Below are 72,089 nucleotides of genomic sequence, written 5' to 3'. Positions count from 1 at the left end.
GATATGTCCTACACAATTATCTTGCAGCATACAGTTGATCTTAGAACAGGCAAGTGATTAATTGTGGATGTCCTGATTTTCTGGCATTTTGTTTTGAAACTATAAAAATCTAATGAGTTTCTGTTAGTTTCAACCATTGACACCAACATCAGCTAATGCATTTTACAACCTTGTTTGTCTGGGAGAGGAGATCTTAGCAACAGTGGATGAGTAATATCAAGTTAATACATGCTTAATTTACCAAGCTCTGCCCTAATTCACAACTAATAAGGCTGTGCAGTTCACACCCATATATCTCAGTGCATCATCACAGAAATACCAGCACAGTTAGTAAAAACATTATGGGTAGCAAACTGAATATGAGCTAATAATGTGATACCTCAAATATCTAAAATAAAAAATGTATCATTCTCAGCTGCAATATCAGGAAAACCCTTATCTAAATGAATTTGTGGTGCAAGGTCAGTCAGGATCAATATAGGAATAAGTTCTTCATGGGAGAAACTGTGAGAACCAAATGGCAATTTCTGTTCTACTGTTTTGTTGATGCCAGCGCTGATGGACTTGATCCCATCCTCTTCTAGTGCACTGGGCAGTATCATGTGTGGGCTACAACACTGCAGTCAGGTCCCATCTGTTTTGCTATACAACCCAAGCTGTCTCTGGGCAAAGCAGCAAAAGACTTGAGCTACCTAAAGGGTAATCACTGTTGTGAGTGACTTGGATGCTCTGAGGATCCCTGGACAGAGCATGAAAGGAAATCCAACAGAAAGCATACTAAGCATGAACTGCCTACAAACAGCTCATAGTCAAAGGCAAACTTGATCATGGCCAGCCCAGAGGAGGAAGAAAATTAGAGGACATGGAATCCAAATGTGCAGGCAGCAGGAAACAGACCTTACCTGGGGCCATGCCAAATGCCCCAGTTATGTCAAAAATACTTATTTGTTTTGAAATGTTGGGATTTGCCACACTTCTCCCCAAGCAGATTTTGTCAGGACTTCTCTTGAGTTCTCCACCTTCTTGAGTGACATGGGCTGTCCCTCGTCTCTGCCTTGTTACTGTCCTACTTAGCAGAGTGCTCTCAAATTTCCTGAAGCAAAACACCAGATAAATACCATTATGATTGTTACTATTATTATTATTATTAAGAATAATAGTGCTTGTATCACCGTGAAAAGAACCAGCAATTGAATTAGTGCTTATTGTACATTCAGGGTCCAAACTCCTAGGATTTGACACTCATGGGAATTACACAAATATCTCACCCTCCTTTATGTTGGTGAAAAATCCTCTCACCACCCTCTATGTTTCTCTTCTACCTAACAGCTTTATGGACCTCTACTTCCCCAAATTTTCTATATCTGGGAGCTATGAAATACGTAACATCCTCAGCAAGATGGGAATTGTGGATGTGTTCACAAACCAGGCAGATCTCTCTGGCATCACTGGCACCCCAGAGCTGAAGGTTTCCAAAGTAAGTCTGTGGCTGTTGGACCTTTCCTGTTTTTTCACAAACATACAGGGAAAATCCATCCGTGGTAGCATCCAGAAGCACCAGGTAAATACAGCTCCCAGCTTCCTGGCTAGCCTGCAGCTGGGTCACCCAGGCCTCAGCCTGCAAGCTTACAAAAGGAGTTTGGCCCTCAGTGACACTGGAGATCAGATTAGATTGCTGCATGTATGTTTTTCCAAGAATGGTATTGGCCAATACTTTTTGGGCAGTATCTGAAACATGAGAGAAGCATCAACCCCTGGCTCCTCAAGGAAATGCACTAATGCTCCCAGGTACGTGACAACCTGTCCTTCTCACCCTGGAGACTCAGTTTTGGAGGTGCAGACAAACAATTACAGGTGGAGCCTCTATCCTTCATCCAATATTTTGAACTTTTTAATGAGATTTCCATAGCTCCATCCAAGCCCTCATTTAAGCTGCCGTGACTACAATAATACAGCTCTTCTGCCTCTACTCACTTCTCAGTGGGTCCCTCAAAGCAGGGCTTCTTTAGAAGGAGTCTAATTCATTTCTCAAGTGTCTGTTGACTGCCCAGAGTGACTCTATTTTCTTTTTTTCCCAGGTTGTTCACAAGGCTTCTCTGGATGTTGATGAGAGAGGTACTGAAGCAGCAGCAGCAACTGCTGCTGAAATAATGGCAGTGGCTCTTCCTCCAACCATTGAATTCAGCCATCCCTTCCTCATGCTGATTTTTGATAGAGATACAAACAGCACACTCTTCATAGGAAAAATAGTTAACCCGACCATCCCTAGCTGAAGTGACATATGAATTTTGTTTGCTACTACTAATTAAAGATGTGAAAATGCATGACATGATTTATTTCCATTTGTAACAGCTCATATATGGTTCTTTTTCAATAACAGTTTTTATTTTATGTCATCATCAAAAACTATTGGTATTGACCACGACACTTGCTGAAAAGGAAGGAAGAAATTGTTTTAAATTCAGCTAGAAAAGAATGCCTTTTTTACTTGACTGTAAGACAAGGAAAGACCTAAACTTTGCCAGCATTTGGAGAGAAATGTTTATATTACAATGGAAGACTCCTGCTTAATACGAAGTAGTCAGCCAGAATAGCAGGTAAAATTATGAACATTCTTGCAAACAAAGCAGAAGTGGTTGTAATTCACCCTAAGTAAATATGAGATGGGAAGAGTTGGATCAAAATTGCAGGGTCACAGGAACCTGAAGCTTCTAATGGAGACAGCACTAGGAATGTGAAAATCTGCTTTCAACAAAAAAAAAAAAACCTGCTTTCTGCACCAGAAACCTTTTATCATTCTTAGTATCAATCTAGCAGCAAATCTTCCTGAGTTTCTTGCAGCTTAAAGGAGAGCAGGAGGATCAAATCTGCCTTGAATCTGAAGATTTTCACCACATGTTGCCAATTTGACAGATTTAGATGGAGTTACTGACTTCTCACACATGTATCCATCAGTAGTGAGAAGGAGGATGTAGCTGAATGGGAAGGTGAGGTATTTGGATGGCAATTACACAAGCATACTGTCAGCTGAAATTCGTGGAAAACCTATAAGGAGGCTCTGGAAAATTAAAGATCTTTCAAATGCTGTCCTTTTACAGCCCAAAACATAAGTAAGGAGCACACAATAACCAAATCAGCTGACCCAGGTAGGGGGTGACAGGCACCTAGGTAGAACATGGCGCAGCTTGATGGCTGGCTGGAAACAAGAATTCAGTGGACCTGCCTTGGCAACTGGTACCAGAAAGGGTACAATTGGCCCTGTTTTCCCTAAAGTTGCAGGGTTTGGAAGGAAATGAAATGGTGTTGTGTCATTGACAATGACACTGGAAGCAGTCAAATGGCTTGGGAAGCGAACACAGCCTCAGCAAGGTCTTGTGTGCCCTCTGCAAAATTAAGAGCAAATGTGATTTTATCAGTCTTCTGAAAAGCATTGTCTCCCCTATTGCAGTCTAAAGGAAAGCACCCTTTTTGCTCTGTGTTTCTAGTAAATACCCTCTGTTAACACAATGCTTAATGGTGGTTTTTGACTAAATACAGTCTCAGTATAGATGAATATATCAACAACCCATGGCATCAAAGGCAGGACTCAGAGTGACAAAAATGCATGTACTTTTCTGGCACCTTCCTGCACACTTCCCCATCAGTTTGGGTGGCTTTGTGGCCCAATGCCCACACAGGAGTAATTAACAAGGTCTCCTGCCTGACTGTAGGTTTCTCATCTCCCTGAAATACAGTTGCAGGGTGCAGCCTCAGTGGGGTCAGTCTCAGCTGTTATCACTCCTGCTGTTAACTGCTGTTAAGCAAGGGACATCCAGCAAAGCAGCAGTAAAACCTTTAGGGGGTAGAGAGCTCAAAGAGGCGAGATCCTTAGTTACGTACTGAATTCCCTAGAGCTGCAGTTGAAAAATGGACATAATTGATTTTAGTAGGGTGATTCTGAGTTTACATCAAGAAGTGTTGAAGAAACAGAGGCCACAGATGCACTAAATAGTGCTCACTCCCTGGTAAACCACTTTGTAGTGGATAAAGACATAAACGTAGAAATACAGCATAGTAGGAGGAAAGTGGTTTTGGGAGAGGTTTGAAGATGAAGAGAATTTTCTCAAAGCTAAATCAGCTTTTGCAGGCTGTTAATCCTTATTTTTTGAAGGAGATTCCTTCCTTTCCTACCCTTAGTATCTTGGTGCCCTCACAGATGTGCCCCCTTCATAAGCAGGATGCTGGAATTCTGGTTTCCTCACAAATTCCAGAGAAAAGAGCCCACAGGGGCAGTAGGAGGAAGGCACAGGAGCAGATACGCTGCTGCAAAGAACTAGCACCTCACAGTTTGTGCTTCTCCTCTCACTGCATCTTTTATACGATCTCTCTGTGTTTGTAAAACGTGTTGGGAGGTTACAGGGACAGTGAGTGGTGCCAGCCACGGGAGGACAGAGTGGTGGTGATGAGGGGCGTCTGCCGTTCCCACAGGGAACTGCCTGTCAATCAAGACCGGCGTCCAGGAGCCGTTTGCTAGACTTGCTTCATCAGGCAATAGCTCCTGCTGTATTGACATCATGCTGTGATTTTCCACTGCAGGATTTGCCAGAGATAGTGTTAAGAAGAGGCAGGCACCACACTCAGCACAAAAGAGCAGCAGACAGCTTGCTCCCTGCCTACATCCATGCTGCGCTGTGCTGCTATGTGGCCCGTTCTCATCTCTCCCCCCCATCCACCAAGTCCTACTCTCTTAATCCTGCTCTCGTTGCTGCAAGCAACAAAACAGGTTTTCCTGATTACACTCACTCTCCTCATTTCCTCTCCGGACCAGCTCTTTTTCACAGCCTCCCACTCTCCCTCCTGCAGATTAACATTTTATCCCTCCCACTCGCCGGCACCGTTTGTTCGTGCAGGAGGGGAACGCTGCCGGCTCAGCTGTGGCGCCAGCAGGTCCTCCTCTCTCCTTCCCAAAAAATGCAGGGCGGGAATAAACAGGGTTCTCTGCCTTCCACGAACCATTTTGAGGGCACTCACAGCACACAGTGAGGGAGGCTGGGCAGAAAGGCAGAGCTTCAGGTCACTGGGCTATTGCCATTTGGTGTGGCGGGCAGAGTGGGGATATAAATGAGCCAGAGACGCATCTCGGGGGTAATTAATGACCAGGTTCATTAGGCATTGCCACGGCTGACACAGCTATAAAGTGTGAGGACGGAACTCACGGCTGTGCTTGTGGTGATCCCAGGTTTGGGTAAGCTGCTTGTCTCTTGGCCAGATGCCAGTCCTGTTTCACTGACTGCACCACGGCAACGCCATCGGCTGTAGCCCAAGAGCCTCCAAGTGCTCCAAGTGCCACATCCCAAGACTTCAACAGCTTCCTGGGCTCACACCCTCTTTGTTGAAGCAGGCATTTAGGGTTTTGCTCATTTTGCACCATCACTAAGGCTGTACCTGGAGGTAGGGAAAAAAATTCTCCTCACTTCCCACCCCACACCCTTCAGCCTCCCTACAAACAGGAGTCACGGGAAAAACTCCCTATGTACTGTTCAGGCAGGCATGATCTGATAGCTCTTGCCCAGCAGGAGGAAAGACGCAGGTCAGTACAACCTCTAACTTCACAAATAGAGCAGTGTTGTTGTTGCTCGTAATGCAGCGACCTGCTTTGTGTTAAACTAACAGCACAGGCCTCGGGTCTCTGCACTTGTCAGGCTTTGCTAGGACCTGTCTGGGCCTGCCCGGGGTTTTGTTTCAGCTTCTTTGCTTGTAACAGTAACTAGCCAGCAATTGGATGCTATTACCTAATAGTAATAGGTTAATTTTTTCCTTTGCTTTGTATAATTGTATACAGATATTTCTGTAACCAGGAGGTATTAAGAACAAGGAGTTCTGCACAGAATGAAGGATGAAGGCATACAGATGTGGTGGGATGATAACAGGGGACTGGAGAGTACAAGCACAGGATGATACTGGGCACCTCAGAGCCATGAACATCTTACCAGTGCTCAGTCACTGGTCATCAAAGCTTTGCAGAACTGGGAGCTGTGTGAAACCAGTTCGGGGCATAACCAGCAATTAGGAAAACAGAGACTGAGTACACAGTGTATGTAAAACACAGCACAGGTACTTTGTCCAGGTGTACTGTGGACCTGTGAAACAATGAAGGAAAGCAAAGGGAAGAACATGTGAGCAAATGTGTAACAGGAATCCCAAGCAGACCCCAGAGCACAGAGGTTACATCTGCCTCTTGCTCTCCTCTTGGCAAGGAAGTGGCCACCCCTTCCCTTAGGGCTGAAGCCATCAACCTGAGGAATGAGTGGAACAGAGAAAGGGTGAGCTAAGACAAGAGAATAGGGAACGTACTAAAAAGTTTGCATGTATAAATTTTAACCATACATAATCTGAAGAGTAAGTTTTAGTACTGTAACCAGGCCATTAATTCTTGGATAAAACTGTTAAGATTTTAAAAATACTACCAATAAATTATCATCTTTGCATACAAGGCATGTTTTTCCATCACAACAAGATTTTCAGTGTAAGAAAATGGTAGGAATTAAAGTCACCTACTTTGTTACTTGGATGCAAAACAAATTGGTAATATCAGCAAGTCCCCTGCACACCTGGGTAGGGCTAAGGGACAAAACCTCCCTATGGTTTTCTTGCTTCCTAAATGAAATATGAAAAAACCCTATCCAGTGCAAGGTAACACAGCATGCCAGCCATGGGAGGATGTTCCTGGAGGTTACTGACAAGGGAAGAAGCTCATGAAATATGCAAGAGACTCATATACTGCATCCAGAAAGGAAATGGTAAATCTTCCCTGGATGCCAGCTTCTGTAGTATCTGAAGCAGGAATACATCATGGGTTTACTCAAAAAGTAGTGTTTAACCACAAGATCAGCTTCACAGAGTGATACCAGAGGTCCCTTCTCTCAGTGCCTGGTTGATGGTAGAAGAAGAACCAATGTTTTGGAAAGAAAACATCCCCCCAAAACACCCCTTTGTAGTCAGTCGGTGAGCTCTGCCAAGTGCTTCAAACCTTGTGGACCAATGGTGAACAAAAGGCAAAAGTTGGTGCAGCAGGGGGAGGAGGAATTAGAGGCAAGGAGACAGCTCTGGGTGGCAGTCCCGATTCTCCCCCAAAGACCCTCCCCTAGCCTGCCCTCCCATCAAGCCTGCTGCTGCATGTTGGGCCACAGGACATTCAGCTCTCCCCCACAGCTGAGCAGCAAGACCATGAAGAAGGCTGGTAAAGGGCCACATCACAGAGGGGCAAGGGGACACCCCCAGGCTGGAGGCTGACCCACAGCCCAGGGACCCTCTGGGTGACTGCTCTGGGGATAACAGGCCCAGAGCTCTGTTGAGGAGATCTGTCCCACAGACAGAATTTCAAACTGCTTTATTAGTCCAGAAACCAAAGAAAGCAGTACAACAGGCATCAGTGGAACTCCTTTTCCTGTGCCTCCTTATCTTATCTGATATACTGATACTCTGTTACTCAGTCACTAGAAGTTTAGCAACTTGACCAAAAGCACTTTTTTTTTTTTCCCCTGGATAGCTATAAGAAATAAGATTTCATCATTGTTTATTCTGTCTTATCTTCAGTAGCTGAGCCAGTCACCTACAGACTAGTGGAAGGCATCAGCATGCCTCTACTCACTGACAAAGGACAGCAGCTCACTGAGATGAGATGAAATCACAGCTAAAATCTCTAGTAGATTGCTTTCTTCATGGTTACATGAAAAACTATTTTAAAACAAATCTTCACAGCTGTAAATGACTGTCAGTCCTGTGACAGCAACACAGAAGTTGTTGTGGCAAAACCCCTGTGTGTTCATTCACATGTGTCAGAGTGCCCAGCCTCTGACCAGAACTGATGCTGAAACATCCAGTGCTGTTGGTGTTGGGGCACTGAAAACCACCAGCATTTTTAAGGACATCTTGTTTCAAGCCACACGTGGATGTGGTTGTGCAGGTTATTGGTTGTAGGAGACAAGCATGAGAATCTGGTTTTGTTTGTCATCGCTCCCTAGGCAATCTGGGTATAATTAGAAGCACTCATATTACAGCTTGATCTAGTTCTATCCATTATTTTATATCCCTGGGTTGGCTATGTTATTTACACAGAGAAGCTATTTGCCTGGTAAATGGTGCAGCTGAGAGATTATCAGACTACCTGTGGTGTTGAAATAGCTGGCTTCAAAGCACAGGAAATAACTGTTTAACTAATTTAACGTGTTTGGCCACAGGTAAAAGTCTAGCATGACTTAATAATTGTATAATATTTAAAACTTTAACAAAAGCTTGGGGAATTTATTTTATTTTATTTTATTTTATTTCTTGAGGGATTTATTTTTCAATATTCTCAAAATATATCCTGAGTTCCTCATACAGTCGTCGGGAAAAGACACGCTTCTGGAGTGGCTCTGCAGTGGAAATGATCTCAGCCTGTCATGCTGGGCAGTGAGGGTGATGCCATCCCATGGAGCCCAGCAGCATCAGCCAGAAAAACCTGTCTAAGTCAGCAGTCTTCCCAAACAGGCAGATTGTGTATGTATTTTTCTTTGTCGAGTTGGAGTCCTTTGGTCACAGAAGAAAAACTTTCAAACTATTCCAGACTTCAGTAAAATATAAATGCAAAGTTCAAGAAACAAGGGTGTGTTTAAGCTGGTGGCTGCAGAAAAGCTCAGCCTCTTTGGTTAGCACAGGAGATCATCTCACTCTGCTTCTGCCCATGGCCACCAGAAGTGGCAGTGCTGGGGCTGGACACATGAGGCCACTTGGGCAGAGAAAAGGTGGGTTTCCCTACAGGGAGGGCTGATGATAAACAGGAGTTCAGGTGGAAGGAGCCTTGGGGTTGCAGGTGTCAGCCTCACCGCCAGGCAGAGTCACTGACCACGATGCAAAAGTCCCAGTGTCATCCATTGGGTGTCCTTGAGTGTGTTGTCCTTTTTTTGGGTAGCACAGACAGGGACAGGAGGGGAAAGGAGAGATTTCCACGAAGCTGGAAGTCTGAGGTCAGGAGTGTAAGTGTTTTTGCTGCCGTATTTGTAGGCATGATCTCCCCTGCAGATAAAATACCAATTTCCAAATTCCCCCTTTAACATGACCCAAGCAAAACCCACAATTTTTAGGATGGCTGAGATCACCTTATCGCTGCATAATCAAGAATAGACACTTGAGGACAGCCAGTACATTTTGTTTCAGCTTAGCTCTGCCTGCCATGTGTATCATATTGTAACCAACGCAGGTCACATTTACCAACACAGGGCATATCTCCACAGCTCCAGAAGTGCATCAGGAAGAGATGAGTCTCACACCTGATGCAGTTGGGGAAATGAACAAAACCACACATCAAGATAGCACAAAATCTGGACATTTTTGAGATTACGGCGAGACTGTGATGACAGCACTTTATAATATACAGATTTCTCCCCAGCTCAAATGCATCACTGTCAAGATGCCAAAAGGAGCAGTGGGGTTTAGGACTCTGCTCCCTCCTGGCTGTATCCCCACACCACTGAGCAGTGCTGGTGCTGCTTGATATGCCAGCAGGGCTCCCTAGGTGGGCTGTGCTCCACCAAGGCATGCTGTCTTCTCAGATTCCTTCCTGCTCTTGGGGTGACTGCAATTTGCCACCATTCCTACACAAACCCTGGCTAATGGGCAAAGCTACACAGTCCAGGTCCTTCCAGCTGTGCATCTGTTTGCTTAAGTCCTGGCACACAGTCTCAGTGTCCTATTTCTTTCCTACAGATGCATCCACACACAGATACACTTATACACACTGATCTTTACTGTATGGTTTGGGGACATCAAAGTGTTAACCACTGTTAGTATAATTAAACCAAATTAAAAGAGACAGTGGCTAAGGCACTCTCAGTGCACAGAGGAGGTTCTATAAGAAAATGCTTTGCTAGCTTATACCTTTGTTTTCTTCTCTCTCAGGGCAAATTTAAGATAATGCTCATGTTTGCATTGCAGTGAGCATGCTGACTCTGCACTGTTCTTCCACCCCAACTCCCTATTGCTTGATTTTAAACTAGGAGATAAAACTCTGGGTAAAGACTCCCTTGCACAGCTCATTTTTCTTTTCAGCAGAACTGAAAAAAGATGAGGCGTTTGCATTTCATGCATACTTAGGACAAAATTTCTAGCCTGGCTTCAACTTTTGCTTTTGCAACCTCATCTGTTAGAGCTTATTTGCTTGCAGGCTTTCAGCATCATGCTATGGACTGGCCTCAACACCAGTATCTATCACATCTACTTGAAAAGACATGCCGTTACCAACATAAACTGCAGTATGTGCATAATTAATTACTAAAGTGGTCCTTGCCTGAGCAAGGGCAGTTAAATCCACAGCCAGCTCGGTGGAGTAATGGAGTTATGTCATTATACCACTGTCTCATACGGAGACTCTTTGTGCGACTTCTCCTGAGCAGCATGAGCTGTACTGCTACAGGCACAGCTGTATCAGTGTAATTGCTCCTACAGGGAGGCTCTCACTTGCTCAGCTCTCAGTGAGAACTCAAAACCCATCACACCATGGCAGGTCTGGGCATGCCAAGAGTAAGAGCCGCTCTGTAAGTCAAGTGTGGGAGTCACACAGCCACAGTAGCAGACCTACTCCTGTGGTGCTAGCTAGCAGTGGAAGCCATGAGTTTTGCAAGGCTTCACGTGTTGAATTTTGTTCAAAAGGGCAGAAAGAGTTAAATTGATTTCCAAAAATCATATTTGGTGATGTGCTGAATCATTCCATTTTCCATTACACTAGATGCACACAAAACCAAGGTTCTGCTATGATCTAAAGGATTGGTTTAAAATGAAGTAGGTCTAGATTGAAAATTTCCTGTACAGAAACTTTTGTCCTGACATAAGAAATCTTTTTTTATTTGTCATCTGTTGAAGAGTTTAAGAGTTTAAGCTCACCCGAGAAGTCACTCATGCTGGAATGAAAGTCCACACAAGGATTTAGGATAGTAACGCTTTCCCATCATAGTTCCACTGCAATATTTCCTCAGGTAAACAGCCTGATGTCAGTTACAATCTACTGATATAACAATAAAACATATCCATGCTAAAAGAACTGGTACTTTTCCTCCCCTTATTATTGCCGCTTATATGTTTCTTTTCTCATATGAAGAACATCAGTTCTCTATTTTCAATGCTCTGTTTAGTTCTCCTGATCTTCTGCAGCCCATCGTGTTACACATTACCTGGGAGGAGCAATTTGATCTGGTACACAATAGCAGGAGGTGGAGCCTTTGAGCACATTGTCACACATGATCCATGTCACTCGTACACAAGTCTAAGAAGGAGTTGAGACAGGATATCTGGAGCATGTTAAAAGCAAAGACCAACCTGTATGGAGTACAGGCAGGGTGGATCATCATTTGATCTGACCTCCCACAAGCATCAAAGTAGGTGCAATGATTATATCCTTCCTTTAGAATGGGAGCATCTTTGTGTCCAAGCTTAGATCTTCCAATGCCTACTATGGCTATGTTGTGCCTAAGCTGTAAGATAACTATGGTCAAGCTGAAGGTATGGGTTTGGGTGGCAAGTGTGTGAACCATGATGTTAAAAAGTAAAGTCTGTTCTCTTACAGTCTCTTGGTAGAGTCCTCAATTCTGTGTGATTACTGCACTGTGTGTTCACAAGAGCACTTGTTTGCTTGTTGGTCAGAGAGAGCAAAGTCTTGTTAAATACAGCCAGTTGCTCAATAAAATGTAACTGAAATATCTTATTCACCCTACGCTTATCTTCTACTGAACAGAAATGTTGGCTGACAAGAAGTCTGACCACAGGACTGACTGTCCTTTAGAAGGACAGTGACTGGAACTTGAAGACACCACTGCTCACTGAAGAAGAATGGATGGTGGCTTGTAATTTAAACCTCCTGTCAATGCAAATGCTTCCATGCTCATTACAATGCCAAAAAGAAAAATGAATACCTCCATCAAAAGCAAATTATATGATGCAGAAATCTTGCATTCATTCTATAATCACATGCTGACCAAGGTTACTATCATTTACTATAGAGTGACTTCAGTGGGATCCAAAAATTGTTTCATTATATAGGGAGCAAAATAGGTGCTTTCAATCAAAAATGACTAAGAAGGAACATGTGACGATGCTAGATGAGGCCTTCTGGGAGGTAAGAAGGATATCTTGGATGTGTTCAGTCACTTACTCTGATCTGGCCACAGCCCCAGGAAGTGTCTGATGTAAGACTGCTCCCACACTGGAGACACCACTCTCTTTAAAGGAATATATAATACAGTGTATTATAGGCTTTTAAATGCTTCAGTTTGGCACAAAATCCTGACTGTAGGAGGCTGGGAATCTTTCCAAGAAAAGGCATAGAGAACAGTGCCGATATTGTAGTTATGGCTGTAGCACAGAAAAGCAAGACTAACCTACAGTTGAATCTCCAATGGGGTCCTGACAGTGAAGGTGCTTTGAGCTGACCCATGGTCCACATCCTATGGGAACACAACTTTCTGCTCCAAGTGACCCAGAGAGTTACTGAGAGACTGCATTGTCCATGCCAACCATGTGGGAACATGCTGGTACCAGCCAAGGAGCAGACCTCCAATGGCCAGTTATGTTTCATGGGTTGATGGAATCTTGGGTCGGGTTTTGAGGTTACTTTTTCTGAGCTCTGTTCAGTAAAGTCTCAGCTTTCTACAACCTTGATTGTCCTTTTCTTCTCTCCTCCTTCCAGCTGTCCTATCACCTTATAGAAATGGATTCTTACATAAAAACTGCTCATCATGAACGTATCTCACTACTCTTTGTTATCTCAGAAATTAATATTAAGGTTTCATCTACCTCTGACACATTGATGGGATCAACTCACCAGCATAAAAACAAGTATCTGAAAGCAAATATATTTGCACTTTTTTGGTACATACAAAGAGTTGTCTGGCCTGCAGATTCAGTGAAACCTGGTTTCCATAACTTCTCTGGTGCAGATTATCTGATGTCTGGCAAAGATGAGCTCATCACTTCCTCCCACAGTACAGGCTGTAAAAGTGCCTGCCCTGGATTAGCTCATTCAGCTTCATGAATTTGGTATGTTTCAGACCTTTATCATTTTGTCACAGTGGATGCAAGAAAAGAATACTTTCAAAATATATAAAATGCAATTGAGAGAAGGCGAGAGAGAGAGAATGAGATAGAGAAAATATAACCTAAATCTCAAAAACTCCAAGCTGAAAATTTACTGATTCAAAGTTCAGAGTTGGATGGCATTTTAATCAGAAAATATCAGGAACTGGGAAGACCAGTTCTGTAGTGGCCTAAAAGAAACCTCTCAAAAGAACTTTAAACTTAGTTCCTGGTTTCCATCAGGACAGACAGAGGTTCATGCATTTGCTCCATTTCCCAAATTTTTTTCCAATATAAATTATATTCTCACTAGCAATGTATGTGGATCCTTAAGAAGTTCCATTTCAAAGATGAGTAAGGTTGCTAAGTGACATTAAGCCTAAACCAAGGAAGTGAAAAATTAACACCTCACATCTGGCACTGCCCACATAGTAACTGCAATATTCTTATGAAACATAAAGAAAGCCATATTTGAGTCCCTGTACAGCTCATAGACAGAGGTTGCTGTCCACTTAATTATTTTGCTGTCTAAATAATTTTCCTTATGGGAAAGAAACAATAGAAATATTAGTTACAAATGTTCAAATTATAGTAGATTTTTAGGTTAATACATCTTTTTCTGGAAAATGAATATTATATATACAGTTGAGCAATAGCCACAAATGTGCAATGTCTCTGGCCTTACACTTGAGACCGGTCATTATAGATGCCCCTTGTTTGTAGCAGCATGTAATTTATTATCCTTTTAACTCAAAATTCACAAGAACCATTTTGTTGCCATATAACAGCTTCATAATGTTATTTGAAGAAAACATTAATATTTTAAAGATTTGTTTATCTTCCTGTGCCAGTTTGGACAAATTTGGAGGAAAAATATTCTCTGATAGAAGGCAGGTTACAACACTGCCCTTGCCTCTCCACTTTAGTTTTACTTTTTCAGGTAGATACTGTCTTCAAAACATAGATACATAGATCACAACACTGATACTGTCTTCAAAAACCTCAGAAAGGGCCTGGCCACAGACCAGCACATAGAAATGAGTAGAACCAGAGAGGCACAGACACATCTCATGGAAGAACAGCTAGTGTAAAGTGCTGAAGCAGCTTAAACAAAGACACCAAGTCCTGTATGAAAACTATTTCCTGCTTAAATACTCCATGAGAGCACAGCCAGGTAGGTACACACTTTCCTGAGGAAGAAGAATATCCTGCTTTTGAATATCCACCCTATGCAGCCTCCAACAGGAGGAGCATGCTCAGTGCCAGGCCTGCAGCAGGTTACTGCACTGATATTTCTGTTCAAATGGAAAAACCCCAAAGAAACTCAAGTACCCAACCCCACAGTGCAGAACTCTTTGCCAGCCACTCTGGACAATGCAGTTAGCACTAACTTGCACTCATCTGGTACTTAGTAACCCTCAGCAAGTGCCAGAGGGCACCTTTTACATGTCTGCTGCAGAGGCCAAAGTGCAGAGATTTCTTCATTACAGCACGTAATTGCTTCAGGCCAGACAGTCAAACACTGCATGTCCCAGGAACTCAGATTGATTATCACAGCTGTAAGGAAATGCATGTGCAGTGCATGTAAACATGGAATTTGGGTAAGAAATAGTGGGAAAATAGCTCATATTTCAAGTTCAGGTCATCAGAAGCCATTGATTGTAAAATTTTCTGCGATTTTGAAGGTGTAATAACAAGGATTTTCCCCTTAGATATACCAGTCTCCTAGGCACTTTGTAATTCCTGCCTTTCAAGTTGAATTTTTTCCAGAAATTTAAAATAGAAACACACATATATTTCACATCTACTGGAGAAACTTTGAGATGCCCTTCCTGGAGAACAGAAATATCTACCAGTGCCATTTTTTTAAGTTTGTGTCTCACGCCTGCTTAAGTCCTGTGTCTCATGACACAAACTTAGTAAGGCACAGAGAAGGGCAGCTGTCCAAACACACAAAATTATCCTTCTTTCTATCTGAGAACTAAAGGTTCTGATGACACCTGCTGGCTCCATGGGGACTCAGCAAACACCAGCCAGCCTCTGCTAGAGCTCTTCAATACTTTCAGGCAAAAATGGAGGATAAATAAATTATTTTTAATTAAAATTTTTCATTGCTGCAAGTCAGAAAACCACAGGAAACAAGGCTAGGAAGTTTAAAAGGTCACATATTCCATCCCCTGGAAAAAAACAGGGTTTGTGCTACTTCCATCTACATCATGGATGGTTGTTTTACTGAAAATTGATAGTACTTCTCTGGACACACTGCTACAATGTTTCATCATTTTTGCATTTCCTATAAAAGATTCCACATTAAGATGTCTTATTAACAGAAAGTTATACTTTTATTTGTGTGTTCAAGGACAGTTAGCACTTGACTGTGAAGTTGAAAGCACAGTGGAGATACTTCAGCCCTGTTTATGAGATAGTACAGCTTTACTGCTTTGTCCACCTTGTACAGTAACACACCCATCTCACCCCAGGTGAGATGCAGGAATAGGTACCGTCCAAAGAGGCTTTCACTACAGGAATCCTGTCACATGGACAGTGCCATAGTTGTACAAAAGGGGTCAAGCTTAATAACAGTGGTCTGGAGCCACAGTTGCATCCTGATGATTTCAATTACATGGTGCATTCTTGGAGTGGGAGAAGCAGCAGTCACCTTGGTGAATCAGCTCGTTGACAAACTAAGTATGTTTAGGAGACTATAAAGAGCTGTTTTATAACGGTTGGAGCATGTTAGTTTATGTGTTATGAGTAATTTCACACTGAGACTTCAGAAGAACTACAGATCCCTGAAAATCACCCCCTGCACTATTCCTGGTATTTTGTTTAGTCTAAGAAACATGGAAGAGGTTAGATCACATTCAGCCTAAATATTTTCCTAAATTGACACTTTCTACCTTTATCCTTCTCATCAGACTCCAGCCTGGACAGTATTTCTGACTGATTTCAACTAGATCCCTCAAGACAGGTGTAAATACCCTGTGTCTGACCTTGAGAAATCAAATGTGTAGCCACTAGCTGGGGACAGAAATTTGCAGGGCCTTGAGTGAAACGTATCTGTTTAGTTATTACCTTGTTTGAGCAGGGCAAGAAACTCAGTTCCAAAAAATCTCTTACTGGGAAGCTGGTACAGATACAATTAATTAAACCACCCGTCTCCTTCCTGGAGCATGCTCTGAGCAGTGCAATCATGCCCATCGTATCTTATAGCCCACTTTGAATCTCAGCTGTGGTCAAGCTACAAACTGCGAAAATGGGTCACGGTACGTGGAACAGAGGCATTACTTAATGCAAGCACTATTGCTGTTCCAAGGAGATCATAATTAGTCAGCGCAGGGAACCTAATCTCCAAAACCCCTGAATATTAGGTTGACTGGTTGTTTCATGGTCACAGAAGGCTTCCTGAAACAGACTGAGGAAATTAAATAAGAGGAAAAGCAGCCACTGAAATAGAGTTGTTGCCAGCCCCACAAGAACGGCAAAAGGAAGAAAGGGTCTTATAACGGAAGCTCTCCATTTGGAACAAGCAGCTGAATGTGCCTCTGCAGTATCTACCCCCAGGTACTCAAGAGTCACAGGGCTTTTTCAAACAGATTGGAGAGAACCGCAACGACATAATCACTGCCAAGTTTTTCAGAGTTGCATATGCATCCAAAACCAGTTGTCTATTAGAGAACAGACAGTCTTTGGCCCAACAGCTGGCCTATCAGTTGCCTGTTGCCCAGCCTCAGCACTGTGCTGGCACAAGCTCCCAGCAGAGACGCAATTGGGTAGCAGTGCACTTGTATTTGCCTTGCTTGTTCTGGTCTCAGAGGTGGTTTTTGTCCTAAACTGTGGAAAAGTGTAATTCTGCCAGAGTCACACACTGGCAACCCTCTCCCAGTAAATCACTCTGTGAACCTGAATAGTTTGGCAGAGTGTTACCCACATGCTATGTGGAGTTTTATTGTTCAGAAAGCTCTGTTGAATCCAAAGAGCAACTGACAATATAAATAGGAGTTGGTGGGAGGAATACATTACCCCGGTAGTGTATGGTGGATACTCTCAGCAAGGTGTTACCTGGCAGAAAAATCTAGCAAGGGCTTTGTGAGTAACTAGAGAGGAAGACAATTCTCTCAGATCTCTGTACGCAGCCAATACATCTCATCACAGCCTCCTTTTTCCTCTGGGTAAAACAGGATTCATATGGGCTTTGTGGTCCAGCAAAGATTTAGCCTAGAGATTCAAAGACTTTAAGATTTCATCAAACCCTTATTTTCAGTACCATCTATAAAAAATCTTAATCTTTTAAATATTAAACATCATTATCGAGTGTCTTAACTCAGCTGCCAGCAGTGACCACATGTGTCAGCGTCCTGGTGTGAGGAGGAAGAGGCTTGGTTGCTACTGGCATTGCAAATAACTGCTGATTTTGCTGAGCACAAAAGCCAGGTTTGTGTGCATCAGGTTTTCCCTGTATTTTCCTTTGGGCCACAACCACAGTACCAGTCTCCAGAAGACACAGATTCAGAGGCACACTGCAGTAATGCAGCTTTGTTCAACCATATCAGATGCAAATTTCTTCCATGCGATGAGAAGACATTTGAATTTCAAATCCAACTGAATTAACCAGAAGTAGATATAGACTAGGAAGACTAGGAAGTAGGGGAAAAAAAAGTCCAATCACCTGGACAAAGAACAGAAGTTCCGAAGTCACTGGGGCATTCACAGAGGAGCTTTTCATGTTTAGGCAATAGACTGCCTGATGTTAGAGCAGGGCCTTCACTTCATAACCCCATCTTATTTTCCCATGTTCTTTAATACAGTGCCTACACTGGGGGCTTATTATGACTGGGATTGCTTCAAAAAGGAAGAATATTTTTAATTAATTTAAACCAACAAGAATTTAGAAGCTAGAGCCTGTGACCCCTCTGCTGAGCTTCTTAAGAGCATAAACCCCACAACTGCCCTCCAATAAGGTGTCCTTGCAACAAGGACATAAATCTGAACTTTCAGTTCTTAAGCCTAATCAATCAAATCAATCAAGGCTAATCCTAATCAAATCTTGCATTTTGTAAGCAAACACTCTTACTGAAGAAATACTCATCAGCAACAAACAAAAGCCTTTTTTAAATTGAGTCCTGGATGCCCTAATCCTTTATGGGCTTTCTAAAACATCCAATACATCCACTCAGACTGCATATAATATCTATTTTTTTCCATTCAGTGGAAAATTAGAGACTAGTACCCTTATCTCACATTTTAAAGCCAAATTATTTTTCTTTTACAATCCAAATCAAAATTAAGTGCTCTTATTTCATTTGGGAGTATTTTTGAAAATAATTTAGGAGTGTGAGGAGAAGATAGGGAATTCCATGTTTATGTTTTATCTGGAATTAGGCCAACAATCAAAATAGTGAAGAGTTTAGACCATCCCATGTTACAGAAATTGTTGAATAAACTATCTGTCTTAAATAATGTGCCTTGCCCAACTAATAAGGCCCAAGACCCAAAGCCAGCCTTCAAATCTGTTCAAGCAAGACCCACAGAGATTCAAAAAGTTTATTAATGCCTCCCATAGCTCTGTATAACTTTTTTGGGAATATCAGCTTGGCCCACTTTGTATTTAATGGGAGAAACATCCTTCAATGGTTATCAGGCAGTTGATTTTGGCAGACTGATACGTCACCAAATTTCTGGCACGCTCTTCGAAGCGGGAGTGGAGTCCTGGCCTCTCCTCTCAAAGCATGGCCAAATTGCAGGGCGAGGGAGCTGGTAACACCCCTACAAATGTTCTGTGCCTTCTCCCTCCCCCCTCCCTCCCTCCCTTGTGCTCCCCCTGCCTTGGTGAATATTATAAGGGGGTAATTTAAGCAGAATTGGATACTGCTTCCACCACTGAGTAGCTCAGAGACTGCCTGAAAAATAATCCTCATGGGCTACTGGATGTGTGGGGCCACATCCTGATAGGGTGCTGAAGGGCTAAATGCAAAGAATTTATTGTTTTCTTGTTTCTCATGAAAGATGGAACATATTTACTGGAATATAGCCCTACCTTATTATGTCATTTATATGAAACACATACGCCGTGTTTATAAAGCAGTTAATTTATAACAGACAAAACCAGATTATCAGTCTTTGGAAGAGCAAATATTTGATCAAAAACTTCTAAATGGGACAGACATCTTCACTTCAATTTTAAACATAGCTGATTGAGAAAAGTAACAGAAGAGCTACCTAATAGGCAAGGTAAGATTTATATGAAGCATTTAGACTGTAAAGGAAATATTATTATATTTATATATATATATATACAATTTTATATTTTTATCAATGATTCTCTAGATGTGATGTTTTAAATGGCTGCAGATCTTAATCAGCTTCTAATGTATTTTTCTCTTGCTCTAATGCCTTCAGAAGAAAAAGGCATTTGCACAAGAAATTTCTTTCTTTGATATTTATATTACTAGAAATAAATGTTTCTTAAAATGGAAATAATGTTCACTTTGCTCTAAAACACATTTATTAATTAACTGTCTGCTCTACACATAATGTGAGTTGTCTAAAATTAGCAACAAGCTTCAATCAGGTCTAAAAATATGAGTCTATAATGTACATAAATCCCACTTTATTGTTCCCAGTTCTATTGTTTTTACCAGTTCTATCTTTACTAGCTCTATTTCTATTAGTAAAGGTGAATGATACAGCTGCTGTAATGTTAAATTTAAACGTTTGCAATCTCAGATTTGCAGTGATTACTTAGTGCATCTGCAAGGTTCTTATTCCCATGATGTTCATTACACCAAAATCAGTAGCATTTGTGTATGTGTTTGCCTGAGGATGCAGGAATATTTTCTTGAGTGTTGAAAGGTTTGGGATGTACCTGTAAACAAGAGCTTCTGTGTTTGTCCTGCCCTTTCAGTCCAAACTCTATCTGTGCTGGGAAGGCAGAGCCTTCTGGAAGACAGCTCAGCACTTGGCCCAGTCAGTCCCTTCACATCTCCTGGGGAAGCTGCTGGCCACTTGAGCCAAGCACTGTCCCAGGCCTCCCAGAGAGAGACACAACAGTGACGTCTCCCAAACGCAGCACTGTCGGACGTTGCGCAGGAATTGCACTGTGCCTAGAAAAGGTGAGCAAGAGCTTGCACTTTGCAATGCCTAGTGAGCAATTAGGCCTGATGCTCTTTCAGAAGGAGGGACTGCTGCTGCAGAAAATCCCTTCCCTGTGATTGAATATGATCAAAAGCAAAATTCTGCAATCCCTGCCTCTTTGCCAGAGCTGACTCTGCAGTGTCCAGAGATGCTTCTTCAAAGTAGGGATGACTCCCAGAGGAAAGAACCTCCTTCTTTGCTGCCAGGGCAGGTGCAGCATTGCAGCAGGAACAGGACCTCTGTGCCTGTGTTACTTCCCACCAAAGTGGGTCACTGCATAAGCAGAAGGAATGCCCAGCAGTTACTGCCATAGCTTTGAACTGCACAGCTTCAGCCTGCCAGAGGACAGTGAGTATCCCAGCATTCCCGAAGTCGCATGCACCACTTGACCAGCAAGGCAGAAGCTGAAGTCAAGTCATCCCCTTCCCTACTCCAGTCCCGCACAATCCAGACACTGGGAATCTCATTAAAAATAAATCAAGGGTTAATGGGAAAGAAAAATAAAGAAAAAAAATATTCACAACATATTTGCCACATATTTTACTCTGTTCTCTGCCATGCTCTCTAGAGCAAGCACAACATTCAGCAATTTCACTCCTCCCGATTAAGTCATGACAGCCCATCTGTGTTGCACCAAGTACAGAACGTGACCTATTATCTCCAAAGAAAATAGCACAACACCTGACTGCCAAAAGCACCTCGTGACTTGGCACCCAAATGTCTCAATACTCACATCAACATACCTTTTCAGGACTAACTCCCACAGCCTGAATCAGCCAACTGTGAAATTCAGCTGAACTCTGAATAAATTGGATAAAACCAGCTTTCCCATATGCCAAATCACAAATTATACAATGACCATAATTTGCTGTTACAGATCCTCTTTTTACAACTTAAAAGGAGTAGTTAGCAGTTGCCATGTGATTCTAGACTGTTGAATCACTTACTACTTTAATGACGGGCCATATAATCCATCTTTTCATCTCATTTATCCCTTTGCCCACTGCTATACGAAAGGAATCTGTGCAGGTTTGGTGGTCTTGAACATCCTGTTTAATTTACAATGGGAAAAAGCATCCCCAAAGATTGTGGCCATTCAAAATTTTTCCATAAGGTGCAATTCAACACTGCTGTATGGGAGAGAATTAATATATTGCTTTAATGGAAAGATGGATGATAATTATATTTGCATTTTATGCTTGAAAAGTGCATTTCATTTGCAAATTTACACAATGTCCGATGCTAAGGTTTGCCTGACGTGTCCTGTAAGATGTGCCTAGTTTTCTCCAAACATTTTGTTGGCCAGGTGAAAGACTCTGTATTAACTTCACTCAGAAATCAAAACTTGTGTAAAATACTTTATTTTTAAGCATAGAACAACTGCTTCATCCTTGTGCTATTTGACATTGAAGCATCTATTGCTAGGCAGGAGACAGCACCAATAAACCTACTTCAGCATTTTCTGGAAAGCAAGGTGGAAAAGAGCAGGGAATGCTATGGCATGTGATCAGGAGAACAATCTGAATGTAGTAATAAACAGTCTATAGCAGAAGGATGAAAAGTGAGATGGAGTTATTATCATGTTGCTTCTACCACATGCTGCCTAGAATTCTTGTGCTTAGAGATGACATCAGTTTCACAGGAGCAGAAGCTGCAACACAGTGTCTAGCAAGTCCATTTTTCATCTTTGAGCTGCATATTGTGCTTGAAATCTGGGTTTCATTTTGTAAAGGGAATATAAGTGAGCAAGGGAAAATCAGTGAACTACTCCTGATGTGAACCACCAATAACAGAAGATTGCGATATCTTTTCTGGATTAATTTAATGATATTGGAAACTTCTCTTTCACTGATCTAAATCTGAATTTTCAGATAGGAACCAGATCTTAGGTTTAGAGTAGAAGATGCAGAAAGATCACTTCACCACCTATGACCTTTTGCATTGTGAATGGAAGAACAAACTAAAAAGTCATTTTGTTGACTTTTTTTCTAGGAAAAAAAAACAAACCAAAGAGCTCATTATTGGATGTCAACATGAAAACAGGTATCTACATACTTCTCTTAAGTGAAATATGTTTTGAATTCATCAAGGCTGATATCAAACCTAAATTTCCAAAGGAGGAAGAAGAGAGTAATTTCTTGGAAAGAAGTAACAATGTCAGTATTTCCAGAGAGTGGTATCATCATAAAAATATCTCTAAGCCTCTTGAAGACCAAGGTTTTGAAGACCAAAGTCTTGAAGACTTCACTCTTCAGAACTTTACTGAAAAGAATACAAATTTTGGATTTAACCTCTACAGAAGAATTGCAATGACACATGATAACAATGTAATCATCTCTCCCCTTTCTGTATCAGCTCTCATGGGTGTCTGTATGCTGGCAGCTAAAGGAGAAACATACAGACAAATTGTAAAAGGTCTAAACCTCCATGCTGTGAAGGACAGAGTGGATCAGCAACACTTACCAGCTTTGTTTAAACAACTGATAGGTAACATCACAATGAATGAAGAATTTCTCCTTGTGCAAGGTACTCTTTCTTTTATTCAAAAGGACTTCAAACTCAAGGAGTCTTTCCTGAATTTATCTAAGCAGTACTTTGACATGGAATTCCTGAAAGTGGACTTTTCAAACTTCACACAGGCAAAACTTTTCATAAATCAAAACATTAACAAAAGGACCAAAGGAAAAATCACAGGGCTTTTTGAAGAGCTGGACCGCCATAACAAACTGGTGCTTGTCAACTACATTGTCTTCAAAGGTAATTGCTGTTTTCATTTTGCAAAATAATTCTTTATTAGAAGAATTAAAACTCTAGCTTAAGCTACATTAGGAGGAGTTTAAATGAATTTAGATGTCCTGTTTTCCCTACGTCTCTAAGTTTACTTTCTTCTATTAAGCTTATTTAATAGGAAATTATTTTTCAGGATAGGGAACCACCATTCTTCTATGCTTTCTTCCATACAATAGCCTCAAAGAGAACAAAAAACCCTGTATCAAACTATCTCAGTCCATCTCCAAATTATCCCTCTTTATGACTAGAAACCATGTTTTATTTTCATTCACCCATTAAAATGAAAAAGTCTTAATCAGAGTAGTCTTGAATGCTGGATACTGGGAATAAAATCATGGACTGATTTAACATAGTACACAAAATCATTGAAACAAAAATAATTTCTCAATTTCCATCAAGAATTATCTGCCCCAGAGGAACCCAAGTACCTTACAGGGGGAGGGAAAGAAATACCAGTGATAGGCGGCAACTGTTCTGTGGAGAGGTCAATGCATTGCTAAATCCCCATCTGAAATATTGCATCATTAAATGAAATACAGGATATTGAACAGCTGGTTGAGATTTTAAGAGAAGGTTACATGTTAGGGAAGGTCAGATGCTCACCAGGTATTTAATAAACAAAGAGAACATAAATTCTGAACTTGGGTGGCAACTAACCAACCTTAGAAAAATATTTCCTGTCTTTCTGTGCAAATGAAGAAGTTTATTTTGTGGATTACTTTGGGTTTTTTCTGTAAAAAAATTTATATACAATAAACATAAAATAACATAAAATAAACACAAACATGAAATTGTCATTCACTTATCCCAGACACAATTGACAGCCACTTCAACTGGATACATAAAACATCCTACGGTTTTTTAAACATTTCAGAACTTTTATTTGTAAACAAACCTAAACACATGGAATTATTTAATTTCTTTCTTTCTTTCCGCAGGCAAGTGGGTCTATCCATTTAATTCCAAATTCACAGAAATGGAGACTTTCCACATAAATAAATACAGAAGTGTACAGGTACCCATGATGTTCAGGTCAGACAAAATTAATTCAACTTTTGATGAGAACTTAAGATGCACTGTGATAAAGATACCTTACAGAGGGAATGCCCACATGCTGATTGTTATCCCAGAAAAAGGGGGAGACTACATTTCAATTGAAGACCATTTGACTACAGAGCTTGTGGAATCCTGGCTTGGAAACATGAAAACCAGGTATTGCTTTGACACCCATGGGGCCCTAATGTCTTTGATGTCTACTGCAGCAAAGCAACAAAGCCCAGCAAAGATTAGCTGGTCTTCCTAAGCCTTTTACCATGTTAGCATCTCTGTGGCAAGAGATATCTACAGAGTAGAGGTTCTTTAATAGCCTATCCACAGCCAAAGTGGCATGTGAAAGTTTCAACTCTGAGGGACAAATCTTTGACTCATCTCAGTTAAAAATGTCACTCTGAGGGCATGAGTCTTTCCATATTCTTCTTCCTTAGGTCTTCTCTCTCCTTAAATTTAGCACTGCCAGGCAAAATCCACAGTAAATCTAGACATTTATTAAACATTTTTCACCATGGAAAACCGAGAGGAATTGACAAATTTGAATATAAAAATGCAAACACAAATGATCCCCGTGAAACATAGTTCCTGAAGTGACAATTCTTTCCACCAGTCAATAAATTAGTGTGTCTCCCTGGTATCAGGACACTGTAACTGTTGGTGGAAGTATTTATACAGAGAAGGACATTATTTCTAGCATCACTGGCAGTCAGATTAGAAATTATTTTCTGCCAACCTAAATGCCAGCAGAGACTCTTCAGTTTTCTTCCCTTCTTTTTCAGTGTAAAGCTTAATTCCTGTGTGCATTTCAGCAGTGAAGTGACCTACTGCTTGCATTGAATTTTATTTTTTTTAACAGAAAAGTGGATATTTCATTTCCAAAGTTTAAACTAGAGCAAAAATACAAAATGAAGAAACTGCTTCAAGGTCTTGGAATTAAAAAGCTCTTTACACATTCAGCAGATCTTAGTCATCTGACAGATCACGAATATGCAGCAGTTTCACAGGTAAGCCTTCTAAAATGATTTGCTGTTTGGATTATAATAGTATATAAATGGCCCAGCCAAGATGGTCATATAAATTTATAGAGACACCACTAGCAAAGTACCTCACCTGCCAGGTATTTGCAATCTACCCATCCTAATCAGGACAGATCCCACTTCAGGTATGAGGTGTGTAGAGGTAAGGGGCAGTGACATCTCATAGGTGCTCAACGACTCCCAAAGCTAACCCATCACAGGAGAAAAGCTCTGCCTCAAGAGGAATATGGTTGGCAGGGAGTGAGCACAATTTCACAAAAACTGTGAACAAGAAAGATGTTGTAAATAACAGTCAAATGAGAAAACCCAGGGCAAGGAAGGAAATTCAAGGAGGGAACTCCTCATACACAGTCCAGAGAAAGGTAAACTTCTCAAAAAATAAAGAACTTTAGAAAGTTTAAATAGTAAAATCTCAAAAAGATGATGTTGAGAAAGAAAAGTCAAAGCACTCCTGATTTTCCTTCTGCATACCATGGAAGAGAAAAAACAGAATCTCACAGTAAAGGATTGGCACAACAGAGCTGTACTCCAACCCAAACAGATGTTCCACTTCATATGCTGAAACTTTTAAAGAACTTTTAAACAGGTAAAGGCAAGGGCAGTGAACGGCCAAGAAGATAGGCACACAGCCCCGAGGACGAAGGGATATTTTGTACCACTGTTTAAGGGAGAGCATAGATGAATTTCAGAAAACTGATAAAAAACAGAGGCAGAATGAGAAGCAGAAAAGAATGAAAAACAAAGGATTTGTCAATCACATCAATATCAAGAAGGAACAGGTCTATGTGACCAGAGATGTTTTACAAAAAAGAAACTGCTAGTCTATAGAAAAGATAGAAATTTGCTGATGATAGAAAATTAAAAGGCATGGTCAAAGAAAGGAGCTGAAAGACATAAAACACAGAGATAATTGTGCCCACAAGAATGGAGTGTGTGGAACTAGATGAAAAGCAATTAATTTAAAATAGAAATTCATACATTACAGTAAAAGTAAAAAAATTTATGAAACAAATTGAAGTTATAAACAAGACCCAAATGAAATTAATCTGGCACAGGATTTAAAAACATAGCTTTACAAACTTATGTAAGGAAATTGTAGCATGCAACTGCTTGTGGTTGTGGAGGGTTGTACGGCACTGACAATCCAGGACTGTTACTCCAGGAGAGGCTTCCCAGATTCACAGAATGGTCAAGGTTGGAAAGGACCTCTGGAGGCCACCTGGTCCAAATCCTCTGCTCAAGCAGGATCACCTAGAGCAGGTTGCTGAGGACCATGTCCGGACAGTTTTTGAATATCTCCAAAGAGGAAGAAGCCACAATATCTCTGGGCAACCTGTGCCAGTGCTCAGTCACCCTCATATGAAAACCCATTTGCTGATGTTCAGAGGGAACCTTCTGTGTTTCAGTTGGTACCCACTGCCTCTGGTCCTGTCGCTGGGCACCAACAACAAATCTGGGCTCCACCTTCTTTGCAGCCTCCCTCTGGGTATTTTTACCCTACAAGAAAGAATCCTTCTGGTGCTGCTCTTATGAGTCTCCCTACACCAAAACCTTATAGAAGCCTTTGTGATTAGCCAGTTAATAGGGTGGTATAATAAACACTTTTATACAAGTTCCAAAAACTCTAATGCTTGATCTACGATTTTCAAAATTGTGGTGGCTTAACTAAACAACCTTTCTGGGAAGATGTAACATCCTAAAAATAAATATTTAATGGATAGAATTGCAGTGATTTTCAGCTTGGTATAAACAATTTTGCTTGGGAAATAGTTTGGAAATATAGTTGGGAAAATAATAGTTGGGAAATATACTGGCAATCTGCAGCACTTTTCTCCCTTCCTCTTGATCATGTAACTTTCATGCTGATTCTCAGCAGTTTATTGTGTTATGAAAAAATCACACTTTTAACAGGAGATGCTAACTGATATTAGAAGCAATATGTGCATCAGCTACAAAGTGCCAGAGGAGCATCCTGTCCCTGAGAATTGTGAAAGACAAATTTATTATTTAAGAATATGTAGCAGAAAGCTCAATACTGGTGAAGTCCTTCAACTGTTTTCACATAAGTAATTCCTAGAATTAGGAGTTCAGGAGCTGGAAATCCACTAGCTGACCAGGCAGTTCACCAATATGACATAAACACAGCAGAAGCAGTCAGAGGTATGTACAGGCTGAAAGAACAAAATGGAAAAGATGAAAAAATGAAATATCAGATTCTGCCATGCTGCAATTTCAGTGGGAAGGGAAGGTCCTCAAACTCAAACAGGACTGTACCTCATTGCTGTATGTATTTGGTCTGTGCTACCAAATGCACAAATTAGAAATACACAGGGGGAAAAGCCAAGGTTGGTGCATTTTCCTAAGCTCTCGCAAAATCAACTGTGAACGACATACCCAGCCAGGCAGTGTGTGTGACTGCTGAAAACACACTTCCTACTTTTTAGAAACTCCTTTGCACACTTAGGTGTCATAGAGGAGCACTCCATATAAATGCAATGGTTGCTTCATGCAAAAGCCCCAATCTCTAAGTGAGGTCTGTGCTCAGAGATGTGGAAAAGTGCAATGACTCCTGAACTAGCATCCACACTGAGAGCACTGTGGGCATAGTGGCTGTGCTGACTCCTCTGCTGCTGAAGTAGACAGCACATGGCTCTACCAGTCTAACAGATTGCACTGACCCCTCCTCATTTTAATCCTTAACAGAAGACTGAATGCCTTCACCTGGTAAAATACTTTTCATGCTAGTACTTATTTCTGTCACGTATTTTATTCCTACCTTGCACTTCAGGTTGTCCAAAAGGCAGTTATTGAAGTGGATGAAGAAGGAACTGAGGCTGCAGCAGCAAGTGGGTCAGAAATAACTGCATTCACGGTGCCTCCTGTCATCAAAGTGGACCGACCATTCCTTTTCATGATTTTTGAAGAAACTTTTAAAACATTACTGTTCATTGGCAGGGTGATTGATCCAACAGAAATGTGAATAAAGGTAATAGTTTCTATTCTTTGATATGTAAGAGGCTTTACTTTTATTTTATTAATTTATTTTAGAATAAAAAGACAGTGAAATATGAAATGTGGAAACCTGTTTTGTCTCTCCAGCTCTCCAGCTAGCACTAGGTCATCCTAGCAATATTTTATTAATGCCACGTAACAAGCTAATTTCATTCAGGCTCAAAGTGACAAAAATGTGACTTGTAAAATCTACCTTTAAACTATTAAATTAAAAGAAAACTCAACAACCACAGAACAGAGCTTTCAAAAATCATTATTTTAGTAATAAATCTGAATTAAAAGCCCCAGATATTCACATGCCAAAATATTCAGGAAGCTCATTCCCAAATACTGCAGATTCCTCAGTGTTATCTTCTGTTGCAAGGAGTCTTAATAGCCCAGTGACCTCAATGTTTGCAGAATTTGGCCAGTTATAAAAACAGAAGCAGTATCAAGCTCTAAAAGAGAATTTATAGCCTCCATCTAGAGATCTTTATTTTATTAGTGTAGAAATTGCACTGTCATGAAGTCCACATTGTGTGACCTCTTTCAAAGTGTTTATGCAGACTGTCAAATCACCTCATTTTCTCAGAGTACATGATGTGCTTTAAAATATTCTTTGAATTAAAAACAAAATAGTTCTGAAAAATAACTTAGGTATTCTGATTTTGGAAAATCTGGACTGTACTATTTCATAGCACAAAGCTAGCCCTCTCCTAAACCCAGAATTTCTACCTGTAATATCATCTAGACACCAGGGTGAACTATGTAACAGGACTCTCTAAGTGAACTAAGGCTAACACTGGTAGAAAAAAAAGTATGTCCAGAATAAATCTATTCACAGAGTGGATCCTAAAATCCAAAAGGTGTTGCCAAGCTGTTTCAGAAAAATATTTCCATGACCTAACAACAATTTCCTTTATTCAAGTAGAGCAGTGCTTCCAACAGAATGACAAGATCTTAACATTTAATAGATTTTAATTAGCAGACTCCTATGTATAAAGTAGGAAACAACGCAAAAAGCTACTTCTGGTTTTATGCAACTAACAGATCTCAGCGTTATTCTGCTTGCTCATACTACCTTCACTAAACAATTGCCCAAAAGGGAGGAGGAGACTTTTCAAAATCATTGGGAAAGGAACTTCACAGGTGTCTATCAGTAAACACACATAAACAGATACATCTGCTAGAGAAGATAAAAGGATACGTTATACGATAAAGCTGGTAAATCTCTAAAAATCATCTCAGTTACCATTTGATGTCTGCCCACAACAGCCCAGACACTGGTGTAAGCCACTCACAAAAGGACTCAGGAGGCAGGCTCTGCTCTCTGACTAGACTACAAAGGTGCATCGAACCTAACTCCAGATTGCATTACAAATGTACCCAGAAAGAGAATCACTCCTTCCTGCCACTGGTCTGTATGAAAACCAACCAATTCCACTGCACAGTTGACCTTCAGCTGTTATTCCTGAGCTACAGCTGACCAGCAGGTAAAAACAATGCTCTGAAGGCTTCAAAAGCATTCGTGCTGTTTAACAGAACTAATCCAGAAGGAAATGGCCCCTAAAAAAACTGTTTGGATGGAGGTCTGTAGTGTAAAGGACTGATGAAAGTATGCACAAGACACCAGAGGTATTGCACAAGGAAAATGTCCACTCCAAAAAATGTTTAAACAGAGCATTTAAAGATTACATTGAAGGAATTTAATACACAATAGGGTTATTGGGTAGAGCATGTGTTATCAGCATTAAATAAATTAATCAGTTTAAAATGACAGACAATGACAACCAAGAAGAAACAAAAGACAGTTTACAGAACTCATTACATGCTTATGAAGGGAAGAGCTTCAAATTTCTGAACTTACAGGTTGTTCTGCATTGCTCTAGTAAAGGCATCGAAAGGGCAAATACAGTTTTGAGTCCTGTTCTACAGCTGGCTGCTGATGATCTGAGTTTGGTCCTGGCAAAGGTCAGACTAAGAACAGACTGAGCAGTCTCCTGTGGCCCACGGGTGAGCAGCTGTAGCTGGCACTTGAGTCAGCTGTCCCTGGGGAACTGGGAGTATCTGTTTGCATTAATGAACCAAAAGCAGAGCCCAGAAGGAGCCAGCCCCGGTCATCTGCACACCTATATCAATACTGAGTGTTAAACATCATAAAACTTGAAGAAGCTTTTAAAGAAATTCGTGATTTACAAGATCATATGCCAGGATGCAAAATAAACTGAAAAATTAAATATTTCCACAGACCCCAAAAAATGCCTGTGACTTAAGACAGTGAATATAGCTAAATCCAACTGCAGTGTAGGAAGCTTAAGAATTCAGACAGTGCTAAATCCAAAGAAACATTTTGTACTTCACACAAGACAGCATACATCCAGCATTATCACTATTTTAAATAAATACCCTCCATAGGTAAGTGATTTTATTTATTTTAATTATAAAAGATGCCCTGAGAATTTTTTTTTCAAGAACATGCATGTACAGCATTGTCCTAGGTTTTATTTTGAGTAAATCATCATTCATGTTTTTACATTATAAAAAGTAACCACACACGCATATGCATACACAGACTAGATCATCTTTATCATACACCAATAAATTTTAAAAACCATATATTTCTGATCTCAATATATTTATGCTGCCTCAATTTTGAAATAGAGAAGCTGACAATAGCTTCATAATCTCTCTCTCAAGTATTAGCATAAATTAAACTTCTTAAAATATGATTGCATGGTTTTCCACATAAATTTTGATAGAAACATTAGCATTAATACAAACAAATTCAGATGATATCACTGAACCATGACAGCTTGCAATAGCAGTTGATTAAAAACTAGATTTGTTATTATAAATTATTAAAGTGAAAATACATTTTGAAATACTAAAAATTAAAACAAGTATTAATACAACAAAACTTAAGAAATAAAACTTTTTTTTTACATAATCTGGAGACATTTTCTTTTACATTGCTTTGAAACTTACACAGAATTTTTAATAACTTTGGACTTGTAAAAACATTAATTCCAAATTCACAGCACAATGCTTCAAAAGTCTATGTTTTTTTAATAGACTGATCAATGATTCTGGACTTTGGTATTAAATTAGGTTTGCAGATTCTTTAAAATGTGGGATTACTTTTTCATATTCATAGCAATTCCTTCTATTTCTTGCTTAAAATATGGGAGCTAAGAGTTGCTAAGATTGTAAATAAGCCAATTAAATAATGGGTATGTGCATTCTAAGTCCAAGAAATCAAACTACAAAGGCATGACTGAAGAAAACAAAATCTTCTCTTTAGCTGCAGCAGTTAAGAGCACATAGCTGAAGTTACATTTCATATCATTTCACTACAATGTTAGAATTCTGCAACCATTACACTGCTTATCAGAACGTATTTTACAGCTTGGAATTTTATTTGAAAGATTTATTTTTAAGTTTTAACATTGCAGAATGCATTTTATTCAGTCCAGGCATTAGGGAGTCCCATCTGCTGCTTCCACCTTATCTCACCAGAACATTGCTTCCTCCAGTCTCTGGTTCCCTCATTTTTCTGATAGATGATCTAGGAGTTTGATTTTCTGTTTTTTCTTCATACAAAAGAAGAAACACACATAATACATTGTTACTATATTATTAAATAGCGGAACATAATAAACTGCTATTGTGCACAACATTTTAACATAACTCTCAGCTGGTCCTCTTAGAAAATTACTAGCTGTTGTACTGCACCCACTGGAAAAGCCACATGGACGCATTCTGAGGGCATTCTTCTCAGGAAGAGTGAAGTTCTCCATTAAGTTGTCTACAGAAGGTACTGAAGAGATCCATTTGAGTGAGATGGTTAAGGTGGTACAAGCAGTCTACTCATGGCTACAAAAAGTGCCAGAAGTCTGGCACACGACAGGCTGATTTCTAGGTCTCACGTTGACCACAAGGTCATTTGGGTAATCTCTGGATTTTTCATTCCTTAATTTTTTAATCTTTAAATATACCGTTTTTCAGCTTCAAAGAGTTGTAGCTGTGTCAATTAACAACTATTTGTATCAGTCAGAAATATTTCAAAGAATAGGGCATAACTTTTAGAACACAGTGGAAATATTAACTTGTATCAATATTTTTACAGTATCATTTACAAATAACACAATATATTGTTCTGTTTTACTGTTGTAAAACTGCTGAATATTTAAAAACTGCATATATTATATGGTAATATATCAGTGTCAGGATACCTACTCGCTTCATTAGAGAAATGGGACACAAAACATATGCCAGTCCCACTGGAACTCAGAACTCCCAGCATCTTAAACGTCATGATGAAAATATGATTAAAATCCGTAAGTAACTCAAAGTGTAGTAGAGCGGCAGAATTATTTCATCTTGTGCTTAATTTTCTAAGCAATCATATGACTGGATGAAAGACATTACTTTAAGATACTGATCTTAAACATATAACTGGTACATCATGGTCACACACCGAACTGGATGTCTTAAAGGTCAGCTGTGGACATCTTATAAAATGCTGCTATTTATTTAGGTTTATTGTTGCATAAAAATAAATCTACTCCCTCTTTTTACAAGATGGAAAACCTGTACCACACATCCTTGAAGAAAGCTTTAATTCAAAGTGAAATAACATCAGGCAGTATCTGCATGTCTATAGGCAAGATGCAAAATACTTAAATGTTGTCTATGAAGTGGATATATTCATTGATGAATCTATAAAGTTTCTAAACAGTTTTAAACAATTGCATGTTGAAATCAGTCACATTACAGCAATATAAACTCAGGCAAAACAGCTTATATCTAAATTAATCTCATAAAGCTGAAAACATTCAAAAGAAATAATAAAGCTACACAGCATAATGGTACAAGCTCGGACTGCTTGACAGAACACAGTGTTCATGAATTATGTTAATGTCTGCACTAGGATGATTCATTATCCAACTGGAAACTCTTCAACAGGAACTCAGAAAAACTTGTCTGCTCTGCAAATTAAGTAAGATCTCTTGTGGGACTAAGTACTCAACCAGTGCTCTTTCTGATTCTTTCCTATTCCATCAGGTACTTAAAGCAGGTAGTCATCTCTTTTCTGATTCCCCCATTAACTTACATGGGTGCTTCTTTAGCATAATTCTTGCATTTTCTATTGCCTGAGTATTACCTACGACCTAGCAACTGACACCTACACTAAAACAATACTTTCTTGTCACCTGCTTGTGAGCCCTGGAGCATGATTTACTAATTTTTTTTTCCTGCATTTATGTTATTTTTAAAAAGAGATGAAATTTTAATTGGCACACACTTATGACTTAGTTTGAACTGAATGTTTGAATGTGTGAGTGTGCTAAGAAAAGACTTCTGTTCTCCACCAAAGTAACTCTGAGTTTTGAAAAATTCTGGAGCACTATCATAAATGAAATCAGAAATTTTTCATCCCTGCAAATTGCATTATATTGTCAAAATCAAGCATTTGCCAATATTCTGTAGAGCAATTTTGTGGAAAATAGTAGGTCTAAGCAATTAATCAATATTTTGTCCAAGCATATATCACTTCAAACTAAGAATCATTAATTTTATCTGCTAATACTTTAATTATTAAATGTGTTACTGCCCACATATTTCCTCAGAAAAAGAAACATACTAGAAGTTACCTTACTCAAGTTGCACAGCCAGCAAACTAAAAGTCAGGTCTTGCCAGAACTGAGATGGTCAGTGCAAATTTTAACCAGCACATATGCAAATCTGCATGATGAGACCGTCTACAAAAATACCCAATCAGTATTTTCTCACAAGTTTTCTGCCTTAGTGAGTCCCCCAAAGGTGATGCTCATTGATGAGCATCTATTCGTTTGCACCTCTCACTGTACAGTTTTCAAATTCTTCTCTCAGAGTGATTTCTGTCAGCTGTTTATATATTTGGATATCAATTTTTTCCATCATTCAACTTAGAAAATAATGCTTCCTTGAAACTGAAATTTTTGTTGGTTTGGGTTGGTTTTTTTCATTTAGTGTGCATATATTAGCACCTGACTTCCTGATAGTTAGAGATAAATAGAAAGTAAGAAAGAAAGAAAGAAAGAAAGATAAAAAGTACAGCTAAAAATACCTGTGATTGAATGCATTTACCACCAAACATTCCTGTATCTGTATCTCTTAATATCTTCTTATAGAGTTGCTTCATTTTCTTATGAAAAAGTATTGGGTCAGTTTACAAAAGAGAAGTTGAATCTGCAGTACAGCAGACATTAGACCAACTTGAGAGATGCATTTTCCCATAAGAACACAGAACATTAAAACTCTTATTCAGAACTGAATGTAGGACATCCTAAGCTTCCTCTTCTTTCCCCAAAAATGTTTTTCTTTCCCTGGTATATCCTCTTGGCTTCTGACCCTATGCAGTTCAGGGACTTTCTGAACCAGAAAAAGCATCCAGATCATTGTGTTTGATCAGATACTACTTTCAAACACTCTGCTCTTAAGGTATTCATTTGGGAATAGCACATAGAGACTTGAAGCTGTGTTTCTTACATTCCGGTCTCCTGCCTGAAGACAAAGGTGCAAACTGTTCTGTGTGAGCCTTTTTCTGTCCCTTTGTATTTAAACAAAATATATCAGTTTTACTTTAAATGACAGATAGAAAAACCTTTGAAATTTGGAAAAGTTTTATGTGACATAAAAAATTTGTCTAACTAACCTTTGCACCTCACTGCTTCGTGAATATTAATCCATTAATTTTCCCCAAATCCTTGTGGAACAGCAAATAACTGGAATTTCTACTGATTGCTCAAACTATTTACAACATTTGAACTAATTTTCTGGTTTTAAAGCGAGGAAAAGAGGCATACAGTGATTAGGGTGAAAGAAAATGAGGTTTTGAGCACATCTAATTTTTGAAACTATGTAGCACTCCATGACATTTTATGTTCTCAGGATACATGCCCCATTTACTTTATAGATAGCTGAAAATGTCAAGCATGTCTACAGATCTAACTGCTGACTTTGAAATGGTGCACTTTGAAATAAGTGACCCCCTAATGATCACCTATAAAAAGTCTGAAGTACTGTGGGTATTTTTAAGAGAAGGCATTAGACACTGGCAAAGACAAGGACAGAGGGCAAAGTGATTTGGCCCCTTAAAGTACTATTCCTGTGAAATCATTTAACACAAACAGTCCATCTGCATTCACAGTTGACCTTCCAACCTTTTCTACAAAAAAAATGCAGTTTTAAAAACAATAGGTCACTATGCAAGCTTGAGTTCATTCTACAAAACAATTTATCTTTTACAGTGAGGATGGTAAAATTTCAGCAGAAAAAAAATCAAGTACATAAGGAATTAAATTAATACTGTCCGGAGAATTTCTTTTCTTGTTTGTTAAGTTTTTGAGTGCTTTATTTTAAAATTCAGTAATTTTTATTACCTTAAAATCCTGAGTAAAGTTGGGGAGATGTTTTATTTTGTTTTTTAAAGGAAACTGAAAATACAGAAGTGGAAAAATACGTTCATACAGATATTTAATTTACCAACACAGACCATCACTATTGTTTCCTCTTTATACCTGGCAAACCAATATAAGATGTCTCCTCTTTCGTATCTTAGCTTCCAGATGTAGTTTCTATTACACTGAAGTCTACTTTCCCAGACTCCCTTTCTTGCTACAGCTGGCTCCTTTCCTTTCTCCATTCTGCCTTGGGTAAGAATGCAAATCTCTGCTAGCAAAGAAAAGCCTCAGTTTGAGCCCACAATATTATAGCTAATCCCATGACAGTAATTTAGTTATAGTGTAAAAGGAATCTGCAGGGAATTTGCTGCTAGAGCCTACAGAGATTTGGGTGAATATATGTAACAGTGATTTTCTATGACTTACAGTTTTATTACAGGGGCAAAAAATACATCTTTGATTTTGTTCTTGCAAAATTCTGAACAGCACAGGCTGATGTTTAAAGGAAAGCAGCCTGAGGGAGATGCCTAGCATTGAATTTTTGGGTTTTTCAAATGGCTAAGGTAAGGCAAAGAAGGCAGCATTAATAACAAGTAGCAGTAGCAGTTCATCATCATTCTCAAGATTCATCACAAAATTGTTACATAATGATACATAAACATATATGTAAGCACATAAAAAGAAGGAAAATGAAAAACTAAGTAGTCTAAAAATACTTATATTCTATTTCTCCAACTACAGGCAGCTAAATCACTGTGACTGTAGTTAGTACGTATCAAAGGCACTAACCTTCACTTTGTCCCATTCCACCCTCCCATTTAGGTACCAGCTGAATGCTAATGTGTGCAGGAGAAAAATGTGAAAGACTAATTAGAAGGTAATGCCATCTTAGAAACACTTATAATTGCATACATCACATTTCTACCCTGCTATTTTAGTATTTCAAAATCTGTGTGCAGGAGTATAATAAATAAAGGCCTAGTTTTACACGGCTCTTTCCTTTGAAAGCGTTACCCCCAGGCTCGGTTTAATCTCTTGTCAACAACTTACATGCTCATCTTTCGGGACTGACTCTCCTTATTTCCACTGTTCTTTTGGTCAGCTGAGTTAAATAAGTTGCGAGAAGAACTAGAAGTGAAGGCAGCATTCCCACTATTACCAGAAGAATGAGTCCGGAATGAATCATCTGAAATAAAGAGCTTCAGCTTAGACAAAGGATTTTGGTTGAAAAAAGTACACAGAGAGTAAACAGAATGAGCTGTTTCTCCTGTGGCAGTAGCAGCATATTTCCTATGGCACTAATCCAAAATTGTAATGGAATGGTTTCAACTTAACATTTCTTCAAGTATTTTTATGAAAAAGTCCTGCTAAATAACTGGAATGCACTTTTTCGAAGAAAATATTAATACATTTAATGTATGTAAAGAGCGTGATATCTTGGGCCAATCTTTTGCTGCTTAAAATTTACCTATTTAATGTAACTTAATTGTCTAGTGCCTATTGGTAGTGATGGAAAGACACGTTTCTCTAGGAAGCCATTCATCTCAATCTTATCTTTAATCATCCAAATTCTTTAAAATTTAGCGGACAGAACTGCAAACAGTACTTTCTCTCTCTTAATTCAGTAGAAGTTATACATGATATTCACTCTCCTCATGTAAAACAGGTGGGGAAAAACTGCGAACCCAACCTTTTTATGATATCTGAAATTCCAACCAGGACATGACAAACTCAAGTTTGTTTTTACTATTTTTAAACATAAATTAAAACAAATGTGTAAGAACAAAAAAGAATCTGAAAAATACACTTAGTAGACTAGCATTTAAATGCACAAACGTGTTGGAAATCTATTATTCTGCTTTCTTTAGGAGAACGACATCTTAGAGTATGCCTGTCTAATTGGGCCCACACATTCAACACCCACACAAAAAAACTGAAGTAAAATACAATACAATAACCTACTTACCACTAAAGGATAACATACAACTCTTTCCCATTCCTGATACTGAAGATGTATATGCTGTAGCAGAACTTTTACTAAAAAAAAACCAAACAAAACAAAACCAAGTTGGTTATTTCCAAAAGCACTCCTCTCAATTGTATCATCCTGCTGTTTAACAGTATTAGAGGTTATTTCTGAGTTTATATGAAAAAATTGAATGAGAAAGTTATGCTGAAATTTCTTTAAGAAATGTACAAAATTAGATTTAGCAATTCATATTGAAAATTATTTTTAATATATGATAAAAGGTGACATATATTAACTTAAAAGGAATTCATAACCGTTTGTAGGCTTCAGCATGCCTTAGATGGTATTTCTTCCCTCAGTTAATCAATTAAACACAAAGCTGAAAATATAAGTCACAATTCAGTAAGTACATCACTACTCTCAGAGATCCATGAGCATATAATTTCATAACAGCTGTCTAAGAGCAAACATCTGCCTATGAGGTAAGGAATGAAGATTATAAAGATACTTAGGACACTTGTCTATGTTGGTGTATTTTGGATGCAGTACTTGAGTACTGAAAGATTGGCTTCGAACCAGCTTGGATTTTTTTTCTTCTTTGCCTAAAATTATAAAGAACATTTTTTAACATTAATATTGCATTTCCTCAATAATTAAGAATACTTTAAAATATATTTTTCTGTCAACCTATGGTAGATGAAGGAACTGATTTGAATACTTCAATAAAAAAATAAACCTTAAGTCATTATTTATATACTACAGAATAAAACAAAGCTAAAAAGCATAGAAAATACATTCAGTTCTAGGAGAGGAATCTTTTCCTCTGTGCAGTAGGAGAAACTTGGGTCCACAGATGTCAACAGCAGCTTTGTTGGGGTTTAACCTGATGATGTGAGTGTTCCAGGTGAGTTTTTGAACAGCTCTTACCTGCTGATGTACCAGAAGAACTTCCAGAAACAGAGAGATTGATACTTTTTGCCAACACTGATGATGTTTTACTGTCTCTACCTAAAAAAAAAAAAAAAAAAGTCCAGTATAATCCCTTCCCTCTTAAAACTTAATATAAAAGAGAGGACAAAACATATCATAGTCCTGGAGCAAAGAGTAATAATATCTAATCCAGTGCTACTGGCACTTCACAAACACCACAGGCAAGTACTTATACTATATCCCAAAATGAAAAAAAAACAGAACTAAAACTGTAATGTATTTTAATAAAGTCAAAATATATATATATATAATATATATGAGGCCAGTTTTCATAAATAACTTCAGAAATATATAGAAACAAATTTTATTTCCAATTTCTAAAACTCTATTGTATAAAGTGTTTCTTTTCCTGCACCTTTCTCTACTACCTTTGTAGAAGAGTAAAGCATGCATAAACAACATGTACACAAATAAACAAACTTACGCTTCTTTTCAAGCATTTTATCATTAATATTTGTAGATCTTCCTTCATTTTTCTGCTTCTCCTTTTCTAATTGTTCCTAAAAGAATGAATAATTTTCTTAGATATTACTCAGGTTAAAGTAAATAAATTGTGTTTCCAAATAACAGTTCGTTTCTACTCTCTCCTGCTAGTAGTACAACCTCTGGTGAAAATCCAGAGAACCAATTAAATAGTACAGAATGAAATCAGGGTACGTATCTCATTTAAAAGCTGCAGTCTGGAGAAAGCTCAGAGTTGAAGTTCACATCCATAACTTATTATTAAAACTATGTCTGGCTTTTGGGGTTTTTTATATTTAAAAAGGTACAGAAATTGGCAGCTGGCAATGTAAAAATTTTCGGTTACACAGATACTCTGAGAACAGAGTGGGCAATATTTTTATTTCATACAATTCAATGAAAATGTTTTCTTAAATGTTAAGGTGTGTCAGATATACTCAAACTTTATAAAGATCTAAAATTAACATCTACAGTTGATAAATCTTTATGCAAAAAAAAGTCAACTATGTAAAATTGTTCAGGTTCATGGAATTTATTTGCTCTTCTGTAATACTACCTAGCCCAAAAGTATCTTCCATGTGGTGAATACGTATCACTCCAGCTTCAAAAAACTATATAATATTATCTTATTTTCTGTACCATTTTCATAATAAGTGTTAAGTGAACCATAATTGTTCTATTTTTTTCATGTAGTTCTAATTGCTACCCAATTAAGAAAAGAAAGAGGTAATTGATTCAGGTCAGGTTTGCTGGAAAATAGTTTCTACAAAGTCAGCTACTAAAATTAAGGACATTTATTAACATATCCAGTATTAAAATCTTTAGCAGTCAGACACATTTAAGTGGGGTGAATGGCTCTTCATCTCCCTGGGACTGCAACATGGCACAATTTACAGTGTCCATCTCAGGTTCCCCAAACACATGCCTCTCACAAACAATGCTTATTGAGGCCTTTGTGATAGAGAAGGGTTGCACATATCAGTGGCCTGTATCATAAAAATTCAGGTGCTCTTCTAAAGTATAGCTGTAGAAACAGGGTAAAAATTGATGTCATCATACAATACACAGTAACACAGAGCACACTGGGGGCTATTTTGCACCAGTCAAATGCTTTCATACAAAAGCATTAATTGTATCCACCTGGAGACTACTAGGGCTAAGTTTAAGACTTTGAATGTGAATATGCAGATCCTGAGAACAAAGCTGAACCATTGGCTCGAGACACTGGGAAGTGGCAGGAAGTCTGTGGGTCAGGAATATTTGCTCATACTGACCTGCAATAGCTACTGACATCAAAGCAGACCACAAACATAGGAAACAATGACATTTTTGGGACACTCTTGAATCTGTTCTAGTTCACTACAAAGAAGTTCATTTACTACAAGTCAGAGGAAGCATGTTAACAATATCAGGATCTTCTGAGTCCTATCAGCTGCTCAGCTTCTCCCACCTCAGGCTGGAGGGGAGGCAGCAGAACGGAGGACTGCAGTGGTCTAACTTAGGCTTTGTGGAGATGCAGTATGTGGTGAAGATGTAAGCTGTGTGCTGAAGTGCCTACTGCAGCTTTTGCTTTTCTCTTTTTCCTGGGTAACAGGAAAGGCTGTAACACAGAGCATTCTTCGGCTTCCTTGGGACAAAAGAAGTTATGACATTAATTTCTTTGCCTAGAGAAGCTGTATGTGAATTCTGAGGTGTTTCATTGATGAGTGTATTACATTATACATGGTATTTCTCAAGAAAGTCAAGTTTGCCTTTCTAATTGATACAGCAAAATTTAGGTAGTAAAGAAAAAAGTTACGTGTTACTTTGAAGGACTTAACCCTATTATAAAGTGTAGAATGAAACCACACACAGATTATGAACCTATCAGGTCTCTCCAAAATATGCATTTCCCCTACCTTAAAATTATTGCCTCATCAATATTTAGCTACAAACTATTTTAAAATAATGACAGTGTACTGATAAAATATACCATTTCCAAAAGGAGTTGTTCTTTTGTCTCTTTTTCTTGATCCAATAAATCATTTTCATAAAATATTTTCTGAAACTTCAAAATAAAATCAATAAAAATAAAAAATCACTACATGAATATGGAAACTAAAAGTAGTTCCTAAGTATTAAAGTTACTAAATACTTACAGCATCTACAGAGATCTCCATTCTGTCCAATTCTAACACTGTCTATAAAGAAAATTAAAACATTATTTATTATTACGCATTGGCATGCCACACTTTGAAGTAAAAAATTGCCTTTTCTTCCTAAATATTTGAAGCCTAAGCCTTTATTTTTGTGCTACAAATGCAGTTAAAAAGTGTCAGAGGGTATTCTCAGAGCCCTGCTGAGACTCACAGAATGAAGAGACTCACGGACTATCTACACAGAACTCAAAATACACTCAAGGAAGCACCAAAGCAAGAATAGCTACAGCACAGGCTTAGGAACCAGGACTGAAAAAAGCAACTCAGGAATCTGTGTGTAACTCACAAGGTTCCACACAGGTGTTCACCCAGTCTCTCCTGCAGACTGGCCCTGTAAGGAAGCCACCTACTTGAACTATTTCACGTCATGGTTTCTAAGTTTGAGACTGAGCACAGACATTCCTTAAAGATGTACTTTTTTGAATATTCACCTTAAAAACACATTTGTAACATCTTACAATCCTGCAAATGCTTTGTCTGTATATTGTAAAATATATAGATTAACAAGATATCTCTATCTCACAGACCTGATCAGTTTTACTAGAATCAACATTTAATCCATTCTCTGGTCATTCACTATTTTTTTTATAAATGGTCATTGGACTAAAATCCTGAATTTTAATCAATAGAAAATAACTGCACTATAATTAACCAAGGAAATAACCAAGGAAACATCAACACTACTAAATTTCACAGAATATACTATACTACATTATCTTTTAATTGTTCAAAATTACATAACAGACAATAGAATTTTTTAAACTCCTGTTCTTACATGGAGAAAATCAACAGAAAGCATAACTTTAATAATCTTAAATTTCAATGATAACCCCGAGATAAAATGCTGCTGAAAAGGAAAGATGCTTACTCTTTTTACAATAGTCAGGACATCCTTGTCTTTCTCTTGACACAGAAGTTTCCTTATACATAATTCCAACTGCTGAAGTAAATGTTTATCAGTGGGAATCTTCAGAGTAGATTTAACTTTTGGCAACAAACAGCATAGCTTCATTCTACAAAAAAATCCCCAAACCACCTAAATATTCACTTTTTGATGCAGATGTTTAATATTTATTATTAATTCTCAATGTATTCATGCTAGCATTTGACACAAAATAAATAAATTAGGTGGTCTTATTTTTCAGAAGTGATTGTTGCTTATGTGTTGTTTCCAGACATACTGTTTTCAAAAACATCTCTACAGATCATAACTACAGTCCATAAACATGTCTTTGGTTTGCTTTGGGTTTTTTTTAATCTAGAAAAATAAGGAGACCTCTGGATTTTCCAAGTGATCTGCACACTTAACTTTATCAGTTACCTAAATATCGTGGAAGTCTTGTCCATCAGTACAAAGGAGCCCAAGTCTCACCACAAATCATGTTACTGCAATTCCATACAACTGCAAGGATGAAAATGTATCAGATAGACTAAAAAGAAGAAAAGAAAGCCCTTCTTTCCCCTTCCTTATTCTTCCTGTTTATGTCTGGAGGCTGCCCCTGCTTGTGCTGTTCAACAAGGCCAAGCACCAGGTCCTGCACTTGGGTCACAACAACCCCACACCACTACAGGCTGGGGGCAGAGTGGCTGAAAAGCTTCCTGATGGAAAAGGAGCTGGGGTGCTGGTCAACAGTGGCTGAACATGAGCCAGCTGTGCCCAGGTGGCCAGAAGGCCAATGCCATCCTGGGATTCTGTGTCAACAACAGTGTGGCCAGCAGGACCAGGGCAGGGATTGTCCCCCTGTACCCCTACACACTGAATCTCATGTCCAGTTCTGGGACCCTCACAATAAGAAAGACATTGAGGGGCTGGAGTGTGTCCAGAGAAGGGCAACAGAGCTGGGGAAGGGTGTGGAGCATAAGTCTGATGAGAAGTGGCTGAGGGAGCTGAGTGGTGATTAGCCTGAAGAAAAGGAGGCTCAGGGGAGACCTTATCACTCTCTACAACCACCTGAAAGGTTGTATTGTTGGGGTTGGTCTCTTCCCCCAAATAATAAGCAATAGGACAAGAGGAAATGGTCTTAAGGGGGACTCAGATTGGATTCAGGAACAAGTTCTTGACCAGAAGGTTTGTCAAGCACTGGAAAAGGCTGCCCAGGGCAGTGGTGGAGTCACCATCCCTGGAGGTATTTAACAGACATGCAGATGTGGTGCTTAGGGACATGGTTTAGTGGTTTACTTAAGTCTTAGGCTAATGGTCGGACTTGATGATCTTAAAGGTCTTTTCCAACCTAAACAATTTTGTGGTTCATTCCCTTGATTCCAAGATATTGTTTCTAAACTGTTTATATAAAAAATGTGCTCATTGCTTTTTATTTCATTAACACTGAAATACTCTGCAAATTAAATTAAAAATGTTTCATGCAATTGAGCAAATAAAAATTCCTTGATCAGACTGTAATAGCATGTAATAATGACTAGTTTTAATCTACAGAAATAGATTAAAAGAAACACCAAGAACAATACATGGATATATTCTCTGTTGAACTCAGAGTCAACTGGCTTTGGATCAAAGACAATCCTTTGCCAGACATAGTAACTCTGTGATTATAAACATTCCAAAAAACTTTCTCATATGAATTCATCCTACCATTTTTACACCTTCAAAAGACTTTAATTATCATAATTTCCCATTACAAAGAGTTACACCACACTGTAGAAATCCAGAACAGTATCTCCCTAAAGATGTTTTAAAACCATCAGCTAAAAATAAAGTCTAACCGGTGAACTTCACTCCACTGGAGACTGTGCATTTCTTTTGTACAAGAACAATCCAGAAAATAATTATGACAGAATTAATTTTAATGTCAGCTAAAGGATTGCAAGTTAGTTCAAGTTTCCATTAAATTTTAATATTGTAACAATAGAGCTTTTAATTAAAATATTTGTTACAAGCAATAAGCTACTTCAGATTATATACAAATTTAGTTTATTGTTTTAATATAATCCTCTTAATTTAATGACATGAGACATGAATGTTAGTCTGTATGTACAAAATGGCTTAATTTTTAGGATCCTGCTTAGTTGAGATGTGGTAGTTATACTAAACACAGTGTCTACTTTAAGTTTCACTTGGTAATAAACAGTATGTAGTGAAGCTTCCTGAGTGCACACCTGTAGTTTACGCTTTAAATCTCATTTCTGATGTGAATCATTCATGTTGTCATCGTTAACATATCTGAACATCTAATATTAATGCTGCACAGAGTCACCATCCCTGGAGGTATTTAACAGACATGTAGATGTGGTGCATTTCTTTCCATCTATTGCTCGCTCCTCTGCCTCATTGCTCCCTTCACTCCCAAACCACGACACTTTTGATTAGTCTCTCAAACACTCAGAACTGACCTGCTTCTGGGATTTTCTAGCATCATTCCCACACTCCCCTACATCTTTAATACTGGTTGTTCTGAAGGGTCTTTATCTTTTTACTCAAATCCCACTATTTAAGCAAAACATAAAACTTCTAACAGTATTTCTTAATATATTATTTAAAGCTTTTTTTCCTGTACACTGCTACAAATTCTTCATACCTGACATTTGCCACTGGGTCATGTGTAAGTTCAAGCACAGGTAAAAAGAAGTATTTACAGAAGAATGATTTTGAAAACAGTTCCATAATGAATTCACAAGTATCTAAAAATCGAAGTCTGTTCCAGTAACTTTTTCCTTGGCCCAGTTCTGAAAAATAAAAATTTGCAGATACTATCTGTCAAGCTTTCAATGTCAGATAGAAAACATTTCACAGGTTGACCTTTGACCTGAAGATGATAATCACGGGCATCAAAAGGCACAACTTCTCAGCCTATCTCAGTTCCTTCTTTTAGTAAAAAACTAACATTCTGAATTCAATTAATTCTGTCAGTGAGCACTTGAAAAAGCAAAAATAGCAAGTGAACTAACTACTGTGTAAACAAAGACCTCTATGCCTTTCAAACCACGTCACAGGAGTATCAAAATTACTGTGTAAACATTACGTAATGTTAATGGGAACTGTTAAAACTTCTCAACTATCTTTAAAACACATAGCATACACCAAAGCGTCAACTTAAGGTGACTGATTAATAAATTAATTTCTGAGGTTTATTCAGCATTTCTTATGCTGAAGGCTCTAGAGAATTTTACTTCTACAGAGGAACTCTGCTTTGCATACTGCTGCTTAGTAATTCTGGGTACAAGAAGTAGGGTTGGAGGGGTCTCGGCATATTATCAGTTTCCTGCATTGCCTCTTCCCCAATCCCCTTACATATATGCACAGTATGTTTTGCTGGTGATAATATGACCAACTGAATGTCTTCCAAGAGCAATCCCTCCAAAGATGGAAGGAAATTACACTGAATAAATGTAACTATAAATAGATCTTCAGTCAAAACTAACTTTCATTTCTAGGTAATGGAGGAAAAATCATCTTACGTTCGATCAGTTTCTGAATAACCTCATGTCTCTGTTCTTGTTTGCGATTGTAGCGCAAATAAACGCAGAGAGTCCGAGCAGCTGCTTTTTGGACTGGCAGGACATTCTTGAAAGAAATAAAGGGAACACAATTAAACATATCTGAAAGAATATGACTAAAAACATATAACAATTCTAGAATTAGAAAAAAATAGCTAAAAAGTAGCCTAACTTTGTAAATTTTGAAATAATTGTCATAATGTAAAGGAGATTTATGAAGTTTGGCCAATTCATGAGACACCTACTTCTTTATTCCTTCTGCCCAACTTGTCAATTCAACTATTTTATAAGCACCTTAAAATATTTCATGTTTGCAAGGCACCTTCTGTATTTCAGGTGTTAGAAATAAAACTTACATCTTTTCTTACAACAGTTTTATTCTTGAATTAACTCAGTAAAATTTCAGCCTAATAGCTCTAAATGATAATTTCTTTTAGGAATACAGTGTTCTTTCATAAAGAATAAACACAATGTAATGTATGAAATCAGGAAAAAGAAGGCATATGTCAGAGGAAAAGGCTTTGATTTAACTAGAAACTAACTGATGATGAAGAGAAGGAAAGGAAAGAAGTCTTGGATAGGAGGAAAACTGTCAATCCAAATTTTGCTCCTCAAATGGGGGCAATTTTCAGTGAAAATTCTCATAGAAAAAATCCCACAGCTTGATATACCATATGAAAAGGACAGTACTTTAATGTAACACAGGAAGTACTACACATAGGAAATATCCAGTGGTCATCGCTCTAACTCGCATAAACAAATAAAAGCAAATGAGAAAGCAGCAGGTGGGCTCACATTTGTCAAAATGATTGTCAACATTCTGTGAAGAAAACGGTAATAGATCTGATCACTGGATATGATATGAGGGAGACATGCATATTTTTGTAGTAACTTCTCATGCGTTCTCCATTTTAAAGAAGTCGCTGCTCTCTGTTCTGCTGTTGTTAATGCAGGAATCAAGTCAGGAATAGAGAGTAACTAGAAACAGAAAGATAAACATTAACTTTACATTTTCGAGCTGCGTGTCTTGTCACTATGCTTAAAAAGCATATCACAACAATACAAGATGGGAAGACTAATCCAAAAGCTATTCCAGTACCTACTAAATACACTTTCATCTCCAACCCCTTCTCCTGACAAAGGAAAATTAAACACCGTTCTCTTTGTAATACCCTTTTACAGATATTAAGACTATTATGCCAACTCTCCTCAGTATTCTCTTTCTCAAACCAAACGAATCCCATTTCCCTTTTATTCTCTTAGTCTTTGCAGTTATTGTTCTCAATCCCCTAATTAGTTTTAGTAGGAATTAATTTTAGTAGGAATTATACACCTTTTCTCAGTAGGAGGCAAAGAATTTATAGTAGCCAAGCTAAATTCCCTTTAGCACTAAGAAAAATGAAACAGACTGCCACACCCAACATTGCATTTGCTTCATGTTATATATATTTACAGCTGTAAACATCTGACAAATTCGAGTTTTTAAATTACGCTGTCAACTTCTGTCCATACAATATACTGCTGCAATATCTCAATTTATCCACACATTTAGGAAGTCTGCTCAAAACCAGCATCTTTTCTGTTCCATCTTAGAGGTGAGGAGTCCTCCAGAGCCACATAGAATTAAATTAGAAAAGTTGGGAGCTGAGTACAGATCTCTTAATTCAGTGTCTTTACTTCAGGAAATAGATTTCCTTCTAGCAGAAGCCTGAAAATGGCACCCATGAGCAACTGACACACTAATATGAAAAAGATTTAAAATAGGTATTAGCTATCATTCCCTTAACATGAAACCAAATTTTGTTTTCACTTAACTGTGGTTAATCAGAAAAAGAAGATGTGTAACTGTTCATTTTTTTAACTCTAATCTTTCCAAAACTTTTTTTAATGTTAAAGTTTATGAAGTCAACAATCAAAAAACCCCGAACAGCAAAACAACAACAAACAACAAAAACCCCCCAAAAAACCAACCAAAAAACCCAAAAAAACCCACCAAAAAAACTGAACAAAAAACCAAAAAAAAACCAACAAAACAAAACAAAGCCAAAAACGAACAGAAACTTCGTATCTCTCCAAAGCAGAAACTAATCATGAAAGCATTTTCCTTCAAAATTTGTCTGAAATTTGCTACTACCTTCACTTAGAAAGAAAATTTAAAAAAACACATGGGAATACCCACCTTGCTTTCTGATCCACTGTTTTCTCCTCCATTAGTCATTAGTTCAAGGATTTCAGGAAGGTGACCTACTAGGGCATCTAACACCTATTTAAAGAAAGGTTGCATGAAAGAGGTCTGTAAATGAACTCAACTCCATTTTTAACTCTCACCAACATATCCCTGCTGATACCTTTTAAGTTATTGCTCTCTCATGTTGAAAAAAAAAAGGAGATTAGTTGCATTGATGAGGACTGGGATTTAAAACTGATATTTTAATGTAGTAAGTAATATAAGCATTACAGGTCTCAGTTTTTATTTATGTGACCAGACAAATTTTCTAAAATATCCAGAGAATATAATATTTTAAAATGAACATTCATCCTTAAGAAAGATCTGTGTTTCATCAGGAGTTAAGAGCCTGAACAAACAAAAAGATGCTTTTTTATATTTGTCAGCTGTATCTTAAAAGCAATTTTTCCTGTGTTAAGAAAAGATGCAGTTGATAGACAAAATACAATATATAGCCTATAGTAATAGACGAACCCTACTTTCAAATATTGTGAGACTTTAACTTGACTAGAAAAGTACATAACTGTATATTTTTGTACCAATTCAGACTGAGGTGGTATATAAGATAAAGCTCAATATATTTGTTACTATTCATATAAACATACAGAGATCAAAACAAGGAATTTTTCAAGGTCACCAGATGTTTCTAAGTCTCAACCTTCAGGTGTTCAACTCGAGAAATCTTCCAATATGGGTCAGAATTTCATAAACTATATGTTCTACAAATACTATTAATTTTCCTGAAAACACCTAACAAAAGGTACTGAATGAAAAAAGAGCACCTGAATATAAAACTAATTTTTCCATGCCATATCCAAAGATCCTCATAGAAAACAAGAAACATCAACTACTGGAGTAACTGGTATCAGAGGAAATGGTGATTTTGTCTCGAGCACAAATATGTCTCTTTTTTCCAGCCAAAAAAGTTTCACTATGTTAACTGTGATATAACTGATTCATGTTCTATACAGGTATCCTTGGATCAAAACTCTTTCTGTAAATCTTGATCTCTGAACCATACACAACTTCTTCATCTCCTCTTCAATTGGACAATAAAAATAAAACCAAGCAAAAGACCTTGAATCCGATCAATTCCCAACTATTATTTTAATATAGTACCAAACCCAAAGCTTTTTAGAGTTTGTAAGGTAATAAATATTACAGCAATTAAAACTATTTAGAATTAGTATTTTTAAAAGATAATAAATTTAGTGTGGGTTTACTAAATTCAAACACCTTCCTATTTTCCTCTTTTTTTATTCACAGAAGGCTGGCATCTTTATGTGGTATCTGTGTACTAGAAGTAAAAGCTATTAATCATTTCAAATTGCTACTCTACTGTGTTACTGAAGAGTTATTAAATATGAAGATAATCTGCCTTGATGTAATAAGCAAAAAGAAGTTTCAATAAAAGTGTATTACCTCCAGTGACTCATCCTGTAATAGCGTAACCAGTTCTTTATGTATTGTATACACATCAGAATTTAAAAGCTTAGCAACCTAAAAAATGACAGTAAGATGGCAAGGTGAAACATTCTTTAGTTCTATGGCATACCACCACTTACTTACTTTACAGCAAGCATGAAGAGACACAGAAAAAATTGTTTAATATCAGCTTCCTAAAGTTGTGTACTTTCCCACTGATCACATTAAAAATATGTTCAAGAAACAGGTCTATTATCTATGACACATGCTTTTAGAATTAAGTCTATTTCACATTTACCAAAACTGTTTAAGGCTGCACTGCCAGGCTAGAAATTTCTAGGGGAATATTCAAATGTTGTAAATTAGGAGAGTTGAGAGTCAGCCTGCCATATAATTTACAAAAGATGAACATAAAAATTTTTCTTAGCCAGTGCTGGATTTTAAGCTTCCCCAACCTTCCATCTGAAGTCTTCACTCCTCACTTCTTTAGGTTTTTGACTGTGACTTATGTGATTCATAAGTCTCATGTAAATTTTTAAGAAACACTAGTAGTCCATCTCCATGTTATTAAAAGGATTTTATAGCAAGAATAACACAAACTTGAGGAATGAGATTTTTTTGCCACAAGGAATATTTAGATGATGTTTTTTAATGTTTTTTTAAGCCAAGTGAAAATAAGAGCTTACTACCAATCAAGATGAAGCTTTAACGAAATGGCTACAAGGACTTTTCTTTTTTGAAAAGTAATCCACCTAACAGGGAATGCCATAAATTACTCATTTCTGTCTGTCACGTGGTTGCCTAGTTATGCTATTAAAATTAAACCAACAAGAACTAAATGTACATTTAGACCAAGGCATAATTTTACAGGTTTTTTAAAATGAGCTAAAATACTTTCCTTATATTCAGGCAGTACCTTAATAGTGTTATATAGCTAAACCAAAATATTATGTAGAATTAAATGCTCATTTTACAATTTCAACAATTATGCTGGATTATCATTCACTAAAATAAGGCATCAACAGGTAATGAGAACTGGAAATCCATACATCTTTCTTACAATGGTGGAAATAATGCCATTTTTTCCTCTACTAGTCATTTAAATATTTTCAGCAAATTTACCAATCTCCTCAGCAACAAAATGGGATCAAAGCTGAGCTCAAGGACTGAAACACAAGGATTCTCAGTAAGAGAATATGAAAACATTGAAGATTTCTCTATATTGGTTTCTGTATTTAGGAGAGTGTATTTTAATTTCTGGAATTGACTCCATATAGCTAATACTACCTATGCATTTATACTTTTTTTTCAATTTTATGAAAATAATAAAGTAGAACATATATAAGCTGAAAAGAAATATAAGAATACATATGCTGTTACATCTGCATAAATTTCCAAGTACTTTCATATTAAATTGAGCATTTCATCTGGATTTGTTCCACATAAATATTCCTCACATTCCACACCAGCAAACTACAGTTCTGAAGGTTTTGAAGCACAAAAAGGGCAAGTTCCTTTCTCCCATTTGTCTGTTTTCTAATACCACTGAAAAATTTCAAATATTAGAGTTACTGCATTTGTTTATGTTTGTGGTACTAGATCATTAAAAGTTTCTTTAAGCTTTTGCTCCTTACAATCTGACCTAACAGTAGTCTCTTGTAGCCAAATGTTACACAACTTAAATAAAACAATGTGCGTATATGGGCTATATACAGAGGTTGGAAGGAACTGAACGCCCTTGACAAACTAAGTAAGTTCAATATATTTTCTCCAGTCTTTTTATTTTGGTTGAACAGTCACAAATGTAAGCTTAAAGAAGAAAACAAAAGAAAATAAAGCCATGTGAGCAGTAACAAAGAACCACTGTAGACTTACTTCAAAGAAGCTTATGGCCATGGTGTATCTGACAGGAACTTCGGGATCATGGCAAAGGCAGAAGAATATAGAATAAAGTTCTAAATTGAAGTTCTTTGGATCCACAAAAACAATCATGGCCTGTGGAAGGATAAAGTCCTTTTTCAACTACACAGCTAAAGGATCACACTATCAGAGATTATCAGATGAACTTGAGAGATAAAGGTTGTTATTTTAAGGAGGAAGTGTGGAGGTTTTGTTGGCCTTGTTAAAACACAGGCACCAGACAAAATCCGGAGCTGAGAACTAAATTTACATACTTTCCAAACATGCTGTAGGCTTTTTTTCTGAAGATAAGGACTAAAACCATGAGATATAAAACCTCAGTTTTATAAATATTGTTAATGTTTCTGTACTCTAGCAAAACCTGTAACTGGATACCTCAAAAACAAAGAACATTTTAGCAAGCAGCAAAGCAAGAATCTGACTTTCAACATGATCATGTTTGTACATACCTTGGTTTTGCTCAAATAAACCAACAGATGTCTACCTACATACAGTGTGCTTGCCTTTAAAAGGCAGAAGGAAAAATAGTTGTCTACTGGCTCTTGGTGCAAACATGTTTTCATTGAATACAAATGCAGAATGTCGAAATACAAAGTGGATTTACAGAAACATGAGTGGTGTATTTAAAGACCTCACATAAAATTGAAAAGACTTTCTGTACTCAGGCAGGAACATCACTAAAACATCAACCCAAGCATTCCGTTTCCATCTTCAACTCCCTAGAATGATGTGACACACAGTGAATGTAAAAGTGTAGATTCAAGTGATTTGAAACTGGGGACTCTGTTTCGCAGACATTTTCCCAAATCCTTTGTGCTAAGAGTCTGGAGAAAATGCGTAGGAAAGAATAAGACCAGTAAACTCTTAGAACACCATTTCCTCTGTCAAAATTTGCCAAGAATTTTCTGAGCCTCTGAGTAATATTTCTTGCTAACTCTTTTGGACAACCTCACTAACTGAAACTTTGCAGGAAAGAGTTAAAATCTAGCTAATAATGAACAATTTGGGAATAACTCTTCTATCACTCATGTATTCCTATTTAGTGAACTATATGCATTACACAAATTAATATTAAACCTTAAATTAATATTACTTACTGGAAAATTGTAAGCACAGTTCTTCCTCACTGAAATATACTTCTTTTCCTGTTCCAGAGTTTGCAGATGTAGTTGATTATCATTGTGTCCATTTTCCTGCTGTAAACCCAGTGTGGAAAGCTTCTTATAAAATTCCAAAAACCGCAAGTGCTGTTCAGGAGTAAAAATGCCTCAAAAAAAGAAAAAAAAAACAAAACCAAACAAAACAACAAACTTTCCTCATTACAAATGCTATTAATAATGTACCCAAACAAATCTTATTTTAAAATCTATCAAAGATCTTGATTTTATCCCTCCTTTCCCTCCCATCCCCTTGAATCTAGCAGAGTATAATCAGTACACACAAGTACTCAGAACAAACTGGAATGCAACTAGCAAGAAGAATTCAAAACTACAAGTGCATTAGTAATAAGAGAATAATCAAGGAAAGGCTCAATTTTCTACTCCAGAGAGGGAAGAAAGCTATCAGTGACTGGTACCAAGAAGGTTGAAATGCTTAATAATTGTATTTTCTTTTTCAAATTCCACTAGTGTTATCAGGCTGAGTACAATTAATAACTGTGACAAAGATTCAAGCTTTAAGTAGAGAAGCAACAGGTCAGTGGATCTTAAGTGTTACAGCAGGGATTATAACATTTAAGAGGTTTTCAAAATGTGCAGTCAGATGTGCTTCATTCCAGTATTCAAAATACTTAAGTACTAGTTGCTGAATTCATAAATAAGTCAAATAATGGAACAGAAAAGGGCTGAAGCGGTACTGATATTTAAGAGTTGGACAGGGAAAGACAAGCCATATAATTAGGTAAGTCAGGTTCCTTTCACATGTTTGAAAAAATTGAAACAAAAAAGAAATAAAAAAATCTACTACAAAATACCACCACCACCCTCCCTCCTTCCAAAAAATAGCAGTAGACAACATGGCAAAAGGAAAACTTGTCAAACTGATTCAATTTCCTAATATGGGGTAACAGGACCTGTGAAACAAAAGAGGCAGTAAAGGTCATGACTTTCACAACAAGGGAACAGGAATGAGAGATTAAAAACTATAGAGGTGCTCTAAAACTGCTTGGAAAAACAACTAAGAAAAAACTACCCACGGACTACTGACAAGACAGGCAACTGCATAAAGAAAGTTCTATCCTAGTTGTGGTACTATTCACTATTTTCATTGATTTTCTGGATGCTGGACAAGAGACTTTGCTTATTCAGTACTCTGAAAGCATCAACCAAGGACAGACTGCTTATTCTTCAGAGACAGAGTTTAAAATGATCTTCAGTAACTGGACATATGGCCTTAACACTTTAGACTATTATTCCATTCGAACAGCAGTAAGGTACCATGCTTAGCCTGATCTGCATCACCTGCACAAGGCCAGGAAAGAGAAAGACTAACTAGCTGCTAGATTTATTTTTATAAAAAAGCAATTTGTGAACAGCAATGTATCTGGCAAGACACATGAAGTAACCCTTTGACTTTGTTCAACTGTCCTAAGGCATTAACACCTCATCAGATGGAGTTTAGAGGTGAAGAAAGATCAGGAATTAGTCATTCAACCTGGAGAAAAGAAGACTGGAAAAACATGGTAAATACAGGATGGACTGTTCTAGCCATCTGTTTTTGAAAATAATAGCTTGACACACTGGAACAGCCATTTCAAGTAATTTGCAGTGAAGCAATGGTCACTTTGATAGTCTCTAACATAATCATGGAGGTTCATTTTAGAGAGCTGTAGGAAAGACCAAAGGTATTAAGAGCCTAGGGGGAAATTATAATGTAAAGCCATGATTCTGTGCTGCTCCTCCACAGGTAATATATGGTGGGCAGAATTATCAAGGAAAGATGTGCTGTGCTCAAGTGAAAACTCAAGCACAAATTATGGGTATAAAAATTATGCACTCAGATTCAGCCTCAGCTGCAGCTGGGGAATCCACATGCCATTAGGTCTCCTTTCTCCCCTGAAGTTCCTTATGGGCCACACTCTGCACTGTGCCTTAAAAAGAGATCAAGCACAGAAACGAACATACAAAGTTAAACATCATAATATTTTCAAAGGTTTCTAGTTTTAAAATTCAGTCATCCAAATCACAAGCTCCAGAACACCCAAATAAATCAGTCAAACCAATAAAGATAAAACACCATGTTTCCATCTTTGACCCTGTCTAAACAAAACAAAACAAAAACAAAAAATAAGTAGATGGTCACCCTGAGAGGAAATTTCCAAAATCTAACTAACTACCATTTAATTTGATACACTCAAATCTGGATATTTTCCAAGGGGTTCAAATTCTCCAATCCTCCCTCATTTTTAAGATTTTAAAAAAGAAATTAAACCATACCATATAATCCATTACACAGTTTCCCTAAATGGAAAGATAAAGAAACTAGGATAGATTCATCTGCTTTGAAGGATTTTTCACAGAACGACTTCACTAATGGGAGAACAGTTTGACTCCGATCATCTGAAAAACAAAAGAAATTTTTAGAGTTAACCATTGGTCAACATTTTAAAAAGAGCACAGAGACTGAACTTCTGTAATACATTAGAAAAATTTCATTTAACAGTCTCAGGATTACTTCTGGCAGGCAGTCACTGAAAAGAGGTAAAAAGAATGATGAGCATGTTAATATAATATAGGTCCTAAATTTAATACCCTACCTGTTACGTTCATTTGTTAGTTTGTTGTCAGTGAAAAGGCATCCCCCATTAAAGGATGAGGCATAGAATAAATAAACAGTCACTACCTTCTCCATGCAAAAGACTGTAGAGAGAAGGAATACTGAAGTACTCCTACAATAGGATTTCCTACAATAGTAGGCACACAGGGAGATCAAGACTGAACATGACTGTGACAGTAAACAGAAAAATCTGGATATGCTGCAAGTTGATTTTTTAAACCTACTGAGAAGTGTTTCAAAATCTTTTGGTATACAATAAATTCAGAGAAACAAAATAATTAAGGACACAGAAAAGAAATTAAATCATTTAGAAACTAAAGCACTCTGCCTTCCTTATAAAAGAAAGAGGCAAACATTTAAAGAAATTTATATATTTTGACTTATTTTAAATAAAATCACTGTATAAAAATTTTTGAGTTTTAAATAGATTATGATTTTTTTAATGGTAGACCAACAGCGAAATTCAGCAAATAATTTTGGCTGAACAAAGTTAGGTTGGCCTGAAGAAACATTTTAATATTGTGGGAGAGAAACTATTGGATGTAATTTTGGGTCATCTACCTTCAAAAGCGCTCATTTTCTAGTTCAGCCATGAAAGCACACCCAGTTTCTAGAAACACATTCCTTACAAACCTGTAAATAACCCCTGATTGCTTTCTCTAAGCTTCTTACAGCAACTCAAAGCAGTAGTTACAGCAGCGGGTGGGGGAGGAGGAGCGAAGACTGAAAGGTGCAAAGAGAGGCACAAACTTGATGGCATCAATCCAAAGGCTCAAGAATTACAAAATTAACCTATTATCATACTTAATGATATAAACACTAACTGCTAAAAAGTCCATTTATGGTATTCTCCCTAAAACTATATTATTTTTTCTTTTCCTTATCCACTCCTCTATATGGCTTAAATACTACCATATATTAGTAATTCATCACCAAGTTCCTGTACAGTACATTTTTGTTGAGCTAACACTTTGTATTCTGTGTATTGATAGCACTACATTAATTAATTAAATCTTAGCAACACAATATTCCCATAATTTTTACAGTAATTTTACTCATTCCATTTAGGCACATTACATTAGAAACTTGGAATATGATAACTGATTTCATGGACAACTAGTTCACCTCCCTTAAAACTTTCTGCATGTCAAGCACTGCAAGACATGAAATAGAAGGAAATATAAAGGACAAAGCAATAAGCAAAATAAAATCAGAAATGTCTGAATAATGCAGACAGAACAAAAAGCATTTAAATACAATTATAAGATGCACTAGAGCACTAAGAACTGGGCTAGTAAGCCTAAATTAAATTCTTACCTGCATCAAACATATCAAGCAGATTCACCAAGGTCTCAAAAGCTGCCAGGCGTACACTGCTGCCCTCATCTCTTGCCAGTTCCACTAACTCAGGAAGCACCACAGTTTTCGTTAGTTCTGTCCTGCAACGTGAAGCAAGCAGTCAAAAGAAAACTTACAATGAAACAATACTGCCACTGCAAAACAGAATTCTTCACTGAAATAGTCATTTAGATATTTTTTGGGAAGATTTGTTCATGTCTGTTTAGTTATTTCTTCATTTACCTACTAACTATTTATCCTCAACATGACACACTGAAGAGCTTCCATACTGAAAACACTGAATGTTCACCATTTCTTATGAGATTAAATCATCTGAAGCATTGAGAAGGGATTAAGTAAAATCTTCAGAGAGAGAACAGTTTATAAAAATACATTAATGCTAAAAATAAAAGTTGGTGAGGAAAGAATCAGAGAAAAATACACAGGACAGACCACTAATTGATAACAAAGTATTTAGCCCTATCAAACCCACTATTCTAAGGCTGGGTAAATTACCAGTAATGCTGTCATTTGCCACTGCATAATACCTATAATTTTTTAAAACTTTCAACTCCCAGGTAGAATAAATTAAATTTAGTTAATTTTAAGGACACTAAACAGAATTAAGAAAATTTCCTTTCCAGTATGGTTACTTATTAGTGTAAGACATAGCCACCTTGTAATCACTGAAAACAACACTTTTTGTTCTTCTTTCACACTGCGTAGTATATGTTGAACTTAAACTGCATTTGGAGGAGTGAAGAAAATGACACAAATGCACACTTTCAATTATTATCTTAACACCTGGCTGTTCATAAACCTATTTTAAATGTAAAATAGAACTGCTGAAAGCAAAGTCATGCAGATTCATATTAACTGTGAGTGCTTCCTACAGGCTACCACCAAAATAATTTTCGTAGCAGTAATATTCTCTAGCTATATGCATATCCTAGGTAAGGGACACTTTACTCAGAATAACATATTTGTACTGTTTAAAAAAATTTCTGTATTATGCATAACAAGTCATTTTCAAAGCCAAATCCATATGCTTACTTCTCAGCTCTTGACTACAGCACAGGTTGACTGAGAATGTTAAAGGAATCCATGGAAATGGAGACAGTATCTCAAACTTAAGACACAAAAGAATTCCCATGGAATTGAGCAAGAACAAATGAGATCGATGAGAACAGACAGCCTAAGAATGACCAGGAAAGAAAAGGGTAGGACTAAATCCTAAATCAAAACATAGAAATAGGAGGAAGGGGGAAAGAAATTTTTTTTAAAAATTGCAAATGTTTCTTTGGATTTCCAATTTAGTGGCATCAAAAATCTTCAAACTAATATGATGGACAGAAACATCTCTCCCTTCAAAACACAGTAGTTATGGAATAAAAACACCAGGCTACTCCCTGGAGGTAAAGAGAACCCTCTCTTTCTCACATCTTTTATCTCCCATTAAACAGAATTCAATTTTGTGATACACAAAGATACATGAGACCCATGCACACAGTAAAAATAAATGCAAGTTCAAATTATTCAGTAATTCAGTTTAGTAAAATGCCTGTTAAATCACCAGTTTTACAAATATCAACAGTAGTGACAATAGTACCTTTCTTTTCTTTAATCACAAGTTCTTTTATATTGAAAGACATTCAATATGTAAAATGTTAAAATGATTTATCATGCTAGCCTACATTTTGTTATAAAAAAAGAGTAAGTACAAAAAAAAATTAGCAAATTTACTGTGATGAGTATAATATGGTTTCAACATTATTCACATCCTCTGAACTTCTGCAAGACAAAGACCTTGCAGAAGAAGTGCCTAAAGCACATGGATAAGTTTATTTTCTATGCAATAAAGAGAATTTTTTCTAGAAATCTAGAAATTACTAACCTACATGACATTACAAAAAGAAAGAGGAATTAAGTTTATAACAGCAATGCATAGCTCTTGCTGTAAATTCCTTATATCTCTATATTCCCTAAGCCCATTGCTTCAGGAATTTCTGGTGGTTTAGTTTTGGGGGTTTTTGATGGTTTTTTATTTGTTTTTTTAATAACTCAGAATCTAAACCACAATATAATTCTCAAAAAAAAACCCCAAACAAACAAACAAACAAACACCCCCCAAAAAGAAACCAACAACAACAAAAAAAAACCCCCAAAGAACCAGAAATCATTCCACAGCTACAGGAAAGCATCCTTTCCACAAACACCTGTACTAACATATCACACTCAAGTACACAATGGATCTTCCCAACTGCACTTCAGTTTCAGCCTCATCCTTGAATTTGGTCATAGATTTACAATTTTAAAAGCCAGGTGGACACTCAAGAACTAATCTATCTCTGCTGTCTAGCACTGGGTAGGGAACATTACTTGATAAACCAGTGTGTAAAAGGAGTTACTGCTTTTTTTCTGCCTTGACAAAATACCAGGTAGAGAGACCTCGAATTTAAAATATTTGTTCACTCAGAGACCAATCCTGTGTGTAATTAACATTTTCTTGTATTAAAGTTTCAGACTTTTTCAATCCTATGCGTGAATACTGAAGACCTTCAAGCTCCAAGTAAAAGTTGATACTGAGCTGAAATTTGCTTACAAAACCCATTTGGGATCCTTTCTCAGACACTGCACAGTAATTATTAAAACTGCTAATACTTGTCAGAATTTTTTAAAAAGCCAAATACCACCGATGGATAATTGAGATGATTTCAAGAAGCTACAGATGAAGTGATTATTTACAAAAAACTGTTGGGTTTATGGTTCAGCAATTTTACTATAAAAGAGAAAGAAAAGTCTAAAACCAGAAAATGGACAACTGCCAACAGCCATTTCCTAAGATCACATCTGTACACTCCAAATTCATTACTGAGTATGCATGAATTCAGCAATTTTAAAGGGAGTTCTTAAGTTACCATTTTAGAGAAACATTTTGCATTTAAGATCAATTAGGCAAATTGTACTTACCCTATTCCTCGAGCTACATGTTCCAGTTGCCGACACATGCAAGTTCTAACTTCATATTCCACATCCTGGCACAGTGATTTTACCAATGGAAGAACCTCTCTTTTAACACTAAAAATGTGAACATTTTTTATTAACATATAGAACAAGAATATAGAAAATCCATTGAGTAGTACTGAACTTTACTCATATATTACTTGTTTATCCCATATACTACTAATTTATAACACATAGTAAATTATTTTTCTGACAATTAGCAATTAGAAAAGAATATTGTACATTGGATGCAAATATGTGCTACAAAGAAACAGGAAAAGGAATATTTACTGTCATTACCATTTGCTCATACTTCATCTATTATTTCTTATAAACTACAAAAATAGTAGGTAGGCTACTGTAGTAGTAGAATGCTGCCCTCATTTAATAACCATTTTCAGCACAATTTCTGAACAGCCATTGAAAGAATACAAAGAATTACATAAATGGAAATGTAAACCTCAATTAAATGTCTGTAATACCTCATCTTTGACATGCAGGTATCACCCAAGACATAATTAGGAAGAAAGGAGAAGAAGAATTTAAGATTAAAAGATGGAATGCTGCCTTCAGGCAAGCAGACCAAGTATTCATGTAAATCAGTGGCAGATACAAAACAAAAATTTTGATTCCTGTTAAAGTAAAAACACACACTACAACTTGGCAGAATCAGCCATTGTGTTTACTTTCACTGCCCAAGATTCTGTCATAAGTATTCATAAAACATCTCTATAAAAATTCTTATGTTATTGCAAAACTCAAGATAAATAATATGTAGACACAGACAAGCAAATTTTCAAGCCAGCTTGCACAGCCTCCATTCATTCCAGTGAAAATTAATTTTTTAATTAATTTTTCTTACAGAAGAATTTAGCCTGAAGTTTCAAAAATTACACAGTCTTGGAAGTTTGGCATTTTAGAATACTCTGAAGTAGGGGCTACAGAGAAAAAAAGACTTTGTAACTTAGAACACTGGAACAGAGGGTAGAAAAACTAATGTCCTATGACAAGGACAGGATATAAAATAACCCAGGAGTAACATCAAATACAAAGTTTTTAATTATAGTATAAATTTTATGAGGAAAAACTGGGCCATTCTGAAGAAGAAAGTGAAGATATGCTTATGTATTGCCTACTCCTGGGGACAGATACATCTTCTGGGCCTGTACCAAGAGCCCTACAGAAAGGGGAATGAGAGTGTGTCCTGAATTTTAGTCAGTCTGCCACATTCTAAACCTGGGGACCCAGCTCTCTTTTCAGGCCTCTGAACTGCACTGAGAGCTCTCTACCAAATGAACAAGATGTCCCAGAAAATTCTCAGTTATCTTCTTAAAATGCAGTGGTTGTGCAGAAAAGGTGCTATTATCTGTTCACTGAAATGACGGGATTCCTACTTCTGAACAGCAAGGAATCACCTTGAAGAAACACAACAAAAAACACAACATAAAAAATTATGGCTACTAATTAACACTGCTATATGTTCATATAAGATTCCAAGTAACCTGTAAAGTCACTTATTTTCGTGAGAATGAAACATCAAATAAATAAATGCAACTGCTATTCTGCCAGAGTCCTAGAGATTTGGAATATAAAGGTTTAGAAGGCTTTGGTAACATTCTCCAAAAGTACTACTCTACCATGTTCATTAACTTTTGAATGTCCAACAAGTATAGTCTAAATGGCAAATGAAGATTTAGAGTTTCCTTTTGGCTGCTTCTAGTTCTTCTTTATTAAAGAAAAAAAACATAACTCTAAAGAAATTTATTACTAAATATCTTGTCATAGTGTCCTGCTGTTCTTCTTTTGTGTTATGCTGAATTCTTGCATTTTGAGGCAAATCAAAATCATTATTAGAGTGGACTTCCTCAGCTAGACAGTTTCTGTGCATTCAGTAGCCCGCAGTGGATTTCTATTGTAATTCAAAGTCACATTGTGCCAATTGCCCGGATAGGAAACACATTTGGTGAAGTGGTCCTGCTATCACAAGCCTGGGTAAACTGACCAAGGAATGTACCACACCAATTGCTTTGGGCAGATGAGTTACTCAGATTTACTTTCATTATTGCACTCTCTTCTGTCCAGACTCACAGACACTGAATCTAAGGGCTGGAAAATATCAGGGAACAGCAGTAGTTCCTGATGTATCTACATTTTAATTAGGGATAGAAAAAAACAGATCTACATGCTAAATTTGGTTACATAATAAAAAGTTGGGAATAGAATTCTTCTGTTTATGACAAGAAACTCCAAGGAGATGAAGCTGTGTTTTGTGTCTGTAAGTTGCAGAGAAATCCACTTTGTGGCTTATTTTCTAGTAATAAAAACAATATGGAAGAATGGCATGATAATGGTATCTATTCAAATCTGTGAAAGAGCAAACAAACTCAAGTTATAAAATGACAATCATTAGCAAGTCTGAACATGCTAGTTAAATAATGAAAGGGATCTGTAAAAAAAAGCATTTCATTTTTGCAATGAAGTCTACTTTTCTTGTAGTAATTTCTGTCCACTAACAAAGAAATACTAGTTTACACTGTGGAATGAAAATATATGTACAGTCTACTTACATATGAGCTTCAAACTTGTTAGCTACTTTTCCCATGATTTTACAACTAACTAAGCGGGACTGAAGTGTTTGAGAAAGCTGTGCTTTGGAAACAAGTGGATTCAGGATCTACATGGAAAAAAAAAAGAAGAAGAAATATGAGCAGAAAAATTGTGAGCATTAAATAAAGTATTCCTCTTCTTAAAAAAAATTGGAAAAACATGTTCCAAATGTCATTAACCTTTTCACTGAATTAATCAGTACTAACAATAATGGCGCCTATGCACATCAATAGTCCCTTTTTTTTAAATGACATCTTTAAAATTACATTGCAATTAGATTTTGGAGGTGACTAGAATAATTTCTATGTGCTTCATCCAACCTAAGTTTTTACCCTTTAGAAGTTTATTTTTTAAACAGTTCTGGATTTTACTCTTATTTTGATGAGAAATTTTATACCACACAAACAATCACATATTTAAATCTCCATATTGTTTTAAATTATAAACACGGTAAATATGCCTGTTGAAAAGCTTTTAAACTTAAAAAAATAAGAATACTTAAAAGTGAATAAATTAGCTGACTAAAAGGGACTGGCATTATAATTTAGTGACAGATTTTCTTCTTCCTTTTTGAGCTACACAGTGAAAAATTAAGAGTGTTTGCAGTGCATTAGGGTTTTGGTACATCAAGAACAACTGAAATACACTAAGGAATGGATCTCCAGCATTCAGTTCCATTTAGCAGACATAGCAGACTGGAATTTTAGTCCAGTAACAAACAAAAGGCAGTTTCTTCATGAAGACACAAAGTGAGATACTATTCTGTAAACCAAAACAAACTGCAGGAAAACATGTTACTGAGAATACAAGGTGCAGTGGAAGTGGTACAGTGGAGTGTGTGTGTTGACTTTATTTGCTGAAGAACACTACTTTTTTTAAGGTGACTTCCTGTCTTGCCTTTTTGCACATTCGTCTCTTACAGGGTGTTCGACAACCATTACCATTCTCACAGGTACAGAACTGCCACAAATCTGACTGAGGTGAATAAAACTTGCAGGGAAATACAATCTTACAATCTTAATATTATTTTTTGTTAGTGTGAGAGATTATTATTACCTCATGTCTGACAGTTTCTTTTGGTAAAGCTTCTATTACAGCAAGAAGAGTTTCTAACCATGCATTGCTGACACCTGTTTAAGAGAAATGAGTTATACATGATATGTTATATTGTACATACCATGACTAAACGAAAACATACATCAGTTTTATAAAATTTGCTCTTTTCACACGTCTTCAAGGAGCTATGTATCTGAAAGCCACTATATATTCAAGACTTCAAAGTAAGAAATAGGATAGGTAAGAAAGAAGCAAAGTCTACCCTCATTTCTTTTCCCTTTCCAATTCCTATATAAAATTAATTATTACTCTGATTGCTTTATAAAGCTAATTTCCCTCTTTTAGAAGGATGTTCTTTTCTTATGCCCACTGAAACTTCCTGGTTTCACAATAGGCCTTTTTTTTCCTTTGTATTCTAAAATTAGTGTCAAAGAAATTAAGAAAAAATAGTCAACACAGAAGAATTGTCAACCTCCCTCCATTCTCTCAGCCATAAAAAGTTGGTACTTCAGCAGAAGCTCAGACTCAGAAACAACTTTGGGATTTAATCCTTCAGACAAAGTCAGGGGGTTTTTTTGCTTCAGTGAGAATTACACTTAAATGTCAGTATGAAAGTGGTCATCATGCAAAAATCTTTCCATTCATGCCAGTCTAGATACAAAGTCACAGTGATTGTACTCACTGTTGACACAGTAATGTAGGGTCACTAAAGAAACAAAACACGTAGAAGTCATCAGTCATGAGAGTAGCTGTACAGCCCTGACCTGCATCTCTGTGTTCCACGTTCTGGAGAATGATGTGTAGGAAGGAGTGGGAGTACGTATGAATGGACACCGACTCCTCTTGCAGAACAGTCAAAAAAGAAACAGCAGCTGTTAACTGCATTTCCACTCCTGCAACATGCAGAACCTCCTGTATAATTACAAATTATAACAATTTAGAAAGTGAGGCAGAAATGTACTGAAAGAATATCCAAATTTTTATATTCACTTTTAGAATTAATATGCAACAACCTGGGTAAACTGTAAAATTTGCTGTAAAATTATTTTCTCTTAACAGCAATTTATTGCAGACATCAAATTTTCTTATGGTATAGCATGAATCTTCTAAGAAAAAAAAAGTTAGTTGTAATATTTCTGAGACTTTAAGTTTCATCAATGCATATGTGTGGATTTTTCCACTTTACAAAATGAGAGGTAAAACCAGAGCAGCCAACACTTGCACTTCTGCTGTTTAGGCACATGAATTAAAAAGAACTATTTCATTCATTCATTCAGTGAGAGATACTAAAATAGCAGAAGGCAATTTAAATTTCATCCCTTGACTAACATGGAATGCAAATGAAAAGTACATAAATATAGTCTTAAGAATAAAGCAAGATATACAAGAATATTTATCTACGTAACTAAACATTTAGTAGTCTGCGCTCTGACACAAGAAAGTCATTAATTAGGTTGTCTTTAAAATCATAAATTCAAAAGTTAAAGTTAACATGTTGAAATGAAATGAAATGAAATATTACTTTTTTTTTTAATTAAAAAAAAAGCAATTTAAGTTTTAAATTTCAGATTTATGCACAGACCTTGCAGGATGCAATCTATGATGTAGCATCCATTATAAGTATTAGTAACTGTAAGTATCTATCAACTAAGTGAACATTCCATTTGTTTACTTTTCTAAACATGTCTCTCTATTTCATGAGAAAATAAAAAGTTCATTATTCTACTACTAAAGCATTACACTCATTTTACAACTGATTCCAAACTCAGTAAGAGTTTAAAGCCCGTGTTTTCTATTTAGCACTTCATATATGTGGTTTTGTTTATTTTTTAAAGTGCTTGAGATGAACAGTGTTTTCTCAGATCACTCACCAAAAAACAAAAATAAGCCTGGATCAGATTAAAAAAAAAAATTCATTTTGCAGCTAAGTGCATGGTTGGTTATGGATTGGACAGGGGCACTCTCCACTGGGTTACAGACTGGCTGGATGGCCAGGTCCAGAGTGCTGGTGAATGGAATTACATCCAGTTGGTAGCCAGTCACAAGCGGGTGTCCCCAGGGCTCAGTGCTGGGGCCAGTCCTGTTTAATTTCTTAATTAATATCAAGGCCGAGGCCAATGGTCCGAGGTTCAACGAAGGCAAGCGCCAGACCCTACACTTGGGTCACACAAACCCCATGCAGTGCTACAGGCTGGTGGCAGTGGCTGGAAAGTGGCTTTCTTCACTGGGCGGGTGGTCGGGCATTGGAACAGGCTGCCAGGGACATGGTGGAATTTCTGGAAGCGTTCAAAAGGCATGTGGATACGGAACTTAGGGACATGGCAAAAATGGTGGTGCTGGGTAAACAACTGGACTTGATAATCTTAGGACTTTCCCAACTTTAATGATTCTATGACTCTAAGTATTGCATATCAGAAGAATTTTGCTGAGAAAAGTTTGTAGAGAACATCTGAGATATTACTATTTGACTTGGTAAAAACCAAGAAGTTTTCATTCTACAAATGTCAAAAAATTTGTACGTGCAAATGTACAATTATTAGTTTATCTCAGTTCAAGGAGAACCATAACTTATCTCTCAAGACCTCTGTTTACAGCCACGTTCCTTTTTAAAAGGATTCTCTGTGTCCTTGCTCCCCCAAATGAAAAAAAGGAACAGAACTGTGCTGCTTTCCAACAAAATATTTACATTCAATAGCCATGGAAATTGCCTTCTTCTTATTTCCACAGACTATCTCCGTTGCTGTTCCTCCACTGCTATTACAGCCACAGCCAAGAAAGAATAAGGACACCTACCAATTTTGTATTTTGAATATTTTTGGGATCAGAATACCTGTCTATACTGTTCTGGGATTCTGGCTTGTACTTGTTCAAAAAAACATCCCCAAGAGAATCAAAAGCTCTATCTTCACACTGCAGATGCTAACACAGCAGTGCAGACCAGAAAATTATGGAGCAGTGCCAGGTTAACCCTTGGACTTGATGAATTTAAAGGTCTTTTCCAACCTAAGTAATTCGATGATTCTATGAATTCAGTTTTCTGTACATATTCACTTTGTACGCAATACAAACAGGGTTACTTACCAACAAACAAAGTTTCCAAATAGTCTCCTCCACTGATCCACATAACTCTGGATAGTCATGTGTGAGAACACATTCTCTGGATGTGCCTCCTCATGGACCTCGGGAGACATTGAAATATAAATTTCTAGACTGCTTACACACCTGCCTGCACTGATGTTTACACTCAGAACTATACAGTTCCGCATTTGGAAATCTATGGGTCTCCTCTTTCCATCTTCACACAACCCAAGTTGAGTAATTTAAATTTAATTAATATAGAATTATTTATTTAGGAAGTAATGTATTTTTCTATATATGGATACTCCACAAATTTTTACTCCAGACTAAAAAAACTCTCCCTATCTATCTTACTCAGACAAGCATATTTAATGGAATTTAAGGGCATTAGCATGTTCTTAACTGTTCTAATGTCTACAAGTTAAACTCAGGCATCAAAACTTAAAATTTAGAAAGCCTGGTTTATTCCATTAATTGGAAAAAAGAAAATTTGCCTCTAGTTTAAATGCACATTTTGTCTTGCAACAACAGAATTCTCTTAAAAGAATGCTGCAAGCACAGACATAGTCAAATCATTTTAGTAATTGCATTGATATGATAGAAATTTTCATTTAAGACTAAAAGACACAGAAATAATGGAGATTACAGAAGCTCAAGAATACAATGAGAACGGACCTTAAAATTAATAATAGGTATAAGAAAGGATGAAAATCACCCCACCTTTTCCTAAACTATAAAATCAGCTGTGGAAAAGAAAAGCTTTCAAGAGGAGGCTGATATATTAGAAAAACAAGTAACTATGAAAATAAGTTTGGAACTAATCAGACAACACTGAATAAAGCTTGATGTATATACAACAACAAGAATAAAATAGTTTGCTGCAATCACAGCATTTGGAAAAATGTCTTATTAAGTCAATCAGATAGATGCCTGCAATCTCCCTCTCTCACTTTTGGTTGCAGAGCCCGCAGATGGAAAGCAGGAAAAATACTATTAACGTCATTTGAAAAGAGACATTTTGTGCACAAAGAGAAATGCTGGTAAGAATGTCTAAGCTTTCCCTAAATCTGCATTTCAATGACTTCCAAGGTTCATGAGGAGGTGCATGCAGAAATCCAGAGTGGGGCTCTCTATGCAAAAGAACACATACAAGGACACAATTTCATTTTAACTGCAGAACTTAAAAACTAAATTCCTAATCTCATTCCTACATTAACATCTAAATTATATACTATGTTTGTTTAAAAAGCATAACCAAAACACTGACAATTCAATAATTACTTATGTATGTCACATGTATTGGTGTATTGATTTTGCTCATCTCAGACCTAAAACACTTATGTTAAGTATATAGTGTCTTTGATATAATTTTAATTTCATTAGATTCCTCAGAATAAGCAATTTGCATACACCCATTTCTACACTTCTAGAAGTAACCAGGTTTATCAATTTTTCACAAATAAAATACAAATTTTCAATATATTCAGACTGAACATTCCTTGCATTTATTTCTTTCTTCATCTGCTTTACCCTCAGCTCTAACGAAAACATTATTTTTGCTTTGGGTGTCTGCAAGTATGCTAAATAAGTTCACTGGTTTCCTTATGCAATCATATGGTGACAATACTTTCAAATAAACAGCCCTCTGAAACTACTACACAATTCATCTTTCATGTGCCAATTTGATTTCACAAATGATTACTCCCAACCTAAAGAAGTAGAACCAAGTGCAGTAATTTAAATCAGCTTATTTCCCTGCAGTGACAGATTACACTTGCAAGACTCTAATTGCAGTTGAGTTCAATTATGCCTTTACAGACTATAAAAGTTTCAATTTAATGGATGGTCAGGATGATTCCTCCAAGAAAAACAAGGTTAAGAAAAAAAATAGGTCAAGTTAATGATGCCAAATACTGGTTTGCAGTCAAAAGTGCAGTGCGTATGGCTGCAACAGAACTTTACTTCTATTACGGATAAATAATATTAGATAACAGAACATCACTGAAGAATTGGCTTTATAGGAGCACTGCCACAGAAAGGAACTTAATTCATACACATTCTACAAAGTTTCAGTTTGTAAAGCTTAAACATGAAAGAAACACTTGGATTTAGACCGACCTTATATTTTACTTTTTTACCTCTCTCTGGAGCCCATTGACTTAGGTTTCATTTAATTTACCATTTAGCAAGGCATCCAGTTTGGGTTTAAATGACACTGTAAGATGAAAACCACACTACTTTTCTCAGTAATTTGCTCAAAGATTGACTGCATTTTTATTAAAGTAGTCTGCTTCATTTCAAATAGTTCTATCTGCAATTCCTAATGCTTCTTCCTTCAAATACTGTTTTCAGTTGCATGTCTTCAATATTATACAGGAAGATACTTTTACAAAATAACCAAGTACAGCCTGATCTAAGACCACACTGAGATCCAACTCCCACTGTACAAATACTTTCCAGGCTCTAGGCCCTATTCATGCAAATCATCATACTTTCAAACATTTTCTTCATCCCTATATAAAAAAACTTAAAACTAGAATCAAAAACTGTATTCCCATACTAGACTTTTTATTGAATACAGGCCAAGACCAGCACTTCTCTACAGCCTGAAAAATAAGGGTAGAAAATTCCCAGTGTTTCTTATTCCTCCTTAATTTCAGGAATTCTGCTCTCAAAGTAGAAAACCAGAGGCAAAAATGGATTCAGTATGGTAAGCATAAAAAAAACCAAACCAACTTTCCTTGAAGCCAGTAGGTAGGTTTAGAAAGACTGCATTACATATGTCAGAATAACGTGGTAGCAACTTGGTGTAAATTGAAATTTCCAATTACTTTGCAACTTCAAGTCATTCTTCTCAAAGCACTTTTACACTCATACATATTTAAACAAAATGCCTATTGACCTGCATCTTAGAGCACAGAATGTAACTAGAAGCACTTTAACATTTTCTACATAATCTGTCAGCCTATAGCAGTCCTTAATCCTGAGGAGAGCTATTTCTTGACCATTTGCTGAATCTAAAAAATCAGACAAAAGTTGGAACAGCTCCTCTTAAGAAACAGAAGTCTCCTGAAATCACAGATGTTTCAGGAGATAATATGAAGTTGAGAGGTGATGTCTGATATTCACAGAATGATTGAGGCTGAAAGGTCATTTTGTCCAATCCCCCTGCTCAAGCAGGACCAGTTACAGCTAGGACATGCCCAGACCACTTTTGAATTCCTCCAAAGAGGGAGACAATAACATCTCTGGGCAACTTGTGCCACAGCTCAGTCACCCTCACAGTGAGAAAGTGATTCCTGATATACAGAAAAAATCTCCCGTGTTTCTGTTTGTGCGCACTGCAACAACAGCTGCAGTCCTGTCACTGGATACCACTGCAAAGAGCCTGTCTCTGTCTTTGCTTTGTCAGGTATTTGTATATGTTGATAAGGCCCTCTGCAACCCTCTTCTTCTGCAGGGGGCCAATGGATCTTTAGCATTACTAAGTTTTGCATTTGTGATTTAGTTTGCTCTTATTTGGCCAAGGCTGCTCCTTAAACCACACCTTAAATGCACTTGTACTTTTCTTGTGGACAAGAGTTCATATACGGGACAGAGTGGAAATACAGACATGTATCTTCTCCACCATCACAGAATCATAGAATAGTTTGGGTTGGCAGGGACCTTCACATGTCAGCTACTCCACCCCCATAGCAATGAGCAGGGACACCTTCCACTACACCAGGTTGCTCAGAACCACATCCAGTCTGACCTTGAACACTTCCAGGGGTGGGGCATCCACAACTTCTCTGGGTAATCTGTTCCAGTGTTTTACTATCCTCATGTTAAAAAATTTCTTCCTTATATCTAGTATGAATCTATCCTTTTTAGTTTAACCCCAGTGCCCCTTGTCATATCTCAAAAAGCACTGCCAAAAAGCTTGTCCTCATCTTTCTTATAAGCCTCCTTCTAAGTATTGAAAAGACACAATAAGGTATACCCAGAACCTTCTCTTCTCCAGGTTAAACAACACAAATATGCTTTATACAAACATATCTCTATATAAAATTACTGTATAACATTCCATGGTCAGTATGCATCTATCACAACTAGAAGTGACTGACACAGACAGCTAAAAGCGAACTATACTCTCCTGGACAGCACTATGAAAATCTTAATGTTTGGATGAAAGGAGATTGAGAACATCAGAATGAACCATTATGACTGGATGGTCCTCAAACAAAGGTCTCAAAAAGCTGTCAAAACACTGGTAAATCTTTACAATATATAAGTAGTATTAATTCTGCTTTTTTATTTTTCCCTGTTGTAACAATTTAAAAAAATATATAATACCTTTAATATTTCGTAAATTGAGTGAATTAATGTGGAAGCCTACTGGACATACACCTCCTGGAGACTGAGTTTGCAATAAAAGTGGGATTTTTTTTCCTTTGTTAAAATAGTTATACTGGCAGAAAAAGATACATTCAAACATCAATACACAAAACTTACTCTGATTTTTGGTAAAACCCGACGAAGTGTTTCTGCAGGATTTTGTCGCATCAGGACTGGAAGATTTGCCACCACACTTGTTCCTTGGATATCCTGACCAGAACTTAAAAAAACATAAACATACAATACATTACTCACTATGATGATTACAATCTCACAGATTGCATTAAAAGAACAAAACAAAACCAACGAGAATAAACCTACGCTACTCAGGTTTCTCATGTAAGTAAAGAGAGGCATTATGTTTTTCTAGAATATGTGGCAGAAGAAAACATTTAAAAAGATCAACCTCTCAAGCTATTGTATATAATTTCCTACATGGGATGCTTTAATTTTTAGTGTAGCTTTGCACAAAAATATGAAACTTGTGAAAGATCTTTTCAAACCAGATGATCAAGGCAGTGGTTTCATGGAATCTTTTGTATTAAAGCAATACAAGGGATAAACCATAGGAAGGGGGCAAATAGAAGACATACATGAAAACTACATGCAGTGTACAACATTTTAACAGAAATCTACCATTATTTCCTTTTTGTAGGGAAAGCAGTCAGATTTATGGTCATATGCACACAAACATGATCAAGAAAGGATGCAAAAACTTGGTTAAATTACAGATCTCTTACCTTTCTCCTCATTCTGTCTCTCTCAAAGGTATCCCACAATTGAAAAAGGAAATGAAAAAAAAAAAGCAGTATGGGAAGGAAATGGTAGGCAGATATGAAAAAAAGTATGAGGTGAAAACAAAAATTACTCAAATGGATAAACTCCTAGAATAGAATCAAAAAGCAAGAGGGTGTGGATGCCAAAATTAAAACTAAACATCAACACATCCTTTTCCTTTGGCAAGGCATGCATATCTTTGTGTTATCCAGTAGTAATGCGAAAAGCCAAGGTACCTTGGAGAAGCTATTTAATTGAAATTTTAGTCATTTTGTATCAAGATGGAAGAAACCCCAACTGATAAAAAATGCAAAAATGCTACCTTTATCCATCAAAATGTAAAGAAAAGGGAAGCATTTCCCTTTAAACCAGAAATTCTTACTAACTGGCTTACTGCCAATTAAGAATGTGAAGCAAGAGGCATTTCAACACCTACACAGTCTGTAATTTTCCAACTGCAGAAGATTTTTCTTTTATTTCTACCAAAAGAGCTGCACCACAGATTTTCTTTAAATATTGGAGACTTCAGAATTACTGCGAATTATTGCTAAGTGCTCGGATGTACACATTTTTGTACCAATAAACAAATTAAAATAAATGCTAAATCTTTTCTTCAGACTCACAGTAAGCTCAGTATTATGAAGATGCTATTCCTCTATTAACAGTGCTAAGTATAGAAGAACACAACAGAGCCCTATACTTAGAAGCAATTTAACTCAACCTCTTTTGTGCTAGTTAAATCCACGTACCATTTTAATACAAAACTTCAGGACTCATCTTCGGAGTTCATCCTACAGGAGATCCCAGTGACTTTACAAGGCTGGGAATCCTCATGCAGGGAGGGAAGCTCTCATGCCCCAACACTCCTGTCCTAATATTTCCTTCCTCTGCAACAGCAGCTGCTTG

The 72,089-nt window shown here is 37.2% G+C and overlaps 3 protein-coding genes across 3 annotated transcripts in view; 2 read left to right on the top strand and 1 right to left on the bottom strand.

The window, feature by feature from the left end:
- Nucleotides 1-2,273, top strand: part of LOC309574219 (alpha-1-antiproteinase 2-like) — a gene marked incomplete at both ends in the record, with an annotated part of 4,563 nt that extends 2,290 nt beyond the window's left edge. Inside the window, 2 exons of the mRNA XM_082283660.1 lie at nt 1,330-1,477; nt 2,079-2,273. Coding sequence (XP_082139786.1) covers nt 1,330-1,477; nt 2,079-2,273 — 343 coding nt within the window. The remainder of the gene's footprint in view (nt 1-1,329; nt 1,478-2,078) is intronic.
- A 19,959-nt stretch (nt 2,274-22,232) lies between these two features.
- On the top strand, nt 22,233-28,074 carry SERPINA10 (serpin family A member 10; the record flags this gene model as incomplete). Its single annotated transcript, XM_082283108.1, has 4 exons — nt 22,233-22,974; nt 23,946-24,219; nt 24,914-25,061; nt 27,883-28,074. The coding sequence occupies exons 1-4, from the start codon at nt 22,251-22,253 to the stop codon at nt 28,072-28,074; spliced, it is 1,338 nt and encodes a 445-aa protein (XP_082139234.1). The 5' UTR covers nt 22,233-22,250.
- Nucleotides 28,075-31,650: 3,576 nt separating this feature from the next.
- Nucleotides 31,651-70,589, bottom strand: PPP4R4 (protein phosphatase 4 regulatory subunit 4; the record flags this gene model as incomplete). The annotated part of the gene is made up of 23 exons (XM_082283913.1): nt 70,524-70,589; nt 63,716-63,863; nt 62,952-63,025; nt 61,856-61,962; nt 59,256-59,363; nt 56,265-56,386; nt 54,608-54,730; nt 52,271-52,440; nt 51,129-51,248; nt 49,251-49,328; nt 47,781-47,864; nt 46,397-46,579; nt 45,563-45,668; nt 44,683-44,830; nt 42,018-42,162; nt 41,090-41,131; nt 40,924-40,998; nt 38,914-38,989; nt 38,427-38,507; nt 38,008-38,101; nt 37,497-37,567; nt 36,581-36,716; nt 31,651-31,675 (listed from the first exon to the last, which is right to left on the bottom strand). Exons 1-23 carry the CDS (start codon nt 70,572-70,574, stop codon nt 31,651-31,653), a joined length of 2,367 nt encoding a protein of 788 aa, XP_082140039.1. The 5' UTR covers nt 70,575-70,589.
- Between the last annotated feature and the right edge of the window lie 1,500 nt (nt 70,590-72,089).

Source organism: Coloeus monedula (assembly GCF_965178545.1).
Source record: "Coloeus monedula genome assembly, chromosome: 6".
Classification (NCBI taxonomy): domain Eukaryota; kingdom Metazoa; phylum Chordata; class Aves; order Passeriformes; family Corvidae; genus Coloeus; species Coloeus monedula.
The sequence above is the reverse complement of the archived record's forward strand: the minus strand, read 5'-3'. Positions and strand labels throughout refer to the sequence as shown.